Source organism: Candoia aspera, chromosome 4 (assembly GCF_035149785.1).
Source record: "Candoia aspera isolate rCanAsp1 chromosome 4, rCanAsp1.hap2, whole genome shotgun sequence".
Classification (NCBI taxonomy): Eukaryota; Metazoa; Chordata; class Lepidosauria; order Squamata; family Boidae; genus Candoia; species Candoia aspera.
Window position 1 is genome coordinate 96914605 of NC_086156.1, and position 58515 is coordinate 96973119.

Sequence of the window (58515 nt, forward strand, 5' to 3'; positions counted from 1 at the left end):
GTGCTAAATATGCATCAGAGACTATGAGTTATTGAGTTTATTAAATTTATACATCCCCCCATCTCACTATAAAGGTGACCCTGGGCAGCTTACAAATAAATGATGCCCACTCAATAGAGAAAGAGCACTTGATTTCTTCTACTCAGCGTAATGCACCTGACTCTGAGCATACCTACTCTAGGATGGTTGGAAAGACATTAACCATCAGGTTCTTAACCAGATATTTGTGATGAGGGAATTTAAAAGAGTATTTAGCAGGGATGCACAGTCTCTTTGGAGCTGAGGACCACTTCTGCCTTTTCAATGGCTTCAGGCCAAAAAGGGGACAGGGCTAGGAGATTACTACCCATTTATTTAATCATTGTCCCTTTCTGTGACTAACTAAGGAAGGAGCTTGGAGCAGCAGACTTGGAGGAGGGAGCATGTGGTCCTGAGGTCACAGGTTTGCACACTATGTTAAAAACTTTTACTGCAGGACTTTAACAACAATCACCCTTTTCCATTTTTTTCTGAAGGGATTAAGGTTCCTATCTAACACTTCTCTATCTGATTCTTTCTGCCTCTCCACAGGTTACAGAATCCCAACTGGATATGGAACTGGTACGATGGGCCTTTCTTGCTCAGTTTCAATGCATGCAGCTTTCCATCTTCAAAATAGACATTCTGAGTTCTCCAAGTACTGTAGTCCTACATATAAAAAGGCCTATTCTGAATGTTCAGATTGTACCACTTCTGGGACCTTCTGGAGCAGCCAAGGTCACAATGTTCTGTGGTGACACATTCTGCACGCTCCTACTTAAAACTTCTCAACATTTCTCAACATCATGGGAAGGGTGGGGGATAAGGACTAGATTTAGGAACGTTCCTCACCACTGAGTCGAACTTCTCTCCACTCATCCTTGAGTGAGCAGAGAACTACATTGGTGTACAATTTGCCACCCCACTGTTGATTCCTATCCTGCCTCGATTGGCTTTGTTTCCAGTTACTGCAATCAACTAACTTCCCTTCACGGTAATGAGTGACAAAATGTAACAGATTTTACACACCTTAAGACTGTCCTTGGATGCTGTCCAAATAAGGGGGAAAAACCCCTTACTTTAACACTGGAACGATTTAAGCCTGTCTCGTTTGTTGCATGAGGACACGGTAGGAAAAAGATGTTCCCAGGGTGTGTTTGTGCTGTAGTTAAATGCAAGTGGGGCAAGTCCCATAGAAATTCCTTTGGTTGTTGGCAGCTTTAGCACAAAATGGGGGACTGACTGTTCTACCTCTGTTAACAAGTGAGGGTTTCTCCTGTAGGAGAAATGAATGACGGAAAATGAACCAGTTTATTAAGCCCAACTCCTCTTGCACTATTACTTACAAATTATTGTGCCCAAAATGAGGGATTCTGTGAAAAAATTAGAAAGGCTGTGCCTTCAGGTTTGACAAGGCCCACTGGAGAGAAAAGACTTAAAGCAGATGGAAAGCAGAGTGAATTGGAGAAAGCAGAGTGAGCCGCCATGATAACAGGCCCACCCAGAGCAAGGGCTAGTGGTCGAGGAGGAACAGTTATCAGCTGGACTCTGCAAACTAAGAAGAAGCCTGTTGAAAGAACAATGGTATTGATGCCTCCTCTAGACCCTTGATAGTGGAAGATATGTTTTAAGAATTTATATATATTTTTTCCTGATGGCTGAACAAAACATTTTGTAAATCAGAATCTAAAAAAAACTAGACAGCAGAACTAAGTTTTGGGTATTGACACACGAATAAGACAAGGCCAAGGAAAATAAAAATATATTTGCCTGCACAAAGGTGAGAAATGGTTGGCCTTTTAAAATTTCTCTTCAAAATTAAAGATTTACTCGAGTTACATGATATTCCATTCCAGCAGTTGGAGTCGGGTGCCTCAGTCTGTCTAATGGTAGAATAGATCAGCCATGGACAATTCACTGATTACATCTGATTATAGCAGTACTTCTGATGAGACATGAAGAAGATTTGATTTAGCCTAAACATAGAGCTCTGCCCATCTTTATAGATATGGGAAGCAAGCCACCTGATTTGTGTTTGGAGAAGTGCACAAATCCCCTTTTTAAATCCTCTTGCAGGATTAGGCCCTTACTGAAGACTAGTAAACAAAAACTATGTTTAATTAAGTACAGAGAGACACATCAGGAACAACTTCCCAATGATTTGAGGGACAACTGTTGAATATTTAGACCAAACAGATTGTCTTAAGCAAATGCTTTTAATGTCAAATTTCTAGCATTTAAAAAAAAATTCTGGAATAGTAAGCATTGCTGTGACACTTGTTTCACTAAGCACAAACTTCCCAGACTAATGCGGGCTAGAAGTTTGGGAAGTCATCTGAGATCTTTTATGTTGGGCAAGCATAACTTTCTCAGCCCAGGTCTCTCATGATGCTCTAGTCTACAAAAATATCTGGAGGGTATCAAGATTAGAGAAAGTTGCTTTGGCATGATTGTCTAAAAATGTTTTGTATGTTGTTCACATAGAAATGAAATATGACCACTGTTAATTTAAATCCTAATTTAAAAACAAACAAACAATGTCTGAACTAGGATGTAGCTCATGATGCATCTTTGCTTTCCAGGTTACAGAGGTGTTGGTTACCCCCGTCCTGGCCTCTCCTTGGGAGGTAAGGACCCTGACTTGGATATTTCTTCTTCATTTTATGTCTCCTGTTCCTGGTTAAAGAGGCACTTCTTGTTTTAAAGAGTTAATTAATTTATTTTAAAAGAAAAAGGAAAGAAAAAAAGAAAGATACATAAACATTACAAAATGCAGATGGGACATTGAAAAGTTTTGCAGAATAATGTATGATAAGATTAGAACAAAGTACAAATTTTTCCACTGGAAAAGCATCTCTTGCATTTATCTTTATGTATCAACTTGAATTAAAACGAATGTAAAGTTCGTTCCATGACAGTTTAACACCATAGCATTTTCAAAACGGTTACATTTAACTACATATTATTAAAGTAAAATTTCAGATTAGCTAAGAGATCTATAAAAGAAAAATAAACCATCATAGTCAAGAACCCTAACCCTCTCTCTTAAGAGAGCCCAAACCTCAGATATGGCAGCAAACCACATACAGACTTGTACTCCATAAATAGTTTCCAGGTTAAACTGAAGTTAACATTGGACTGACGAGGCACCTCCAAAATAGACATTCCGAAGTCTCTACATCAGTGCCTGGTACAAAGAACAAGAGCAGCCCCCTCCCAAACAGTAACACGGGTCAGTACCGGCATGGCGCAGGAACTAGTTATGATGTTCACAGGAACATTGGAACAGGAACCATGACATGTTTCCTCTTAACATTTCAGTGGGAAAACACATCTTGCTCAAATAAGCCTTTCTACAAGCTTAGAGGCCCACCAGGTGGCTTAATTACATTTCTTGGTTAAAAACAACCCTCCTTTTGCCTGTGCTGACTTTCTAGAAACGGTTGGTCTCTTTCATTTTAAGATTCTCTGAGGTGAAGTCCTGTATGGTAATGACTATTTCCTGAATGCTGATGTATTTTTCTTTCTTTTTATATGAGGTCTTAAATTGTTTATTTAATTGATAGCTTTTGTAGGGTCCATTTGAATATTTTGGTTTTCATTCATAAATCATGGCAGCAGTCAGCCTAATTATCCCATTATCTCTATTTATTGAGGCAGATCCTTTTTTTCAGTGTTTTTCTTATGCAAATCATGGTCTCGATTTCTTCCTTTGGAGTGGATGTGTATATATACATGTGTATATGACTACAATAGTGTGACTGTTACTAGTGTGAATTGCTCAGACTGTCCTTGTCCAGGATTTCAGCTCCTTACTCAGAGGAGAAGACTGCCACATATGCATGCATTATCCAAAAGCACTTCATCTGTAGAATATATAGAGGTCTGACTTCTCACTCTGTCACCCCATAGGGCTCGGAGCACGAGGCAAGCCTTCCAAAGCAGGTAATGGTATCTCAGCTTCTCCAAGTGGATTTCTTTTGGGACAGCTGAAGGCTCCTTCCAACACAACTTGTACACTACAATTCACATACTTACATTGATCAAGCTGATGCTCTCTGCTTTTACTTAAAAGCAAGAGCAAGTTTCTACCTTGTTACCACATATGGGCTCTAAACCGGTAAGCCTATACAGAATGTTCCAGGGCCATTTTAGCATTCAGCCTGAAAAACCGGGACCTTCATAGTATTCAGCAGGTAAAGCTGAAACTCTCTCTTCCCACCATTCTCCTCCGTTCTGTTCTGACCCCTGCAAAAGTAGCATCTACAGTTTTGTTCTTCTCTCTTTCTCTCAGCATCATCGTAAACTTCTTTCAAGGGAAATTGCTTGGCGTTGCTCAGCCTGTCTGGTCTTTAGCATTCTTTTGGGGGAAATGCCACAACGGTGGCAGAAAAATTCCACCTTGTGTTTAATTTGCTTTCATAGTCAAGCCTTGTCTGTGCAGGCTCATCATAACCAAGGTTCCTGGCTCAGAGCATCTCCTGAAATAGGCTCTGAGCCAAGCCTTTGGGGAGGTTTGATGGCCCACTTGTAAGCCTTGGTCCTGTCCGTATTCGTATTGAAACCCTTAGAGCCCATAGCTACCTGCCCCTTCTATTACTTCTTGGAAGATAGACTTTTTAGTTCTCATTAGACTGGCCAGAAGTGCCAGCAAACTGTGTCTTATGTTGAGATGAGCTTTATTACTTTTCCATAGGACAAAGTCATCCTTCATTCAGGTCCTGTTTTCTGTCAACTGCAGTTTCTGACTTCCACTTACTCTGTGAGGTGATTCTCCTTATCTTTTTCTAAATCCGAAGACCACTTATAATGGACTTTCATGTTCAACATGCAGTTTGTTTTAGTCATTCGTTCATCCATCCATCCATCCATTGCTGCAATCGCTAGACTCTCAGCAGGTATAAATGCAATCAATCAATCAATAAATAAGTTTGACAAACAAATGGGATAAATAAATAGCATGCCACTGCATTTTTCTCTTTGCTGAATTGTTTCTTTTAAGAAGGATCTGCAGTTATGGACTTAGGAAAGGGACTCATATATCATCCTAATATCTTGCCAGTAGGTCATAGCAACAATTACACTTCATTATGATTTGGCAGGAAATCCACATCCTATTAGAGTCCACAACCGTTCTATGATAGCCATACTGTAGCTTCAGCAGCCGCCTTTTCTCAGTGTTATATGTTTATCTTGCAGACTGCCATGTGGTTGCACTTCTCCAGTTCATCAGACATTACAGATTGTGCCGTTCGTCTCAGTAAGACACAGCTTTTGGCAAGGCAGTCTTATCCTTGTTTTGATCTCTTGCCCATCTCCAGGAATGGTAACTTGTGACTCTCCTATATGTGTTGAATCACAAAGACCATGATGAAGAAGAACTGGTTGCTCACCTGTAACTATGATTCTTCAAGGGGACATCTATGAATTCACACAGCCAACCTGTCCTTGTCACTTGGTTCCAAAAATAACACACTTTGGGGGCATTGTGGCTGTCCTTGGAAGCAAGGGAGTGGTGGGAGCCCCACCATTATAAGCTCTGCATGGCAAAAGAAAGTAAGGCTTCAAACAAATGCTAGGCTCTGGGAAATTTCTGAATAGGCTACAGTGCAAATGCAGAACCTATCTGTATGAATTCACAGAGAATCACAGGGACCACAGTTGTGTAAGTGAGCTGTTCTTCCTAGTTTAGGACATTCATCTGCTACATTTGAGCCCTTCATTTTATAATATCCTCTTGTCACTTTTTTGCAAGCCAATTCCCCTTTTCTAATTTTCACTTTTGCTGCATCTCTGCAGAGATCTGCCCAAGGCCATTTTTTTCTTCTGTGTCATGTATCTCTGCAGAGATTCTCCTCTTTGGCATTTCCTTTTCCCTGCTCATAACCATGAATTTTCCAAACATGAATGTAATGAACGAGTATATAACATCTTTAAATATCACATAAGATACTTAAAGGGGTGATCAGAAGCTTCACCCTTTGATCTTGCTCAGGATGATGGAATTTTGAAATTAAAAAATTGTCATCTTTAGACCAGATAGGATTGCCTATATCACATACATGTTATTAATAGCATTCTCAACACTTTTCCTTCCCTGGCACCTTGAGTACTGAAACAGCAGTGTTCCAGTTGCTTTGGATCCTGAGCAATACAGTATCAACAACAGGGAAAATCATATTGCAGTGCTCTTGTGCTTGAAATGCTGATGGCTCCATGTTCATCAGATACTTGAGGTCATAAGGACTTGGGAGTTCTGGGGAATCATATATACTAGGCTCTCTAGCATACAGCATGAGACATTGCTGTCGCAGTACTCAGAGGGTTAAGAAAAGAACAAGGGATCGCTCTCAGGGATAAGTCCAGCCAGATCTTCCCATCGTTACTAGTGCCGGAGAAATGAAGAACAAAAGTAGCAGCAAGGCAAAGAACAGAGAAGATTAGGAAGGACAATCATAAACAGAGCCGTCTTAGCTTCTGATTACTGTAAGCAGGATAAAAATAGGGCTCATTTCTGATGGCTACCCACCAGGTGGAACACAGCTTGATAACCTAGAACAGTGTTTTTCAACCTTGGCCACTTTAAGATGTGTGGCCTTCAACTCCCAGAATTCCCCAGCCAGCATGCTGCATGGGGAATTCTGGGAGTTGAAGGCCACACATCTTAAAGTGGCCAAGGTTGAGAAATACTGACCTAGAAGAAGGAATTAGCCCAAAGGGGGTCTAGCTGGAAAACTCTGGATACAGAGTCACTGGGAGTTTTCCTAAATGTTTCACTCTCCAAAGGGAGATACTTAGGCCCAATTCTCTTTTTAAAGCGTGTCCTCTAGCATAGAGAGTCTGTCCCTGATGTCTCCCCATTTGAACAGGAAAGATACTCTACACATGTTCAGAAGTAATTATTTCCAGTTTTCCATGCTATCTGAGGCTTATTGTGTTGGCCAAGCAAAAGATAAGGAAGAAGAGGAAAAGAGTGTCCGTCTGCTTGTGTCTTGGTTTTTATATTTTCTTCAACAGGATATTTGGGTGGTGTTGGAGCCGGAAGCTACCCAAGCAACGGACTGCAGAATGGATATGGCAATGGTAAGAAAGCTACACCTGTTGTCACACAGGATTGGTCCAGAAGGAGACACCTGTAAGTATTAGGCAAGTAGGCCTCTTCACAGAATTGCACAAACAACACTCCATTGTTCATGGACTTGCATACAGAAATTCAGCACATGCCATCTTCTAGGCAAGGAACATCTGGTAGGAGGTGGGTCAGAGTGACCCATACAGAGTTAGGTCAATAAACTGATTATAAAGCAGCTTCTTTTGGCTGCACTATTATGTACAGATTGCCCCTTCATTTCCTCTTTGTTCCCATTTCTGCCATCTTGTTTTGGGATGTTTTATATACACCGGGTTCTCACAAAGCAGATCCAAATCATGGTTGCGTATCTATTACATACAAATTGCTCCTGGTTTTCCATGACGTCACTAATTCAGAAGCACAGACAGCTGTATAAATGAAGCAGCCAGAAAATATTGTTGCACATCACATGCTGCAATAAATGGGTATGTCCAGAATGTGGAGCTGTTGATCAATATATAAGAAATAAATGCTTTCTTTTTTTAAACGAATTCATCTGCTTTAGAATAAGACAGTAGATAATTCAAGATTGATGGTTTGAGTTTGTAGCTCCCTAGAAAATCACTTTTTCTTTTTCTTTTTCAGGCTATGGAGCTGGAGGCAACGGATTTCCTCTTGCTGGAGCTCAGCCAGGTGGAAATGGGGATGGGTGGCATTAATTTCTCATGTTTGTTTTTCTCCTTTCCTCCAAAGAGTTTAGAGCCATTTTAACAAAACAAGTTTTGGTAAGGGAGGGCAGGCTAAGAGGATAGCTATCTGCTTAAGCCTTCTGGTGAAGTTGATGACAATTTGAACATTGGTTGTTCATGTTCAAATTCAGCAGCCACTGCTACTGCACCATGTTGGTAGTGATGGGGAAATTCACTTGGGACTGAGATGGTGTGGGAGAAGCCAAAGAGTAAGAAAGAAATGGGCTACAAAATTTGTTAACAAACATGGATCTCTAGCTCAGGGTGAGAGCTTACTTTGGCTGTTGTGTGCTGCAGCTAAGAAAGTGTGACAGGGAGCAAGTCATCTGAGCAGGTGAATGTGTGAGGAACATTAGTTTAAGGTGCAAGGCAATTTACATGAGACACAGACAACATACTATCTCCCTTCAGTGAAATCCAGGGTTCATGGCAATAGAAATGCTCCTCTGAGTACTGGTGAGAACTCAGGGCTGGAATCCCAAGGCCAGTCTCTGATAGTGCTAATTAAAAGGATCAAGTAGCAGACCAGTTTCCCATGTTGTTTTGCAATTCCAGCAATTGTGGTCTCAGCCCATCTAGAAGGCCCCAAGTTGCCAAAGCAGGAATGCCCAACATTCAGCTACAAGAGATGGCCTACTGAACTACCGTGCTTTCTCTGTTCCAGTAAGATTCATAATTAGATGGATCAGCATTTTGGAAGAGCAAATGTGTAAATTACACATATTGTGCTAAGCCATGATTCCTTTCAATCATGGTCTCTTAAAGAAGCCACATTATGCTAAGCCATAAACCACTGATTGCAAATGTCTGTGGCTTTTACCTCATGCTAAGTCATAAACCATATGCAAACTACACTAGCTTTTTCTGCCACTTCTTTATTGTACCAATTTCTTGTCTGAAATTATCCTAGTACTGTATAGCTCCTATTTATCTTGTGAGGCAATGTGTAGCTCCAAAAGGAGAAATTTGGATCAGAAAATGACACAAATTATTGTTTTATTTTAAATTTGAATTTTTAGCATCAGTGGCATCCTTACCCCATCACTACTGTGGTCTCAGGCTGAAACAAGCCTCCTTCCCTGTAGATATATTTGCTTTCAAACGCAGAAAGTCTTATTCCAGATCTCCCACTCTCACAGCTGGTGTTCCCAGCTTCTCCTTCCATTTACATTTACTTTGTAAGGAATTAATCACAATAGGTCTTGAATCAGTGGGGCAGGAAAGCTAAGATGCAGGCTGTGTTTGCAAAAGCAGCTAACCACATTTTAGCCTCACCTTTTGTGCAAATTCAGCCCATATGGCTTCTTTAAAGTCCAGTGTGTTATGCAAACCCTGAAAATTAGGCTAATTGAGCAAACCATAGTTATGTTGATGGACTGAGTGTGTTGTATGAACACAGTCTTTAGGTTTGTTTCATTCACAGGTGCCCAGATTCCATATGGCAGTCAGCTAGGAGGCCCAGATGGGGCTGCTGCTGCTGCTGCAGCCACCACAAAGTATGGAGGTGAGCCTTCAAGCTGTTATAGAATGAAGAGCAGCATTCCTCTGTCAGGCACTGGCAACCCAACCAATCTTTGTGCAGCTTGAAGTTAGCTGAGTGGGCTTTGCCAAGTGCTTAGCAAGTTCTGAGCACCAATGATATGACCTCAGAATGGCCTGAGCAGAACTACATTGAAAGTTATTCTGGTTTTAAGCCCTTCTATCATGGCTTCCTCCAAAAAATTGTATCATTTGAGGAAGGCAATGAGAAATTCTTGTGGAAGAACCACAGATCTCCTCAAGCGTCCTTCTCCAGAGCGGTGTCCTTCAAAGGTACTGGACAGAAAGTGGCTGTGGATGATGGAAGTTGTAATCTATTATCAAAGTACCACATTAGGGAAAGCTATCCTAGAGCTTCAGATCCCTGGAGAGAGGAAACGCCTGTTCCATCTACTTGAAATTAAAGGTGTAGTTGTGGGAGAGCTTGCAGATTTGTCTCAAGATGTGGAAAGAGTGGGTGGCTACAGAAGGAAGGGATTCTCTCTGTTCCAGTTGATCTTCTGACTGCCATCTCTGTTACAGGGGCTGGGCAACTTCCATACAGAGGGCAACCACAGCAACTGGAAGCTACTGGTCTGGACGATTATGGTGCTGGCAGATATGGTGTGTTGTAGAGCAGAACGATCTGTGGTGGGGTTGTTTACACACTGTATAAGAACAGAAAAATAGCATAAATTTAAATTTAATGCTAACTAACTCAATGTAGCTTTTAAAAAACTCCCAATTTTTAGGTTAGAAAGTTGCTATACCTGTCAACAGATTAGAAAATTTGTAAGCAAAGAGATATTGTCCCCACTAAATAATGCTTCTAAGAACTGAAATGATTATTCCGAATAGGTCATACGTGTATGCAAGTAGAATTATATTTTTCATCATCAGTATTGGGAGGAAGTCCAGCACATAATGAGGAAAAGGGTTATACCAATTGAATTTCTCTTCTGGTCAAAGCAAGCAATAAAGTGGTGTTCCTAGAAGGTGCATTAAAGAGAGACAGCTTTCACTGGTAACCAGTTGTCTTCTTGAAAAGCTAAACTGACGTTCAGGAGTAGACTGGGGCAGGACATTCATTTCTTTGTAAACCACATCTCTTGCACACTGGAGCTAATAATTCCTTCTTCTAGGAGAACCCAGCCAGCTGCCATATGGTGTTCAACCTGCTGGTCTTGGAGCTGAAGGTAAACGAGGACTATTTGGTAAGACTATTATGGAACTCTTTTCCTCAGGGTTGTTTTGTGAATTTTTTTTCCAGAGTTCCAGATTATCTTTGATGTATCTCATGCCCTTGGTTTACATTTTGTTTCAAACAGAGACCTGAACCAGCTTCTGTTCTAATTGCTTTCAATTTGGCATGGTGGAACACTATAGCTTTCTTTTTTTACCAGTAAAATTAGTTAGTACAAGAGTGGTCAGGGCCTCGTGTCACACACACACACCCCAAGCACCTCCCTTCAAGCACTTCGTTTTTCTTTTTTTACTTTTCAAAATTAAGTAAGAGAATGGGAACAGAAGGAACACAATTCCTCCAAAACACATGAAATGAGCCTCCAGATGACAATCTGAAACTGGGGGGATTTTAAGGATAAAAATAGGGGTAATTTGCCTCTCAGAGGCTCCTTCTCTCACCTGATCCCTTAAAAAGCAGGGGAAAAAGCACAGCTGTTCTGGTGATATCACCAGATGGCTTCCTATAGTCCCCTAGAAAGTTGGGAGGCCATGTTGCAGCCCCCATCTCCTTCAACTTGCCCAGTCCAGGATTAGGCCATATGATTACTGCTTGCCAATATGGGCTTGGGAAGAAAGAAGCTCCTCTTCCTAATTAGTAGGAAGATAATACAGCAGGCCCATCTGCTATATTGCAAGGAACCCTTGTGAATCTGACACCAGCCTCAAAACCCCTAGATTACAGCTTGGAGAGTCCTGCGTGATATGAAAACTGCTGTTATCTGTTGATTTAAAGATTCACTTTCCAGCTTTTTGGTCTTTTTCATCCAGGTGGGCCACAAGTAAGATATGAATCCCAGCCTGCCCAGGCAATAGGGCTGGATGGTAAGAAATTAAATCTTCTAAAGGTTGGGACGGAAATAGGAATTGAGCAATAGTTCATCTCACAAAAGCAGAAGTTATTATTCATGTCTTCCTGAGAATCCCAAACTCTGGGTGGCCAAGTTGTAGGTAAATGGAAAACACTTAGCATATGATTGAGGTAATAAAGGAGCACCATTTTTTTCCTTCCTTCCTTCCTCTTTCTTATCCCAGGGCAACATCCTCAAATTTCTCAGGAGCTAGGTTAGCCTGTTAAAACAAGCCCAGAAAGAGAGACTATTCTGCCTTAAATTAATGATGTACTGACTGGGTTTTTATTGTACTAAGATGTGGTTTAATTATGGTTTCTTGAATAAACTGCAATTACCTAGGTTCACACACCACATTGCTATAAATCCTGATTTACAAACCAAAGTGGTTGAGTTTATTAAGCCAGGGGTGAACCTCTAGCTGATAGAATGTATCAGCTCCAAGTATTGGATGTCCAAAGCAGCAAATTGGCAACTTTTGACATCACCTTGGTTAAAATACAATTTAAGTACCAAAATGCTTGTGTTAAGCTTAATGTGCCCATTTTCTGCTAAAAGAAATAAACTCTCCCACCCAAAAGGGCTGCAAATTTTACCAGTCATTCCCCACCCCCACACCCCACCCCCACACCCCATTGCAGCTCTTGAAGGCCAGATTTTTTTTAAAAAAAGTATATCTTTGTGTCTACACAAAGGTTCCCCTCTGCAGACAACTGTGTTTTATCCTTAGATAAATACCCTATAGCCTTGACAGCACAACCCGACTGACCGTTCAGAGAGGACAGTTTGTCCTCTCCTTAAGTGTTGTGTTGTATATGGAAACATATTGCCTGAACAGGATGCGGTTGAAGAGTAATAGCTCTCAGATTCCCAGCAGAGTATCCTGGGAGACTGAAATATACTTCCACTGGATTTTCAATGTTATTTAAGATGTAAAACATAGTTTCTATATAGATGGCAGAAGGTCATTGTTTGCAAGAAATAGTCAACCATGCTCCCTAAATTCCCATTTCCAGGATCAAAACTTACAGAGGAGAGGATAGTGACAGGGCATTTGATGTGGTTTTCTATGTTGTACATTTTCCTCTTTCCATCTTCTACTTCTCCATCTTGTGCAGGCAATGGAAATGGACTAGCATATTTGAACAGTAGAGATCTTCAAGCTAATGGACTGGGGGCAGGTAAGGTTAAATGTGAGCCTTTACCCCACCCCTCAGAAAAGACTCTCAGTCTCCATCCTGTTAGTAGTTATATAATTAGCATTAGAATGTTCTGACAGTCCTAATCTTAATCTTCTCCATCACATACTAGCCTTATCTCATCCTAGTCCATGATTTAAACAGTCTTATGCTGATTTTAACACTAACTCTGCTAACACCAACACAGAGCCATGGTGTGTAATGTATTTTTTATACTACCCTCTCCACTTTTAGGTGGGTGTGTTTATATGACCAGGACAGCTTTGGTCAATCATTCCCTAGACTCCCTGGAGAGGTCCCGGTATTTTAGGTGAGATGCCATTGGCTGTTCATCAGCCAGTCAGCAAATATTCTCACTACTATCAATAGGGACATTTTAGTAACTTATCAAGGCAGTAATAAGAACCAGAATAGCACATCAGTATCTCAGCAAGAGGGACGTGGTGGCGCTGCGGGTTAAACCGCTGAGCTGCTGAGCTTGCCGATTGGAAGGTCGGCGGTTCGAATCCGCGTGATGGGGTGAGCTCTCGTTGCTAGTCCCAGCTCCTGCCAACCTAGCAGTTCGAAAACATGCCCATGTGAGTAGATTAATAGGTACTGCTTCAGCGGGCAGGTAATGGCGTTCCGTGTAGTCATGCCGGCCACATGACCACGGAAGTGTCTACGGGCAAACGCCGGCTCTTCAGCTTTGAAACGGAGATGAGCACCGCCCCCTAGAGTCAGACACGACTGGACTTAATGTCAAGGGAAACCTTTACCTTTACCTATCTCAGCAAGACATCAGTATAAAGAGAGCAGTGGCTGAACTAGGCTGAGGATCACTGGGGAGGAAAGGTTCGTAGTGCCACCAAAGACTATATTGCCTCTTCACTGTGCTTAAATTTTGCCTCTTCTTTTGTCTGGCAGGTGCATTTGGTCCTCTTGCTGCAGGGCATGCACCCGGAGGATATGACAGTCTGCTAGGCCCTGGACAGCCACTAGGAGGATATGGTAAGTGGCACCACATTTTTGTTTTCCCATCTTTTTTACTCGCTTGTTAATATCCTGAAACTGTAATTGGTCTGAAAAATAGAACTTCCAGATTTTTGGAATGAGCAATAATTGTTTTTTTCAAACTGTGTTCTGGATAATTCTGGAGTCTTTCAATATAAGATCCTTCAGGACTATGTTCTTTAACATTTTTATACCTAACTGCTTGAAGTAGAAGGAACCACCAGGCAATTTAACAAAAAATAATTTCATAAAAACTAATAACATAGTAACAGAAAGTATTGTACTTTAAAGGTTTAAGTGTAATAACATAAAGGAAGCTTCATGATTATCAGTATGAATCCCCTCTGGAGAAAGCAAGTGTTTGTCACCTAAAGAGAAGCATAATAAGTATTTATTTAGTGGTGTTTCCTAATCCAAGCACCATTGTCGAGAAGGACTGTTTTATACAGCTACCTTCCACATTTCAGAGCACATGGGCTAATCCTCTGATGCTTACCTATGTTCATGTAAGATATCCTATTCTAATCATGTAGGTTCCTACAGATTCAGATGTAATAAATAAATGAGTCCATCTATCCATCCTGGACTCTGCTAAAGCCAATGAAACTGAATGCAAAATCAGAGCACTGTGCTCTATTTTTTTTCTCCCTAGTTAAATCTCTGGATAGATAGTTCAGAAATAATTGGTTTCCAAACACTCTTTCAAAGGCAGCCTTAAACAGAGCACTTCACAATCAGCTAATCTGGATGTTGCCAAAGCATGAGTGATAGGACCCAGGTCTGATGGTAGACAAGCTACCATTAAAAGCACCTCACTCTTCTGTGACTGGGAAAAAGTCGAAATTGTACTTGGCATGTCATTGGGAGTTCTGTGTGGCCAGGAGATTGAACTAGTACCCCATATAAACCTTCTGTGCTCCAGAAAATGGGCCAGACATCTCTGTAAATGTCCTGGGCGTTTTTGGAAGGCAAATCCAGAGGGAACAGCTTTCTGAAGACAGGTTCTCTTCCCTGAAGGCTTTCCTACTATTAGTCCGCCGTATTGGCTCTCCACAAGATGCAAGATTATAAGCAGTTTTAAATAGTAATAGCTGCTACACATATGCTTTTTTTCTTTCAAGTATTATTTTTAACTGAACAAAAAATATAATTTCAGGAGTCAGTGACTTAGCCCTGCCCTTAGCACAGCAAAGCATCCCTCATAAGCTTCATGCCTTGGACTGCAGCCCACCATAATTAGCTGTACTTTTATCAGAAGAAAATTTCATTTTTCTTGCTTATGTCATTCCTACAGTCCTCTTCAATAATATTTACATTCCACTTCTCAGTCATTATTTCTGATGTAGATCACACCTTTAAAAAAGTATGCAAAAGCAACCATTGTAAATTAAAAAAAATAAGACAGTATAAGAAATATAACAAACTTGTACACTCTGTTGAAATAGTTACAAGGCTTACAGGGTCTTTCTAAAAGTTCTTAGAAAGTTTTTCAGGGAGTAAGCCTCACTGAACACAGGAAGAGCAAGTTGGCTTACACAGCACAGGAGGATTTTTGTAATTTTTTAATAAGAATTTTATTTAAATTCAAGCAAACATAAAATCTACAGAAAAACAAAAAACTACAGAGAAAAACTAAAAAAGTATAGAAACACAGAAAAAAATTTCAAAGTTACAAAAAGAGTTGACTTCCGACCTTTAACAGCAAGGATATACAAAAATTTCCATAATCAATCCCTTACTCTATATTAAACCAAAATCACATTATTTCTATAAATCATCCCATTGGCACATTGTAAAAATCACTAAATACAGTTACTCTCTCCCCTTACATTAAAAGAAAAAATAAAAATTTGTATAAACCTCCTAATCAACTCCCCCTCAAAGATAACATTTATTTAATTATTTCCTTCCTACTACTATTCTATACATTTCTGTCTACTATAATAAAGATCAAACTAAAAAACATATAAATTGACTGCCACTGTACTTGATAATACAACCATTTTAATAATCTTAATCGTATTAAACCAAAAACCATCCAAATAGACATGTATTATTTTTTTATTATAGGTTAATAATCTTAATCCAAATCATTAAAGATAAATGAAACCAGCCAAACCCTAAAAGCAATCCAGATAAATGTTCTTGAACCCTTATCCCACTTCAAAATAAACCAGAGCATTTACATATCCCACAATACGCACAGAGCTTTTTTCTTAAAAAAAATCAAACAGCCCAACTGTCCCCCTCAAAAACTCTTGACTTCTCTTCAGGAGACCTCCCATACAGAATAACCCCTTCTTTTCTGTGGCATTCCACCAGAAGATCAATTTCACTTGTGGCTTGCAACTTGCTCTCTCCCTGAAATTTCTCCAGCTCAACTATCTGATCTTCATCCAGCATTTCAACAGAAATCCTGATCTAATTCTTAGAAAAGACATTTCTGTCACTGTTATATTCCTCAGTTTCATCCACGACATCCCTAACCAGATGACACATTTTAGACCTCATATTTTCCACAATGTCCTGAAAGCCTTGCATAAAAACTTGGTAGGAATCATAAAGAATCTGTTTAAAATCTTGGTGGAAGTCAGAAAAAGTCTCATTTCTATTGCACGTAAAACCCCGTATTGTAATGGTGAAAAGATAGTACATCAGCAATTTCCCCCAGCATCTGTATCTGTGAATGCACATTGCTACAGAGACAGTTGTTGGGATGGAAAGTACATTCTTAACAAAACAATGCCTGCTGACAAGCAACCTGAGCAGATCACTGACGATTGCCTGTGGGATGGAAGGAAGACCATCCTGCAGCAACAAAATCCCTTCATCATTCCACACACAGAGAGAAAAAGAAATTGCTAGCATAGCCTCACACCCGCATTCAGCAAACAGTAGCTTTAAACAACAAATAAAGAAAACATCAAGTCACTTAGCCAGCAGATCTCCTGATGAAGAGTAGGGAAAACAGGCAGACCTTTTATCAGTTCTACTGGACTTTTCCCAAGGTAAGTTGAAAAGCTGTCCACCCATTCGTGGGTTGGCAGAAAACTATTCTGGCATCCTGCCAATCTCTATCATGCTTCTGTTCCCAGACACCACCAATCCTCTGACTTCCCTCCATGGGAATTAGTGCCAGAACTTAATATATTTGGTACACCTTGAGACTGCCCTTGGACAGAAGCAGAAAATATCACTTTAACCCTGTTACAGCTAAAGATGGCTTCAGTTTATCTCACTCATGGGTTGGGGGATGAGATGAAGACAACTTTACAGGGACATGACAGAAAAAAAGATGCTTCCAGGACACATTTGTGCTATGATTAGATCCACATTGGGAAAGGTATGATTAAGTTGTCTGGATTCATCTTTTGGAGTCCTGCAGTTTGCACACAGGCAGATATGAAGCAATGGTAACATTTGTTTGCATTAAAGTTTATTAAATGGTAACATTCTTGCTTAGGATTATATAAAGAAATGTTGTCAAACAAGAATATATTGTAAGAGGAACAGAAGAAGAATGCATTATCCAGAGTTAACTTTTTTGATATCTTTTTTTCTTTTGCTTTAGGAGGGAAGGAATCAAAGTATGGAATGAATGGATACCTGGGACATGGCTATAGAGGTAAGATAAAAAGATGAAATACATGCATCTTCTGTTAATTTTCTGCTCACCGTCATACCTATATCAGCCAGAACATATATCTCTGTCCACATTTCTAGGCATTTCTGTAAAATTAAAAGTTCCACAAAATCATCAGTAATTATATCTAAACATTTGCTAGGTTCACAAGCCATAATGTGGTTTTTTTAATTTATCTTGTGATTGAACGCAGCTGTTGTGGTTTGCAAACCTAGCCATTGTGACATAATCAACAAACCATAGTTAAAACAAACCATAACAGCATACTTCGTTAACCCAGTCATTGCCTTTCCTGAAGGCTCTGGGATTTCAGCTTATGTGAAAAGGATTGGAGATCTCTAACAGAAATCTGAACATCCTTATAGTTATAAATTTCAGCATCATTTGAAAGAAGTAATGACAAATACATTATTACCTACCCACCTGTTTAAAACATTGTATTTGTGCTTTTGGCTATTTTGGTGTTTGTTTTTTTAAATGTGCTGGGTTATGTGGTTTTAGGAAAATTTGCAAGGAAGGTGAATAGTTTTTGAATGTTGGGAAAATTTGGGGAATAGGACAGGCATCTCCAAAACCATCTCATGCTGTCCTGCAGTCAGTCTCTGCAAATGGCAATGCTGGAATTTGAAATAATGGCTGCTTTTGTCTTCACTCTCTTTCCTAGTTCGCTGCCCTTCTGGAAAATGCTGAAAGACAATACTGCTCTATGGAACTTCCTACGGCAAGATATGGCATCTGGGCAATCTTTGGTGCTAATTTTGAAGACCAACAACTAAGTTTTCCAATATAAATGACTGTGCCTTTTTCCTTCTGTATATTTTATTTTGTCATTAGAAATGTTTCATTTTAAAAAAGAGTGAAAAACATCGCATGCTAGTTTTTAAAGCTTTAAGGTCAACCATGTTTTCCAAGGGTTCCTAGTATGTCTGTGACCAGTACTACACAAAGAGTGTGAGAGGCTAGGAAATGCTTTTATTTTCTTCCCCAAGACATACCCTGTGAATTCCACAGATTAGGAGGCAGCCTAGAGACGTTTTTCATGTAATTATATTTCTGGAGGCCGAGACACCAGTGTCTTTTCACGTAAGAATAAATCTACCATTCTTAAGGTCTTGCATACTTGTGGTATTCTTGGTCACAGAAACAAGCCTTGTATTATTTATGTACGATATTTTTCAAAAATCCCATTGAATAACCTTCCATTGCTGTGAGTTTCCATAAATTAGGTATATCACGTGGCAGACTAAAAGCTTACTGCTTAATTTCTCCAAAATCTTCTAGATGCTAGATAGATGTGGCATATTATTTCTGAGCATGGCATTTTGATTCTTTTTCTCATGCTAAATTGATGCTGTAGGATAATCTAGACATTGATTTAGAAAATAAGTTGTTATATTGAAAATATGCATGGATGTTGGGATCTTTACTTAAGATCAATCATTGGATGATAAGTTTGCATCATTTCTTACATTAAAGGGTAAATATTATTTGCCTGTTGCTGGCCACTGGCAATATTTGTATCTATTGCCATCTTAATTTGGACATTAGCATTTTCAGCTTCAGACACCCCTAAATGATCACTAAATCTTATGAGATCAACTGGCCCATAATTAGTCTTTATAAATACTTGTTATTGAAATCATTTGATATGCAGATTTTAACAAGGAATTGGAGAGCCCTGTTTTATCTAAACAACAGGAAACTCTCTTAACCTCCGCATCAAAAATTTAAATAGATCTAGATTACATCTTATTAGCAAAAAATAGTTTTTTTCCATACTTACTGTGCCACACTGCATTTGTATAGAAAAGGAATCAGTAAATCATTGTGGTGTTGGAGATGCAATGAGAGTAACGCTTCATTAAAACAGGTTTTTGCAATGTCCTAAAACTGCTATATTCTGGGAATAAGTCATTACACACATGAATTTGTGTCTGAGAGAGGGTTTAATATTTTCCGACAGTTACATTCTTTTGATCAATATACCTATTATATGGCAATTGATGGCTGGACAACACAAATGGATATCCCATGCCTTTCTTATTGCTAAGAAACTTGTCATTCAACACTGGAAAGATACATTTATGTTGCTTACACCAACTCAGTTTATCACTATGCAGCCACCCCTCACAAAAGGAAAGACTTTGCAGACAACTGACATAACAACTGAGATAATTCTGCAAGAGAACAGTCTAGAAAAATACAATTTTGAAGTGAAATAGTATAGTAAAGGTTTGCAGCTACTTTAGTCCACTAGGTTGCAAACTTTTAATATTTTTTCAAAAGTTTTGTAGGACTTTTTGCAGACTCTTTTATGATATCAGACATGGGTGGAACCAAGTTGAAAGGCATTGTAAAATATCCTTATAGTTCTGAAATGTCATTTCAGATTTTTTCTGTATTATTATCGGACATGGATCTTACAAGTTTGTACTTTAACTTCCAAAACAAGTGTTCAGATCGTAGTATGAAAACAAATGATTTCTGAAAAGCAAAGAATAAATAACAAAAAAGCATGTCTAGATGCCTAAACTGGGACAGGTGGTTTTCACATTATATCACATCATTATTTTGTACAACTTACATAATCCTCCTGCCTACTATTTTCCCCACAACAACAACCTTGTGAGGTGGATTGGGCTGAGAGAGAGTGACTAGCCCAAGTCACCCAGCAGGTGTTCATGCTGAAGAGAGGATCTGAGCTCACTGTTACTAATCCAGCACCTTAACTACTACACCAAAGTGGCTGTCTCTCTAACTTCTTAGTTTGCAAACTATCTTAAAAATGCCAAAAGAGGCATAGGGTAGAGATAGTTTCCTTTTATTATTCTTAATTTCTATACCCTATGCTATAATATATGTTAATTTTCTATCAGCTGCTTAGCAGCTGTCAATTGCTCCATTTCTTTTTCATTCATATAAGCTGTTAGCAATCCAAGAGCATCTGTTATACTGTAGACAATATATTTTAGAAATAAATAATAGCAAGTTTAAAAATTGATAGTACAATCCTAAATCCCACTGATACAAATGAATCTTTTTTTCCCAGTGACAATAGATTTTATGGGGCCATGGCATCAAGATTGTGGAGACTTCTAGGTTTTTTTCATTACATTATTTATAGATGAAATAAAGGCTCTGATGAAGATGGAAGGAATAGAGGACCCTAAAGCTTCATTGTTCAAACTGACTTTGAGCAAGGAACTCATAAACATTTTATTAAAGTGTCTCCATAGACCACAGCTTGAGGATGGCAAACATTTATCACTTAGCTAAGGCCGCTGTATTTAGGCCACGAATGTAAGCATGATATAACAACCTCCAGCTCTTTGCTGCCATCCTGCGATCGTCCTGAATTTTGCAGCCGAGGCGCTAGAGCTCCGATCTGCGCGGCAGATGATTTTGTTGTTTATTCGTTCAGCCCAGAATAATGGCGCTGAGGTAAAACAACCGTCTTTTAAGGAGATGCGGGAGGGAAATGAAACAAGGAAGGTGAATCTTAAGACTCTTTCTACATTCCGCCTCCTATAAGCTTTTTGTCGGGTCCTGATTACTTTTAAATAAATGACGGCGAGAGGCGTTGGAAACAGGAGGGAAAAGCTGAATTCAGTTGCCAGGCGCGCGGGCAGGAAAGGGTTCGTGCTCCCCGCCCCCGAGTCTTTTTGTTGGTATTTTTTCGAGAGCGCGCGCGCGCGTGCGTGTACAAGCGCAGGCGCGTTTCAATTATGACGTAGAAGGCGGAAGTGGGCGAGGCCGTTTGGAATTTTGGCGCGAGCGCGGAGCGTTGGGTGCCTTCTCGGAGGTTTGTCGCGCGCCTCAGAGGAAGGGCTGGAGGTGGCCGGACTGAGGGGAACGGGGTTGCTGCGTCTGGGAGCTCACGGAGAACCCGAGTTTTTTTTCTCTCGCGACTCAGAGGGGATTGGGACGGAGGAAGAGTTGGACGAGGTAGGAGAATCCTCGAAGTCTTTCCAGGGGAAAGGGAGGCGGTCCCTGGAACTGGCTACGACCGTGCCAATCTCTGATGGGGAAGGGTACATCCTCCCCGCCAAATGCTCCGGGAAGAAGGTTTGGCCTGTCGGTGTGGTAGTGAAGAGGGGGGGCAGGTTGGTGAATGGGTTGGTGTGGGGCCTAGTACGACCTAGGTTCAAGTCCCCCCTCAGCCAAGGAAACTCAGTGAATGGCTTTGGGCCAATAATTCTCTCAGCCCAACCTATCTCTCAGAGTTGTTGTGGGAAAAAAATGGTGGAAGTTCTACATGTATCCTTGGAGCTCCTGGAAGAAAAAAGGACCAAATAAATAGGGGAGTGCGGCTTGTCCACCCGACATATGCAAATAATACCGTTCCAGTTTCATTTCGGTGTCCCTCAGATTGAGTGTGGGTTCCAGTTCCCACTGTCTCTTTCAAGTACAGCCATAGCAAGCTGACTCCAGATGGCAGGAACTGGATTCTACCCTAGCTTTAGGACTTCCGCTCTGTTACGTAAGTCACATAATCTGTTCTTTCCTCTGTTAGCCTTTTTCAATTTGGTATTGTTCAGACTGGACAACACTTCTCACCGTTCTTGGCTAATAGCCTAAATGGCTAGAATGAAGAGATTGTTGCCCAGTACTTCAACTAAAGGAGACCAGACAGGTGAAACTTACTATTGGGGCATTATACCTAGTAGGATTTCTTTGTTTTAGCAGATGGCAGCACTTGTCTGACCTTGTCAAGGCTTGGAAACTAAGCAGCAGTGCTTCTAGTTAGTATTTGAATGGGAGGCTACTAGATAGTATTAGAGTTGTTGGTTAGATTGGGAAGTCATCATCCTGGAAAGAGGCAATGGCAAACCACTTTGGAACTGTTACTGCTAAAACTGCATAGATGGATCCATGTAGTCATCCAGAGTTGAGCTCAATGCAAGGGTAACTTTGCCTTTGTGTACCACTACAAATTTTAAGAGTGCAGTTCCCCTCCCAAAGAGGTTTATAATCTAGAAATAGGTACAAGAGGAACATTAGAAGAAGGGAAGGCAAATCAAGAGTGGGTAGTGGAAAATATGCATATTTTAGTTATGCTTACTTACCTTTAGTTACATTAGAGTTTGAAATTAAGAGAGATTAAGGTTTCATGGAAAATAGTTTTGAGAAGTGTCTTGCAGAAAGAGGTGACTTAAGAGTCTAAAGGTTCATATAATACACTGAGCCACAAATTAGCCAACCATATTTTAGGCTAGTGTGTTGTGTGAATCAAGCCAGTGCTGTTAGTTTTGATTGTGTTGTGCAAATCCAGGCAATTAAATTTGTTCAGTAAATCAGGATTAACCATGGGATAGCATGTTGTGTGAATATAGCCAGAGGCATTGGGAAGAATTAGTTCCAAGCTTATTGGCAGTAACAGAGATGGGTATAATCATGTGGGAAAGCAGAAATGCTTCAAGTGCTTAAGGCTACTGTATTAGGATTGGAGAAACAAATGTTCCTTTTTCACCTGATGTGTTATCCATGAGGAAGTGGATTCTTTCTTTGTGGGTGTGTTGGATACAATGTTTATTTTTTCAAAGGGGAATAAATCATTTATTGAATGAATGATTTGCTCATTCCATTTTTATTTAACTCTTTCAAGAAGTTTCAAGTATGCTGTGCTTTTCCCTATGTGTAGGTGTTCAGTTTTATGTGCATTAGAACTCTGTAAAATAATTTAGGCTTAAAAATGTGATTGACCCATGATTATAGAGTAAGTTAATGTTCTGGAAAAACCTATAGGCCAGACCCCATTATCTCTAAGCGAGCTAGTCATGCGGGCTAGAGTACAAGGAAAGCCACATAACTAACTTTACCGTGGTGTGGATGGAATCCAGTGATCGCTGCATTTTTGTTGCCCGATACATTTATTGTTAGACCCTCTAATACAGGTATGTCAGGGAGATTTCCACCACAGTTTCTCAGCATAGTTGGCAGGACAGGAAGTCCAAGGATTGGAGAAGAATTTTGGAGACAGCCACTGCTGCACTAGGTGTGCAGTTTTCTTAGTTTCTTCTCAGTAATCTGAGACACTCCTGTCCATACCTGATTAGAAATAGCCAGGAAAACCAGTTCGGCAGAGAACCCCAGTATAGTTCTGAGATGATAGAATAGGGAAATATTTCTTGAATTGTCTTTAATCTGTCTGCATTTGCTTTGTTGAATTTTGTGAGAGTTTATTCCCTGTGTTTTAAGTACTGCTTCTGACCATGGCTTTCTGTTTAACATTCCAGTCTGCCTGACAGAGTTAAAAAGTAAGGTAGCTGATTGCAAAATGTGCTCAGTGAGCATGATGGAGGCATATACAGTATTCTTAACTGACCTTTGTGCCAGATCCCAAATCTAGCTACTAGAACATGTACATTCACATACCTAGAAAATTTAGTGATCTGGAAAACCTCGCTCTTCCCATCACTTTACAGTATACAGACCCACAAAGTTCAGGATAAAATTACATGTAACATTTCAGGTATCTACAGTGGTGCTTAAAGGTTTGTGAACCCTTTTGAATTTTCAATATTTGTGCATAAATATGACAGAAATGTAGTGTTTTCCACAGAAGTCCTAAAACTACATAAGAAAAGCCAATTAAACAAATGTGTCAAAAACATTATACTTGTTCATTTATCTATTGAGGAAAATGATCCAAAGCTACATATTTGTGTGTGTCAAAAGTATTGAATGGAATCTTGAAGAACAATTTGTTTAAAATCACACAGGATACTCATGGCCAAATGTTTTACTTCCCGCTCTGATGATCTTCAGGAATACACCCAGATGGTCATTAGGGTTGATTCCTCGTGAAATTGTAATGGGAAGCCCTGCGAAAACATCATTAAATGTGGCACAAAAGGGTAATCCTCATCTGGAAGATGAGTCTATGATATCCTATTTAAAAGGTTTGATCACTGTGGATCAGGCCCAAACCAAGCAATAGCAATTGTGCATACCATTTGGATTGAAATACTCCAAGTTGGGGGTTGGATTCTTGTTGTATTCTTTGTACAGACAAAGACCTTCCTGAGTCTGAGGTGGAAGGATCCATATCAAGTACAGTTCCTACTAATACCTACCCATGGATGCCAAGGGCCAGGGCCTGTCCCACTGGGTTCAAGAATCTCATCTTAAGAACGCACCTGCTCCATCGGCTAGTGTAAACCTTAAGCCACCTAATGAAAAACTTGCAACCATGCAACTGGGTAACCAGCAGCAGAGATCAAAAATACAGCACTGTCTGCTACTTTGCTTAGTGTGTTTTTGATTGTAGCAGCAACTATCTTTTTAAAAATATAGTTACAATATGCAATCTGTGTAAACGTTAACTGCTGGCTTTGTTCACAAGTACCAGTCCACTCTCATGGAGGGAGTTCCAAGTTTGTTTACCTCTTAGAACTTAGTGAAATGATGTATCTCTTCACTGACCAACTCTCAGAAGATAATACCTTGGAAAAAGTATGAGGCAATGCCTCAAAATTTAACTGCACAATATCTTTCTCTATACTGATATGTTTAATGTGTAATGGTGTGAAACGTTTTACAGAAAACTTCATCTGTAATGTCACTGCCATAAAGATTGGGGTCCATCTAATAAGTGGTGCAGTCCTGGAGGTAAAATCCCTTCTGACCGCAGAATTCTGGAATATTATCAACATGTTAATTCTTTTGCCCACTTTCGTAAATGTTGTTTCACTGCAGTAGAAGAACATTATTTTGTATTTGGATATCATACCTACGAAGATCTTTTCTCTGGACTTGAAGTTATCTTGCTGTGTTCGTGACATGCAAAAGAAGGACCCGGCTGGTAGTGGGATGGCGGGCCGTGGAAGGTTTCCATGGCGCCTCTGCCAGTAAGCCCAGCAGAGGGGAGGCAGGCAAAGACGACGATGAAGATCAGTTGGGGCAGGGTGGTCATACATGCAGGCAAGCCCATAAATTGTTAGAAAAGAGCCATGGAATACTGTTTTATATAACCGCAACAAGATTATTGTATGCACAAAGATGGAAAGGTTTTGGCAATATCTACATCATCTTGGTGAAGATGACAGAACTTGCTGAAATGGCTAAATTGACTTGTTAGATTAGAGAAAAGACAATAGCTACATTAATCGGTGACTGGAAACCCCTTATGGACTTTTTGTGTAAGAAAAAATGAACTTGTGATTTATGGTTTTCATGATTAGACAGGAGACTATAAAAAGAAGAGAGTCATGATGTAACCTTAGAGACGTTAAAATATAAATGTACTTATAACTGCTGTGAAAAAGATTAGAAGCCACTTTATATCTTTTTTATCTTTTTTTTTCTACTTCTACTTTTTCTTTTTGCATTTTCTTTTATTTCTCCCTTTCTCTTTCTTCTTTCTCATTCTACTTTAGTTTGTATTAGTTCTTACTATTGTGAAAACTTTCAGTAAAAATTATGTATAAAAAAAGTAAACATGGGTGGGCCTGAATTTTGTTCACATGACCGCAGGGGCACTGTGATGGCTAGAACTTTGAGGACTAGTCATAAGTTCCTTTGTTCAGTGTCGTCATAAGTTCAAGCGGTCACTGAACGAATGGATGTTAAGCAAGGCTACCTGTATTATGTACCATCCTTGAAGTTGTAGATAGAGTTTTTTAGTTCGAAAAGAAGAGAAGAGGGAGGGGTATAATGTGGAAAATCTATAGGCCAGACTCATTATCTCTAAATGAGCTAGTAACATAGGCTGGAGTACAAGGTAAGCTGCAGAACTAGTACAGACTAGTTTTAAAGGAGACCTGAGCATTAGAAACTGAAACAACCCTCACCCCAAATCTGTAGTTCTATTACAAAAGTATTTAACTCAACTGCTTCTTGCAAATGCCTATTTTAATGCCTATAAAAGCTTTGTAACTCTTTACTTTCACTCTGAGTGGAGTCCGGTGATCACTCTGTTACCTAAAAATGATCATTGGACCCAGATGGTTACAATATTTTGGTGAGATTTACTCCACAATATGCAGAAGAGAACCAGCTTTATAACCACATTTGAAGTCCTCCTACTCTTTGTTTGATGCTCTGAGTATTGTAGAGATGTAGTTTGTATCTTTTAAATAAAGCATTATACAAAATTATGGTTGCCATATTGAATAAGAGGACATACAATGCACCCTATAATCTTTATTCTGAAGTAATCCCTACTATTTTCAGTACAGTTTGCTCTCAGAAAAGCATATATAAGATTGCTTCTGGTTTTTATCTTGATTCAAGTACCTTATAATGGATTACGTAAGGAAGGAATTGCTGGCATAAATCAATATTTTGAAACTATATTTTCCAACTGGTGCTCCATTTACTGTTTGTTCAGTTTGTGCTTCTGCTGACAGTTGTGTTTACTTTGAGTGCCTCTAGAGAATCAGATTCCAGATTTGTCGGTTTCATTTGAATGTCACATGGCTTATCAGGAATCACTAAGAAACTTCACTGTTGTTGATGGATCCCGGACAATTGCAGCAGATAGATGAAATGCATCTTACCTGAAATACTCCTCAAATAGCCAGGATTTGGAGACTGCAGACCACAGGGCATTGATTTTCTTAGATGGAAATCTAGTGCTGATTGGAAAGCATGACTGTTACTAAAGCTTTTGATAAGTTTTTTTTAAAGGACAAAGAGTGCCTTACTGCAAAAAGAACTAAAAAAACGTAGAAATGATCAGTGTCAAATTAAAGGTTGGTTGTTTCCAGAATTGTAAACTAGAAACAAATAAGCACTTGTTTCTTCCACAATAGCACTAGAGGTCTTTCAGAGTGTAATGTTTCTGAATATGCTCCTGCTTACCTTATTCCTTCTATTTAGCCTTTTAAGTGCATCTAACCAAGGATTGGAAAGAAGTAAACAAAGCAGACATACATAGCTAATAGGCTTTATAGCTATTTAGTTTAGTTTAATTTTTTTATTTTAGCTATATGGGTTTTATAATTTTATGTTATTAAATATATTTACTTACCTACATTCATATGAGTTAAGGTTATAAACTTAAGGATACTTACTACATTTTATTGTTTTTTTCTTTTTGGTAATGGTCACTGACTGTAATAAAGTAAATCTCTTTAATATGCTATTGCATTGTGTGAAGACTGTTTAAATTCAATATATGTCATGATCTGTGTTATTCCAGGTTAAATATGTGGAAATGTTTCTAACCACAGCTTACTGTATATCCAGTTTTTATGACTGATGAGCCTGAAGGAAAGTCCTCTATAGCCCAGCACCAAAACTTGCTGCTTTCTGGTTTAGGCTGTAAAGGAAGCTACTGCATAATCTTAGTGATTACACTTGCTGCTTTCAGATATGCCGGTACCTCTTGATTGTTCAGGGGCTGAATCTCAATTAAGCCATACTCCTCTGCCAGTGCCTGCCTTCTTCAGGGAAGCAGAATGCAGTTTTTCAACCAAAAGGGCCCGCCAACCACTCAGCTATACCCTTCCTCCTCGGCCGCGGCACAAGAGCACAATAACTGTGAGCCGAATTTTCTCTGACCGCCGTCTGCAGCCTTGGACCAAGCTCCAGCCACGCAGTGTTTCCTTCCATGGCTCACACAAGCAGCAATCACCTCTACATAGTCATCTGTATGATGCCTCTAAAAGGGAGCTGTTTTTCAGGCAGTGTTTCCAGAAACTGAGCTGTTTGGGACGAGGATCTTTTGGGGAAGTATACAAGGTAAGGATTCATCAGATAGTGATGGTTAGTGGCTTAAAATAAAATTACAGAAATTAATGGAGACTATATTTATCAGTGAGTTTCAGATGGGACAGCTAAATGGAAATTCCACATTCTGCAGTGCTGTGTGGAGACTGGAAGAAAAGTTTTGGCATCATACTCCACTTGTAAACCTCCTTGAAGCATGTGGCAGACAACTCGAAGAAACAAACTAAACTTTTGGTTAGACACAGCAGATAATTTCCTATATTCGAGTGTAATTTATGCAGTAGTTTGTTTAAAATGCTCTTGTAAAAAATTGTTTGCATTTCAAACTACAGTAAATACTTATGGTTTAACTTTGGCTGCCTTAGCAATTAGAATAAATAGTACACATATTTGCAGCCTAATTACATGATATAAACGTTACTCCCTGTCACAAAAAATGGATGCTCTTAGCACAGAATGGTACCACTCCTCACTTGGATGTTAGGGTTATTAGGTAGGAATCTTAAGTTGAAGCTCTTCCATGGACCTGCCAGGATCCTCCGCATTCTCTCTTATAGGTACGGTCTCGTGAAGATGGTCAGTTGTATGCAGTGAAGCGCTCTGTGGAGCCTTTCCGGGGTGAGGGTGACAGGCAGCGCAAATTGGCTGAGGTGCGCAAGCATGAGCGTGTGGGACACCATCCCAACTGTGTGAGCTTTGTGCAGGCCTGGGAGGAGCGTGGTCAACTGTACATCCAGACAGAGTTGTGCCCAGGCACCCTGTTGCAGTACTGTGAGGAGTATGGGCCCCTGTCCGAATGGCAAGTTCAGGCCTTCCTCTGGGATTTGCTTCAAGGACTGCACCATTTACATGATCATAACCTTCTACACATGGATGTCAAGCCAGCTAACATCTTCCTATCATCTACCAATGTCTGTAAGCTGGGCGACTTTGGGCTAATGCTGGAGTTGGACTCTGGGGATCTGAATGATGCTCAAGAAGGGGATCCACGCTACATGGCCCCGGAGTTGCTCCATGGAGAATATACCAAGGCTGCTGATGTCTTCAGGTGTGGGGTGTGATGGGAAGGTGGGGAGCTAGGTTTTCTGGTGCCAGGAATGGCCACTATCATATAGTTTTTGCTCCTCTGCCTCAAATGTAGCTAACCATGGGTGTTAAAAATCAACGGTATGATCTAATGGTGCTGCCTGCTTCAGTTACTTGATCTATGTCTTTCTGTTCTCCCAGTCTTGGCATAACTATCCTAGAAATTGCCTGTAATATGGAGCTCCCCAATGGAGGTGAAGGCTGGCAGCAGCTTCGGCAGGGTTATCTGCCCCCTGAATTCACTGCAGGTGAGCAGCAGCAAAGGGGACATCTCTGCATGTAATATCTACAGTGCAAAGATTCTGCTGGCAATCATCTTGGGAAGCAGGCAAATTAAAAAGCATCTGTCAAAGCCAGAATGGTCAAGTGAAGAAGCTAGTGATGTGAAAAAAATCAGTATGCCACACAATTAAAGGTAGATGACTGATTCTTCCTATCCATTCAGGTCTCTCTGTCGAGTTGCGAAAACTTCTAGTTGCCATGCTGGAGCCCAATCGTCTTCTCCGGCCCTCAGTGGAGATGCTGCTTAGTTCTAATCTCATGCAGAAAACTGAGAGGTGGCGAAAACTGATGTTGTTAGCACAATCTGGGATCCAGCAGGGAGTCTCCATGTACAAGGTGAACATGAATTTAGCCAGATATTATAGTCCTAATTCTAAAGCAAACTTTAAGCACATACTCTTGGGTGATTGTTCATTTTAATATGCTTGTTTCAAAATGGACTGAAAACCTAAATAAATAAATACTCCACGGTGCAGTCAGAGCATTCCTTTCCTTACAACTATAGCCGTGCCTTTCATTTCTTTTCTGTTCTTTTAACCCAAGGGACTTAATAAATTGTTAGGTACCGTTGCTTGTGATTGAATGAGACTGAACTTGTTCTATACATTTCTCCTTGAATCCTTGGAATTCTTTGACACCTGTTACTATGGAACTGTCACTGATTTATATCAAATGCTCATTGTCATTTAATGCCAGAACCCTCTCCTAGTTTTATTGTCAAGTTCAGGATATAATTCATGATGGTTTTCTGTATATTCTGATTCTGCCTGCTGATCTCTTTCCCAATGTTTGATTCTTTCCTTCTGTTCATTCCAGACCCTCCTCAGCTTCATGCAGTGGTTTTGGGAAGCTCTGTGCAGTCCAGCTCAGTGGTTGCTCTTTTGGCATCAGACTGTTCCAGCCACACCACCACATTCACCCTTTCTCCTTCCCCTGGAAAACAGCAGTCTCTCTAGTGACTGGGGTGAAGAAGATGAGGGTGATGAAGAGAGCCTTGGTGAGGATGTATTTGAGCTCTCAGAGATAAGCGAACGACATAACCACACTTGCCCTGTGGAGCTGCAGTCTTCAGATAAGTAAGTTGGAGGGGGAGAGGCACATTCCCTCTTCTATTATCTACCTATCTCAAAACATGGCAGAAGTAGAAAGTGAACATGAACAAGTGCCCTGCATCAGAATCTGCTGTTTAACATTTAAAATTGTGGTAGATGAATCCCAGTGTTTGAAGTCAGTGAAATGCTTGCCTAGTTTGAAAGACAAATAAGCTCAAGTCTCAAAAATCCATTGGAAAAGTTTCTTTCTGACACTGGAATTGATGAATTAGTAACATGAAGCAAATTCCATTTACCAGTCCTTTCTTGGAACTTCTTAATCCCTTAATACTTCAGCTGCATGCAGTAACCTTATCTCTGTTTTAGCAATCTCTGAAACCCAAAATAGAGGACAGTGATTAGGACTGTGCAAAGCATTTGAAGAAACACTTGAAGTGCCTTACCAAACTTTGTGCCTGGAGCATAACTGGCAACCAAGGAAAAGCTTCAGATTGATTGCCCCAGGTCTTTGAGAGAGAAACTGCCTCAATACTCCAAGCAGCAGTATTCTCCAAATGCTTTTTAAAGCTGCTGTAATGATTCTCCAGAACACCTACCCCAAACCTGAGGCCAACTTATGGCACTAGTGAACTTATCCAATTCTGTTTTTCATATGAGAATTTGCATTGCTCCTCCTTTGACATTTTCTCTATTAGGAAATTTTCTGTAGCTTATGAAAGCACTGTCAGTTGTCAATTATTGTCTAAGCATTAAAAAAAAACTGACTCGGTTTAAAGTACTGATCCGGCTTTTTCTCTAACAAAATTATTCTCATCTTTTTTTTTATTGTTAAGAGTGGCCAACTTCTCTATCAAAAAATAATTATCAACCCCTGACAATTCAAATTATTTCTGGCTTGGAATCCACCTTTTGGAGGTGAATGACTAACAGTCTATATTGTTCCCTGAAGGATAGAAAGAACAGGTCTGTTACACATGTAGAGGTGGTATGATGAACTGAAAGGGAAAAGAGGGAGCAAGTGACTAATGCAGCCTACTTGTTCAAACATGTTGCGCATTCATTTGTTATACGTGTTGGTCTGGATTCCCCACCCCTTCTCTAATATATATCTCTCAGGTTTCTGCTAGGCCCTGAGAGTAAAACCTCCTGTTTGCTTTTCTTTCAGACAGCCTGGTTCCCCCCTGCTGACCATATGTCCATGTGCAGGAAGCACTTCCACACCACGGCATCCCTCACCCCAACAGACTAGTTGCAGGAAAAACAGGTGAGCTGTTATTGAAGCAGTCACTAAAAGGAAAGAGTTGTGTTCATATAACTCACTAAGCTATACTGTGTTTGTTTTGGTTTAGTGGATTGTGCAAACCCAACAAATGTAATGTATTCAGTAAACTATTACTTAAACTAAGGCTTGCTGTGTGCAAAACCAGTCAGTAACTAAACTTCTGGAGGCTTTTGCAGAGTTGCCTGCAAACTGAAGATACAAAATAATGTTCAGAATGCTTGATGACTCAACCAAGGAGAAACTCTGGCACTGAGCTAATACCTCTATTACATGCTTTCACCTCTTCAGTAAAAGATGCAGTATTTTGAACCTTGAGGCTTTCTCAAGGCTCTTAGACTGTGAAGGGGCCAAATGTCTTAGTTTCTTCCTTGCTAGGTTGTGAGGTTTCCATAACATCTTTTTTTTTAATCATTTGCAGGTCTTTTGCACTCCAGGGAAGTCCCAACCTTAGTTGCATTCGTTTGGAGTCCCCATACAACAGTCCCACTTCATCAGACTTGTTACCTGTGAATAGCTTGCAGCACACACTAGCATATGATGATGCAGAAGATGAATGGGAATCAGTTTTACCTCAATGCTCAAATCAGTGCTCCACTTTTGAGCCAAAAAATTTGTTAAGCTTATTTGAGGACTCTCTGGCATCTGAGCAAAAGTGTCATTGCTGATGGGGGAACTATATTTATTTGCTGGTTTGCTTAGGCCCTTTTTTGGTACATGAAGGGGTTCCTGCCATTAGCATTATGCTAGAGGTCAGTATGCTCAGAGGCACTGGGTTATGACCAAGTTCAGTCTAGCAAAGGAGAGGCAATATTTGTATGAATGCTTCACTGTGTGTACATTTTGTCTGCTTGAGTCATATATAATGCTGTTTTTGAGATACCAATTCTTGCCTTCAGAATTTAAGAATAGTATTTGCTGGCAATCAGTAGAAAGCAGATCATACTGTCTCACCATTTAAGGGAAAAGGCATCCTACTTTTATATGAATTTGAGGATTGAATACATTCTGTACACATTTCTTTTTTAAGTTTTGTCCCCTTCTGTTTGTGTCCCAGAAATTTGCTGCCGTTTGTGGGATTGGGAGTCGGGACTGAATAATCTTTCATTCTGGGGTTTTACAAAGGTGGCAGCTGTAAGTCATAACAATAAAAGCATTCAGAATTTCCATTTATTGGTCTGTTTCTTTTTTAAAAACATGACTTGACTATGAAGACTCCATTAAAAAAAAAGACTGAAAGGAGATACATTATTTAAAGCCAAGTCATATAGACAACAAGGGAAGCCATTTTTCTTTGTTTAACTGAGGGATATCTTGAAAATACAGACTTTCAGAAAAGTGACTGTAAACTGGGCACATGCCTTTGATAAATTCAAAAGCTTACTAGCTGCCCATATCTACTGTGTCTCACTTGTTTTCAGGATTTTGCAATCAGGTTATATGAGATGCTCTATTCTTACTGGGTAAAGAAAAAGGTGACTGATGATTGATAAAAAATGTGCTTTTCTAGAAGCTTGTTCAATCTGCTTTACTGAGCTCCAATTAGTATATGACTAGGATTCATATGTCCTCTTAGACTAGAATACCCAACTGAGAGTCTACTGATGAATTAACATGCTATCTACTCATCTTTCAGTCAGGAAAAAAACCTGTACCAGCATGAAATCTGCTGCCACCATTGCCAATCCCTGTCCTGCGTCTGTGGCATCTGTTCTGGCTCACTGAATGGCACTATTTTGATTTTGTGTGTGCAGTGCATGACAACCAAAGCAGTCAGCTTATTTTTCTGGCTGTACTGTTTTTCCTCTTCTGCATATCATCAGCTAGTAGGAAGAACATCTGCCAGCCATGGCACCACAGGAGGAAGTAGGGGGGGGCAATCTGTTGCAGGACAGTGTCCCTCATCTGTAGGCTTCCTCCTCCTATGCACTATTGTAGGGTTTCAAATTCGGGCAACTTCACATTAAAGAGGTATGTTTCAGTCTTTATTTTTAGTTTAAGAACACTATTAATGCATCTTTTCAGGCCTACACATGAAACAAGTATAATAATTTTTGTAACTTCTGGCCTATATTTGAGCCTGAATGTGCAGGGGTTCCCTGAGGCCTGAAAAATATTTCAAGAGTTCCTCCAGGGTCAAAAAGTTGAGAAAGGCTGCTCTACTGTTGTAACCCAAACTGAAGTTAAAAAGTCACTGAGGAAGATGAATTACAAGTAGAATTTTTCCTAGGATTTTTCTTTGCTTCTTTTCCCTTTCCTTAAATAGGCAATAAATGCCAACTACCAGATTCTTCTATGCTATTTGACCAGCAAAGGGGCAAAAGGTACACTGATCCCATTATTCCAATATTAGGTGAGTTCATCCTTGCGCTAACCTGGTAAAAATCATACAGTTAAAGCACAGCATTGCCAGCTGAGCAGTCTAGCATTACTGCATAATTCTGGCAAACCACCAGCACGGTGCTGCTGTGTCCAGCTTTTTGGGGAGACAACAGAATGGCAGCCAGGCGATGGCAAGAGAGGAGGAGGAGGAGGAAGACACCCAAACAGCATGAAACAGGCAATAACCACTTTGCTGTTTCCACCAGTATTGACCACTTGATTTTTGTCTCCAAAATAATAGGTGACAAAGCATAATAGTTTTTATACTTTGTGGTTCCTATTGGGAAATCCCCATTTGTTTTACATAAAGACAAAATGAATGTGTGCTAAAACCATTCCATTTATCAGCATATGTAATAAGTGTAGTTTAGTTCCAGTGTTGAACTTAAGTTTCAGTAGCAAGAGTTCCAGGCTTCATAGATAAGGTGAGGATAATGAAGTTTAAGGCAAAAATATCTTAAATACCAGTCACAACTCTTTCAACCAACATATCCTGGGACTGGTTTTGTTTTAACTGTTATGTTAACCTTTTTATCTGATGAAGAGATCTTAGAAATTCCAAAGCTAGCACCTCATTTTGTAAAATTAAGTTTGCCTAATAAAGGTCCTTCACAATTTCTTTTCTTTTGGCTAATATAGCTATTTCATAACTGATCTAATCCTTATTCTCTCTAGCCTAGGTTGTAACAAATGAGATGCTAAATTTTTGTCCAGGCATTGAACTTCAAAGCCTGAATAGTAACTCAAGTGTATGTGGTCATTTTTAAAATATAAGGGTATATCATGTAATTCTGGTTGAAAAGCCAGAAATCAGATTTCTAAAACATCAAGTGAATACAGGGTACAAACTCTTACTCACTTACAGTTGAATGTGATGAAAAATTCAGAATACAGAGCCAATGATTTAACTGAAAAATTAATTTCTTTAAATAAGCTACTAGCACTGAGCTGAACTCTGAGTCTTGCTAAATGTTTTTTTGCAGTTATGGCTTTATAAAACATGCAGTTTTATGAAAATATAGAAAAAGCTTATAGTATTAGAATCTCCAATTATAGTTATAATTTCCAGGAGAAACGTGTGGTCCTTCACTTGTGAAAGGTTCCAACTAGTTTCAGCCAGCATGTAATTTTAGCTGAACCACAATTCAAGGTTATAGATCTTACCTTAGTAATTCATTCAATTTTAGAGACAGTAAAAGCTGTCAATGTGAAAGTTTTTAAGACCCCATTTCCACTGCATCAGAATGAAATTAGATGGTTATTCTAGTGGCTATATGAAGGAGCCACCTGGTACTGGAGATGGTATAGCCATCATAGGGAAGCTTCTGAAGAATTTCAAAAGATTTGAAGTAGCAGTTCATTTCTTATTATAGGCCCCATTTTTAGATATCATTCTTTATTAAAAGCCCAAATTCACAAGCTGCCCAGCTTTAATTTTTTTTTCAGCCTTTTTTTAAAGGTTTTGGACCTTAAGTACTTAAAATTCCCATTTCCCTCCCTCCCACATGAAGTGCATTTTTGGATGTGGTGCCTTGCTCTTTTATTTTAAAGATATGTGTAGCTTCAACTTCAGAAGCTGTGGACATCAGCAATGTCCATCTACCCTGAGATAACAAGAGACAAGACTTGATTAGCAGCAGATTAAACCCCCTTCCAAAATAGCTGTATGACACAAAATTCACATTCTAACATGGAAGGTTTAAGTCAATCCTTCCCTTTTCATAACACAGATTAATTTACAACCTAGGACACAGACATTCATTAACCTATACTCTGTTCCTGCAAGAACTAATCTGACTCACTTTCCTATTTCAGCTTCTTAAGTTACATCAGCCACTTTCATGTTTTATCCAAGTTTAGTTACCTTCTCTAAAGAAGATACATCCAAACTAACATATAGACTAATAGGTTTTTTTTCTGATTCTTTTAAATATCAAAATTGGCCTCCCTATCTGTAAATCTACATTGTTCCTTTTCAGTCTGGTTGTTTTTAACTAGGTGGATTTATAGGTGTTGGAGGCAATTTTGATGTTTAAAAGAATCAGAAGTGATTTTAGTTCATATGTCACAATAACATCCTCTGACCTCTGTTTCTTTCCTTGAAGGAAGGAGTTTTCACTGCCACTTACATTCTTAGAAAGATACCTGTAGATTTTTTTCCTTATTTGTCCCTAAATTAGACTAAAATCCAAATAGGTTTGGCTTACTATACATTGAAAACTAGTTTTCAGTAAAGGTCACATAGTATGTTTTAACCATTTTCTTAAATGTATTGTGGCTCATTCACTAATACAATATGGAGTAACTCAGTGCTGCATAGAAAATAGAGAATCCCCCATTTCAAGGAGAGGAACACCTACACGTAGCTTTTTAAAAGCCAAATTATTGTGATCTACATAAATGCAAAATATAAAGGGCTATCAAATATTGATTGGGTTGCTTGATTTAGATGTATTTTTGAGGCTAAACCAAAAATGTGATTTTTAAGATCAGCCATAAAACACTAAAATTCCACTTGAAGATCCATTTTACATTGAAAATAACATTATGCACAATTCTTAAGTGTTCAGATGTGGAAGAGCACCAGGGCCTATAAGATCACACATACTTCACCCCTATTTAGACAATGGTCTTACATGCACCAGTACCTAACGTGGTTCAGCAGCTAAGGACTATGAGCCAAATTTAGGTACCTAAATGAAATGCTACCTCTCCCAGTTCCTAATTTTGAGCCAAGAGAAGACTTTGAAGGGATTTAAAGATATTTGCTAGAACGCTGCTTTGAACCTCAACCTGCCACTTCAGATTAGGTTCTCAAAATGTACCCTCTCCCCCCAAAAATTCTGACCATGAACCAGCAGTTAAAAACTGAATTCTTCAGAGGAAGAATCAATCTCAAGATTCCATTTGTACCAGAACATGTCAAATTAAAAAGTGAAATCTTCAGAATGGACCAATTCAAGAAGCCAGTGAAAGAAGTGAAATGAAATTCAGAAACTGCAGTAAACGGACCAGTCAGGACAGTAATAAAGGGGAGAAGATAGCAGCATCTCACTTGCCTATTATTGATTGCTGCAATTGCAGCAGCCATATCAATAGAGTAGAAAGAGTTCTTCCAAATTCATACAAAACTATAAAGCTTTGAAAAGCACTGCTCTGGTCAGTGTAAAATTGGGATGTGGTAGCAGAAAAAGAACTCCAATCTGACCATAAACTTGTGTATACTCTGCCAAGAGAGAAATAGGAAACTGAGGTATGCTGCAAAGGAGTCATGGCCCTAAAGTTGATGACAGTACCCAGAAATTGAAATCTGGACTCCTGAACTTCAACCCAAATCCAGTTTCAAGGCTCCTAATTATCTTTCTGGCAGGTAAAGAAAAACAACTATGCAGAAGATTTTAATATTCTGGTATCTGACAAGCCCTTTTAAAAATAAGAAAGTATTGCATGGTGTCTAAAAGATACCTGGATAAAAAGTATTTAAGTAACTGTCTCCAAAAAGCAGAGAAGCTGCACTCAGCTCCAACATCTACTAAGAACATCTCTCTTTTCCCAGTGCCCATTTCATCTTCAATGTAGATAAAACAGAGATCCAAGTAATAGAGTTCTTCCAACCATCACCAAAGCTACTTGAAGACTAGCTCTGATGACAAAAAGTCCTACAGCGAACAAGAATAAGAGTTGTGGGGGTGGGATGGGAATCTTCACTGGTACAGTTCATTATTTCCCACATGTCATTAGAGATCAATTTTTTTAAACCAAATTATGTTTGCCTGTTGTAATTTGGAAGAATATTTGAACAGCACAGACTGTTCTAAGAACGTCAAGCAGTGGAAATCCATTACTTTAGACTCAAGTATATAAATCCTATACAAGTTGATCCATGAATAATCAACCAATAGGAAACTACTGTATAACCCCCACAGAAAAAAGTGCAACCTGTTTTAAATAAATGATATCCAGAAGATGTCCTTTCTTATGCACTTCAGCCCTTGTAGAAGATCTTGAACAATGAGAACAATGGCTCACACCTTAGAAGTTGCTCACTTCTCAGTCAGCAGATTTTCTGTGGAAGGGATGAGTCCAAAAATGATGCAGTCAATCCATTGGACAGGCATAGTTGGCGATCCAATGAAGATCAGCCACTACTCCCCAGTGGAGATAGAGTATACTGACCACTACCAACACGTGCATAATCTGATGGCTGTTGAACCAATAGTCAAAACAGCCTGGCTTCCAGCGCTCAGGCACCCGCGAGATGTTGATGACGCCCCCAAGAAAGGCCAGACCATCCATAATGAGGTATGAACGCAGAGAGGTGGGATTGCCAGTGCCTAGTCCCACCCACCGCAAGTAGAAGAAAAAGAAGCGGAACACAGCCTGCCAGGCAAAGGCTCGTAAGCGCCGGACACTGGAGCGAGCAGTCACTGCACAAAAGATACCATAGCTTGACAAGCCTGTGTAGGCCAGCAGGGCAATAGTACGAGGAAGTGAGGAGCAGGCCAGCGTGCAGTAGATGATTGGCAGAGCTCCTGTATAGAAAGAGACAGTCAGTCAGTCCACCTAGAAATTCAGGGTAAAAACAGTGGCAATCAGCTTGCATGGCCAGTCTCTAGCACTCTTGGAATATTTCAGCTGTCCCTCAGACCTTCTCAGAACAAACACTATTGTATTTACAGGAATGAAAAGCTCCTTTTCGCCCAAATAACTTAACTTTACAATGCAAGAAAAAATAAAATAAAAATAACTTTACAATGCGAGGATCATTCACTGAAAATATGAAGTTTTTCATTGTTTTAAATTCAGTTTAAGTCAGTATGAGTGTTCCCTTTCCAAGCATAACCAGAACCACTCAATTCTACATCCATTCTACCTTTTCTTCATTCTTGATCTTTTACCCAAGATGGCTTCTGCCATCACATAAAGATTGGCCCTTCAGTACCCAAATCCAATACAATTTGGCTCATATACTCTCCAGGTTGCAACCTGCTCCCAGCTCAAATACCAATTTCGGTCCTCCTGTGTTCTCAGTATAAATAGTGACTTTATTCTTTTGCTCCTCCCTCCCAATAAGTCATCCATGGATGACAGGGGAGCACTTTCACTCACCCAATGTGTTGACCATGCATACCCCACACATATCAAGGGTGAGCAAGGTATGGTAAACAGCAGGGCCTCCCTCATGATTCATGAAGAGGTGGTAAAGCACACTGCCCAGCTGTGGAAAAATGCAAGCCAAATAGTGCACTATTCCCAGCCATGATTCTGAAAGTCGAGCCCATGGAATGGTCAACGGCAGCACGAAGAGAAACCCCAGCAGAGGGATACCTGAAAGAAGAGGAAAGAAAGAATTGAGAAAGAGGATTACGATTCAGATTCCAACTAGGGATAGTACCAGAGATCCCTTCCTCTCTTTGCAATCCTGTCAGCATTGCCTGCATCTTATCCCATCCATAATGTTTGTTTGCCCCCAGCACCATCCTTTGTTCATCAGTTATCACAGAACAGAGATTTCATGGAAGACAGAAACTGCACCCAAAGCATTTTTGTGTAGGGACACTCAACCTGTTGGCCTTTCTCTCAAGAGGTGCATTTTTTTTTAATACAGACTTTCCTAAGCCTTCCACAGCTTGGTGGCTTCCACATGTGCTGGGATTGCATGCAGATCGGGAATTCTGAAATCCCAATATATCTGAAAGATACCAGACTGGGGAAAGCTGATTTATTGATTTCCTTTTTTTTACTTCAGGTGAGGAAACTTTCAGCAACACTCAAAAAACATTAGGGGGTGGCAGATTAAACAAATGGCATCCTTCTCCCAGTCCTTACAAAATGTTTACTTTGGATGACATTGACAATTCCTCAGAAGAAAGCACCAATACAAAGAGAAAATGTTTGATTTAAAAATGGCTTTCAGATTCCCAGGTTGGTGATCTATTTAATCTACACCAGTGTTTCTCAATCATGGCAACTTTAAGCCTTTGCATTATAGAAGACAATTTTCAGTGCATTGGCTTTAGCAGCTATCCAGGTTCCGGCATTGAGTGGTTGCAGGGACAGCTCTCTAGAAGCGCTATCAGAATGGCATATTCATTCCACCTTCCCTTAAGCTCTCAGAGCAAAGAGATACAGATGTTATTTCATGCCCCCCTGTACAGAGTTTTACATGACTTCCCCTTCTGAAAGCACTTCTAGAAATTCCTTCCTGCAACCATTGAGTGCCAGGACCTGAATAGCTCCTAAAGCTAATGCACTTCATGTTGTCATCTAAGGTCCAAAGGTCCATGAGTTCAATTCCTGGTAGAGAGTTTAAAACCCTATAGAATAGCATCTTGCTACCTGCAATAAGGACAGAACTGTTTATACAGTGCTTGTGCTGGTCAATAACTACTAAAACTTGTATGGCATTCTTTGATTTTTTTTTCCCCTCAAAGAAAAGATTTGCAAATATGAGGGATCTTCACTTTTCAAAATGTTGTTTGATACCACCTCCATCATTCTCAAGGATATGATATGATGAGATCTGTCATCCAGCCCTGCTGATTCCTAAAAGTTATTTTGGGGAAAAGAAATGGCATGCTCCTATTACTATAACAGAGTAGAACAGAAAGGAAACTATAACAGGGTAGAACAGAAAGGAAACAGAGTAGGTTTCCCTTTCACTCCAAATCCAAACTACTACATCCATTCCTGATTTGCACATCCTGCTGTCTATGCTTGACCTTATCCTCCTTTTTCTCATCTCCTGTTTCCCCAGAGGTTGCAGCTTTACACAAACAGATTAGGTCTCCTTGAGCCCAATTACTGTGCTAATTGAGGCTGCCTGAAGCCAGCTCTCAATTAGGAAGGTGATAAACACCCCCCTTGGAGTTCATTAAGAGGCCAGCAATTCTACCTGTGTCAGACCCAAGAGAAGATTTTACAAATGATTGAGTCAACAAGTATGACTCAGGAGGCGTACCTCTAGGCCAGAGGTAGAGTCACAAACTGAGGGGCCCCTGCTAGCATTCAGAAGCTTGTGGTCAACTTGTTTTGCTAACAGAATTCCTGTGCCTAACAACAGTATGAAAAATAGAATGTTAATTGGTAAGTTACTTCCCCCTCTCTATCCCTTGCAAGAAAAAGCTGTACTTCTTTCAGCTTTTGCCTGACACATGTCAAGAGCACTGGGCAGTAGTAAGGAGATAAAAATACAAAAAAAAAAAAAAAAGGGTGGGGATACACATTTAGAAAGAAAACCTTGAGCCCCTTAAAACACCCCAGGATTGCTACTTCCTTGCTTCTTGAAAAGGTTTGCCAAGAATTTGATAACTTTGGTAGAGTAGATTGCTTTATTTTGATAATGCAAAGAGAAAACTCCACTTTTTAAATCATGCAGAAACTCTAGCCATAAAAGGAGAGGCAAAGCTTTCCTCCAAGCATTCCTCTAAGTTCAACACTGCCTAAACCACAGTTTCCCAGTCCTGGGCTCTCCAGATGTGTTAGCCTACAACCCCCATAATACAAAGCAGCACATCCCTGATTGTGACAATGGGAATTGCAGGCAACCACATCTTGCAGGTTGCGGAAAACTGACATAACTTCCTGCCTGACCTAAAGTTGGAACTTGGATGTTTTGCATCCAAAGCATGTATCTTCCTACCAAGCTATGGTCCCACTGTCTTCCACTGATAATGAGGGGCATGGGCTTGGAATCTAAAACTTTAGGCTTGGGGATCCAAGAAATAGCCCCTCCCCAGGGTACAAGGTGAGGGCAGCTGCTTTAACCAAGCCACTGAAGCCAGTAGCTGGTGTTTCAATGAAGAGATACAGGAGCATTTTTCTACCATAACTCTCACTGGTCCCCAGCAACTCCACTGGATGGGATGACAAGCCCCAAGGACAACAGGGATGGTGTGTCAGCAGATAACTTGCAACTATGCATTTTGCTGACAGCAGGAATCTGGTACCCAAGCTCTAGCTGTACGACAGCAAATGCCTCCAAAATGCAGCCAAACCAATTAAACAAGCTATGCAGCAATTTAGTTCCTGGAGGAGGATGTTTTCACTTTAGAGGGAAATATACTGAGTTGCAGTCATCTCTCTCACATCCCCACTCTCAGAGTACTGAGGAACCTGATTTCCAAGCTCAAAGACAGGAATGAGACCTGAATTGAAACACGCAAATAGGATGCTAACCAACTTGAAAGCAGCTGGAGATCAATTTTAGAAATTGGGTGGGTGTGGGTCTGTGGAGATAACAATTGTTGAAATTGTATGTGGATGCCACAACTGCACTATAGATTTAGGCTGAGGGTGTAAAATTCACTGCACTTAGATGGGAAGGTTCTAGCTCTTTAGTCTGAAATTGCAGTTCTGCAGACAGTATACCCAAAGTGGGAGAGGCAGGGATGCAAATCCACAATTAGCCATGAACCACAGTGGTGGCCTTGGGAAAGTCATTGTCTATTAGGTTTTCATGTATGCAGGCCTAATCTCTCTATCAAGGGGCTCAAGATAGAAAAGAGATCTAACAACTTGAAAGATGGTACAGAACGTTAGAGGCTAGGAAGGAAGCGGCCTTCAACTCCATTGGGTCTCCAGGCTCAGGAGACAGCAGCTGACCAGGGACTTCCAACTGTATCTCATCTTTCTACTCAAAACCTTCCTCCTATGCCTCTCTTGCTGTTTCTCTTTCTTACTGCACACTGTCATAACCCTGGCTTTGCTTGCCTCCCCCACAGTTGTGCCACAGATGGGACAATGGACTCAGAGGCCATCACGGCAATATAATTCTAATCAATAATGATGATATGCCCCGAGCCATACAATCTTGGGCAAGGGGAAATATGCTGCACTGGGTTACCATTTGAGATTCCTGGAAGGGGATGGGGGAGACTTCCACTGCTTGCGCACCCACTGTCACCCACTCTCATGAATCAATACACCACTCCCTTTGCTCTTTACACCAAATCTTTTTCTGGGAGTTAGGACAAATCTTGCTTATCATTTCTGTGAGTTGTCATTTATATACTCAACACATGCAGCACAGATGAGCATGCTGAGCATGCTTGCTGGGGTGGATGGGGCATGTATTAGTCATTCTGAAAACCCTTCAGGGGCTAAACAGAAGGACAGTGCTAACCACTCTCTCATGAGCACTAGGAGAGAGAGTAAAACTTCCATCCCTCTTCCAGCAAACTTATAAACAAGTTTAGATTTCCCAAAGGTGAGGGAAAGCAGTACAGGTAATCTTTGATTTACCACCATTGGTTTAATGACTGCTCGAAGTTACAATTGCACTGAAAAAAGTGACTTATAACCAGTCCTCACACTTACGACCATCACAGTGTTCCACTCCCCCCCACAGTCATGTAATCAAAATTTGGGCGTTTGGCAACCAGCATGTATTTATGACAGTTGCAGCGTTCTGGGTCAAGTGATCACCATTCACAACCTTCCCAGGGGCTTCGGACAAGCAAGTCAATGGGGAAGCCGCATTTGCTTAACAACTGTGTGATTCGCTTAATGGCCACAGCAAAAAAAGGTTGTAAAATGAGTGTGACTCACTTAATGACTGTATCACTTAGCAATGGAAGTTCTGGTCCCAATTGTGATCATAAGCTGAGGACTACCTGTATGGCTGTTCCACAATACAGGTTGAATGCAGACTGAGCAACTGAGGACTCTGTGCAAGATACATGGTCTCTGCTCTGAGCCAATGATAATCTAGATTCTGATTGAAGGAGTAGCAGAAAGAAGAGAGAACAATGAAAGCAAAAATAAACGGGATGGGTGTGGATGTGGGTGCACATGTACTAAACACATGCAAAAAGCATTATACAAGGCTAAACACCTTTGTGCTTAAACATCCAAAACACCTATGCAAAAGTTCGAATCAGGTTCTCCTTGCCACCTACATGGTCAGCTGCTAAAGTGTAAGCCACTTACATCAGAAACTGCTATTTCAGCATATCTGGGATAGGATGTACCCTCCTTCCCACGGGATCTGTGACACTGGGTCCTCTGGCTGGAGAGAAGTGGGAGGGAGGGAGGAAAAGAGAAAAGAGCTGAGCCTATAATAGGATCACCATTAGCTATCTGGAAGGAAAGAGATAGGAAGATAAATAGAAGGTGGGTGATTGTTTCATATCTTGGAGTATTTCAGGATGAGCTCAGGAGAGGAGCAGATGGCTTAGCGTTAAGGCCGAATCTTCATGTGGCAGGACAAAGTTAAAATTAGAGTAATTGTGGCTCCAAAGTTACAAAAGAATTGCAAATAATTATCATAATTTGGGATTCTCAAAAGATGTAGAGTCTTGACACTGAAATCTGATGAGCAGTTTCTGCAAGCTGCAAAAAAGGGGATGAGGAAAAAGGATTGCCTGCCCCAGTTTAATTTTTTTTAAAAAGGATACAGTATTGCACAAATCTATGCTGAATAAATCTATCAATGGTTTTAGCTACCCCCAAACTGGTGTCCTCCAGAACCACAATTCTCTTAATTATAACGGATTTCTAAAGCAAAAGATCTGGAGCACCCCAGACTGGTTATTATAAACCTGAGCCTCCACACTCAGCTTCAGATAGGAATGGATGCCCCCTCCCTCCACTATCCTTTTTCAAGCTGCTCCTCTTAACTCCTTAAGATCCCCTGTCACAGGCAAATTGCTGAACTTTGGCTGGATCTAGCAAGGCAATTCAGAGTCTGCTTTTTGCAGTCTTCTGCTTCTGGTGGCTAGTGGGTGACTTCTCCCAAGAAGGCCTTCTCTGTGACAGCACCACAATTATGAAACCCCATCTGTAAGCATATTTGCCTAGCACAGTCGCCTTTCAGAAACCAGGCGCAGTTTATCCTGTTCTCCTCAGCCTTAAACAGCAATTAATATTGATCTTTTCTTTTTTAGCTACTGTCGACCCACTTATTTGTTCTTAGAATGTATTATTTAATTTTCCAGGCTGACTGAATCCATCTTATTCAATCTGGATATTTTAAAAATGTTTGTGAGACATCAAAAGGCAGACTTAGAACTTTTAAATAAATATGAATTAAGCCCTTACTGCTCCCACCCCCACAAAGTCCGGGCTGAATCCCAAGCCGTCTGCCTCCGTTCCTTATCTGTGAAAGGAGAGTCAAAACTCCTTCTGAGGGATTCAGAACTGCAGCAGACTGCAGTGGATGTACTGCTTCTCTCCCCCTACTTGAACAGCATCCTCCAAGCCAAAAGGAAGGAAGAAAGAGTATGTACAATCTTCTTTTAGCCACATGCAGGAGAAGCATTTAAGAGAGGGGGAAGTCCAGGTCAATGTCCTCTTCCTACCTCTTTGCCACACAATGTCACTTAGGTCAAGAGCATCTGGAACAGCTCAGATTGCACACACAGCTGCCTCACAGCAGAGTGTGGGGACTCCTATCTTTCCCCCTTAGCAATAGAAAACTTCCCCAAATGCCCAGTTCAAAACACCACATCTTGTTTCCAGCTGGTGCTATCCACTATAACAGGAGCCTGACAGCATCTAGGGAGCCAGCCACCAGAAGCAATCTCAGATCCAAAGAATATAGGTACAGCAGGGTTTCTCAACCAGGGTTCCATGGGAGAACCTTCTCCTTCCGTGAGAGGTCACTAGGGGTTCCTTGGGAGATCACGATTTATTTAAAAAATTATTTCAAATTCGAGCAACTTCACATTAAAGAGGTCAGTTTCATTCTTTATTTTTAGTTTAAGAACACTGTAAAGGGATACACACAGGCCTACAGATGGAATGAATGTAATTCTGGCCTATACTTGAGCCTGAATGTGCAGGGGTTCCCTGAGGCCTGAAAAATATTTCAAGGGTTTCTCCAGGGTCAAAAGGTTGAAAAAGGCTGATGTACAGTAACAAAAAAAAAATCTGCATTCCTCTCTTTCTTCCTCATCTTTTACAAAGGTTTGATGACCACATATCAGTAAAACCATAGTGTAGTGGACTGGTTATTGCAGTGTTTCTCAACCTTGGCAACTTTAAGATGTGTGGACTTCAACTCCCAGAATTCCCCAGCCAGCCAGCAAATGAGTCTGTTGGAACAAGATTGAGAAATACTGGGTTAGAGTGTTCCATTCAGATCAGAGAGATCTGGGCTAGTTGTTAAGCCTGATTTTGCATGTCCTGCTAAGCCAGGATTTTTAAATCATAGGTTGTTGAACCACTGTAGACTGGTTCACACATCATCCTTGGCCATAAAGGCTGGATGTACACTTCATGTTAAGTCTAAAAAACCTAGGACTTCAATAATCAGTGCAATGCATGAATCCAACTAGATTTTAGTTTAACTTCCTGGAAAAGCTGTAATTAGGATAACATGACAAAGGGATGAACCCTGTCTTTTATGCCATCTCACAATCTGGTGACCTTCAAGTGTCCTGCATTACAATTCCAATAACTCTCAGCCAACAAACAGCTGGGCTGGCCGGAAATAATGGGAATTGCAGTCCATATCTTGAAGGTAGCAGATTGGAGAAGGTTGATATTGGTTGTCTGGTGCCGCTTGGAAGACTATTGTGATAGAAACATGTCAGATATACCCCCCCTCAAAAATTTCTGGAACCGTAATTTCTTTTTTGTTTGGGTTGGTTTCTAAATGGGATGTTAGCCCTTTTGGGCTAAAAGACAAGGGATGCAGACTCTGGTGAACCCAAGCAGAGGACTAAAAGACACTGAGCAAGACTGTTAGAGAGAAAAGGTTTAAGGCTTCTATTTGTCTTAGTAAGTATATTCTTTCCAGCAATCAAATTCTCTCTCTTACACACACACACACACACACACACACACACACACACAAAAGTACTCTTGTAGCAGACAGGGGTGCCCGAGGCATGGTCAGAGAAGTCAAGATGATGGCCACAAAGGTGTGATTGAAGCTCTGCCCTTGTTCATGTGTGTCACATGAATAAAAATGATTGCACTGGCCCAGCTGCTGTTTTGACTTTTCTGGACATACCCTGCAGACAACTTTGATAGCAGAAGGGGAAGGATAAAACAGGAAAGTGAAATCTATTTTTTAAACAATTCTACCAGTTATTCTGCATCTTTAGGCTTGATTTACCTTCTCCCCTGTGACCCCCTGCCCCACATGCCTCCAAAATTACAATCCACAAAAAGTGAGACCTGCCGAACTTTAAAATTAATGTCAAATGCATTTCTTATTGAATTGCTAGGAAAATTTTCATAAGCTTTTCAAAGTATTAATAAAATATAAATGTATAGTAACCCGGACTTAAATCCAGAAATCCCATCTTTGGGGCTGCCCACTATTTTGCCTCTCTCCCCCGCTCCCCCTGCCCTCAACTTCATCCACTTTTGGAGTCTAGAAAAGAAAATGATAGAAGCGCTACATAAAAACCTGATTTGATTTTCACGCTAGAATGAGTTCTACACCAAAACTACAATGTTTGGTCAAATTGATAGAACTAAATGTTTGTTTTTATAATTTTGTAAAATTATTGCTAGCAGAAACACTTGGGACCTTTTTTTAAGACTCTAGCAGATGAGTGGGTACAATATTAATCTGATTCCCCACATATGCTTTCTTCTCCATGCACTGAGTCCTCAATCAGTGTAATTTCTTTATAGTCAATCGCCCAGTAAATGAGTCAGTTGAAACAATTCTCAGGATTTTAACTAATTAGTTTTGTTACCCTGAATTAAAAGGCCCGAGCTATTTGGCCATTTGGGTACCCTCCTGCTTTCACTGCTTCCCTCCATCACAAAAGGCCCTGTAAATACTGACCAAAGCCCTAGGGCATGGGGGTGGGGGAGGCCAGAACCGTCAAAAGGGTGGCCACACCCATGTTAAGCGAAGCCCCATTCCTTTATAAAGAATGGTGGGGCTTTCATTGCACGGGCGCAGCCACCATCTTGACTTTACTAATGGACAACCTCTTGGTCAGGAAAGCGAAAATATTTGTTGTGTAGGAGCTGCAGCAACACAAGCACCCATGAAATTTAAGCAAGAGATACAGCAGTACGGAGGCTAGGAAGTTGTAACCCTGTCCCCTTTGAACAAACCAGTCAGCGAGGGCTGGCATGGAATTCTTTCCTTTAAAATGGGGTACAAGATATCTAGGCAGCAACCCCCATCGTTCCTCAGCCCTGGTAATGCTGGCTGGGGCTGATGGGCTCATGGTTCTCCACTTGATTCCGAACTGCCAACCTTTCAAGGTAGGCCAGTTCAGGAAGTGGATATTGCTAGGATTCCAGGAATGCCACTTGATTGTTGTAAGGCAGGGTTTCCCAAGCTAGCAACTCTAAGATGTGTGGACTTCAACTCCCAGAATTCCCCAGCCGGCATGGCTGGCTGGGGAATTTTGGGAGTTGAAGCCCACACATCTTAAAGTTGCTGAGGTTGAGAAACACTGTTGTAGGGTATAATAGCAGAATCTTGGAAGCCTGTCAATTTCTCTCTGCCCCCCTCTTACACCAAACAGAATCAAGGCAGGGTTATCATGAGTTCTTTCTCATGTATCCCACTTTCCCAGGATAGAATAGTTGTATTTCCTCCCTTAATGGATCATTCACTACTTCATCAAGGTTATTTTTACAATCCTTTACAACAGCTCTTGTTTTCTGGTCCTCCCTTCCCCTGACATAGATGGGACGTGAACTCAAATGCCCAATTAGCTTCAAACTCTTCAACTAAGGTTTCTTGCACCAGGAAGAAGAAGAATTTTAAAAGAAACACACAATAGATGGGAAAAGACAGGTTAATACATCTTAATTTTCTCCAAGCACAGACTCATTGAATCCTGGGGCACATCCAGCCTGTTTCTGATCCCTGGCTTCAAAAGTCAATGTGAGCCCATGGAATAACTGACACGACAGGGTTAGTATGAGAGATGAATGTTTACAGAATCAGATCCTACATCCACCTGACTCTGTAGAATCTCTACACTAACCTTCCCAAACTTGGATGTCCTCCAGATGTGTGCATTTCAATTCCCAGAATTCTTAGCAATGCTATACTGCCTGGGGAATTCTGGGAATTGGCCCACTCATCCAAAGGGAGCCCAGGATGAGCAATGCTGCTCTACTTTGACTGGAGATTTTGCTGCTCATGACTAGAGAAGCAAGGATTGAATCTGGGACTTTTAACATGCAAAACATCCTGTGACACTTTGGGCAATGGGTTTTATGGGGAGCTACCTCTTAAGGTGGTTATTGGGTGTATTATTTCACTTACTTCAACGTAAGTAAGTCACATCATCTGCCTCACACACACATACAGATGCCCATACCTGTGCTACAGCCCTTTGTTCACAGATCTTTGAAGTCAAGTTTTTGGCCAACAAGTATGGCTAACAAGAGAGTCAAGACCGGTAGTATTTGTGACTCTTTGCTTCTCAGGTCGAAAGCACAAAACATCCCCCTTGGCTATCATACAGTATGTAGCCTGTGGAAATCTGTATGACCCCCAGAAGACAGTAAAGAGATATAAAAAGTGCTGCCTCTTTGCTGTATCTCTTGGACATCTGGATTTCTGCAGCTCAAATATGGTAGCCATACCCTACGCTTACCCTTCAGTATTGGGTAAAGAACATGAAATACATAAACAAGGATTCCTAGCCAATTCAGAAGCAGGCCTTTCTATGTCTCTAAACCACGATTCCTTCTCATCTTCCAGCAAGACTCCTCAATTCTGCAAGTGACAAAAACTAAGGTAGACTGAACTGGGGAGAAAGGTCTCCATGGACAGATTAAACTCCTGCACGTTGAGCTGCACAACAAGCCAATTAGAGGATTTGATAGCTGGAACAAGCAAGGCCCAGAGGTCATCTAGTCCAATCTGCTCCTTGGGGTAGGATGCACAGCACAAGAGAAAAACAAAACAAAACAAAACAAACCACAGTAGTCTAAGAATAGCATGGTTTATTCTAACTGCCAGTAGCTTTATAAAACACCAAAGAGAATCTACTCCTGCTCACTACATCACATTCTTTAACCAAAAATAACAGTTGTACAGAGCACAGTACTGGTCAAAGTCAAGCAAAAGACTCCCACAACCAATGGCTTATAGTTGAAGAATTAGTAGAACCTCCATGTGCAAAGGCAATGTAGCTTAAGAGAATTGCCTAACTACGGACAAATAATGGACGAGGAACATTTACATGTCCTACTTCTAAGCTTCTCAGAAGTTTTTGGCTCATCATCTCTAGAAAAAGAACACTAGATCAGATTAATCTTTAGCTTAAATAATGTTTTTACCCCACCCTTGTTTTTTCCTTTTGCATTCTTGCGCCACAACCCTCAGAAGTGGCACTGCCAAGCCAACCCCAGGCATCTGGTACAGGACGCTCCCTAGAGATCTCCACCTCGTAACACGAAGATAATCAATAACATCCGTAAGGCAATTTCCCTGGGAAGCGAGTACTGCATCAGCAAACACACAAACATACCCACCCACCCACAGTTCCACCTGACTCAACAGCTTTCATGGCTCAGGGATTCTTCTGACCCTACAGTTTTTTGAGGGATGAGTTAGATTTGCATATAAACATTACAGTACTGCAGACATGTTTCTACCTTAACACGGCCACTGTTCCCCTCCCTTAAGGATCAACTTCCCTAACCTGGGATCCTCCAGCTGTGATAGGACTACAACTCCCACAATTCTCAGCCCCCTTTTGGCCATGCAGGCTGAAAATCTGGGATCAGGCCGCCCCAACAAATCTGGAGATGCAAACTGTTTCAGAAGGATTGAATAAGCCAGATGAGAAGGCTGCATGTCCACCATTATCCAGCTCTCCCCTCCCAGAATCCTTTGCAACAGGCAGGGATTCCTTGGCAGACATCCTGGCGTTGCCTTGACAAAGAAACCAGTGTGGAAGGAAGTCTCTCCATTTGGGAACTTTTATTGTGCTAAACCAAGGCAGTCCTTTTTTCTTAGCACAAGGAAGAAAACTAAATGGCCTTCTCTGTGGGACAGTGATTTATTAAACAACACCCACACACACACAAACCATCAAGGCCCCATAACTCCACAGCAGTGTTTCTCAATCTTAGCAGCTTTAAGATGGGTGGACTTCGACTCCCAGAATTCCCCAGCCAGCATGCTGGCTGGGGAATTCTGGGAGTCGAAGTCCACCCATCTTAAAGTTGCCAAAGTTGAGAAATACTGCTCCAGAGGCCACTGCTCAGGCTGTTTTCCAAGAACCATGGAAGTAGCTACATATATTGTTCAAAGCGATCTAGCCAGCAAATGTTTACTGCTGCGTTCCTACCACTGCCATTCAACACACTTTGGCAACTATAACTGCTCCTCTGTTTTCTTGTTTTTCCCTGCCCTCATTTGACATCAGCAGACTGAGAACAATGCCTTTTCTCATTACGATGCTCTTGTTGACCAGCTCAGGAACATCAAGGAAAAGCTTATTATTCAAGGAGGACACCATGAGAGCTATTGATAGCCATGTTTCCAGAGGAGTGCAGGTTGATCAGCTTCCAACATTCTGGTTTGTCGAACATTTCTAGTCCTTCTGATGACCAAGATACACTTGAAAAATACACTTGGGGGTTGTGGGGGGGAACAGCATGGACTCCAGTACATTGAAATTTAGACAAAGTGTATATAGGAAGGGAAAAGACAATTCTGGAAACAGTTTCAGGGAAGATTCAGCCTCAACCCACGTGATGCAAAACCATGTACACCAACTAGGTTGTAGACACAATAGGAGGAGAGCCGGTTAGTCTATGGTGGCAAAAAAAATCAGGAGCCCACTAGCACTTTTTCCAACTAACGCACTTTTTTTAAACACGTTACAGCTCACAAAAGCTTACGCCTCTTTTTGTTAGGTGGACAAGATGCTACCACACTCCTGATTTTTTTGCCACAAGTAGACTGGAATCTTTTGCAACCCCAATCTTGTAAAACACCCAAGAGGAATTGTGGTGGCCGCCGAAGTCAAACGTCTCTTAATCCATTAAAAAAAAAACTCAGTACATCAATTAATTCAAAAAGGAATGAACCCCTACCATACTTATAAAGATGGAGAAGCTCTAGGCCAACCTTCCCGGAGCTGGTACCCTCTAAGTCAGTGTTTCTCAACCTCAGAAACTTCAAGGTATATGGCAGTGTGTCTCAACCTTGGCAACTTTAAGATGCATGGATTTCAACTCCCAGAATTCCCCAGCCAGTTTTGCTTCCTTCTGGGAGTTGAAGTCCATGCATCTTAAAGTTGCCAAGGTTGAGAAATACTGGTTTGTTTATTTTCTATCCCGCCTTTATTATTTTTATCTCAAGGCGAACATACTTACTATTCCTTCCTCCTCCTATTTTCCCCACAACAGCAACCCTGTGAGGTGAGCTGGGCTGAGAGAGGGGGACTGGCCCAAGGTCACCCAGCTGGCTTTCATGCCAAAGGCAGGAATAGAACTCTCAGTCCCCTGGCTTCTAGCCCTTTACCTTAACCACTAGACCAACTGGCTCTCTGTATGGACCTGAACTCCCCAAATTGAAGTCCACACACCTTACATTTGAGGCTGAGGAACACTGCTCCCAGTGATCTGGTTGGGTGAGGAGGGCAAGAGAGCTCTAGACCTTGTGTTGGGAGGGAGCCAGAATGGGGATAGCCATTCCCACAAGAAAGCTGCTTGAGGCAGGAAGTGTTCTGCTTCCTCCCTCGCCCACCCATGATGAGCAACAGTAAGCAGCAGCTTTGCACAACTTTGCTGAGCACCTCAGTCGGCGGTTAGGCATAAGAGGCCAGGAAACTTAGGCATAAGAGGCCAGGAAACGCTGCCCTTACAAGGAAGACCAGCTCATCCCTTGACTTACAAGAACAGCTAGCAAAAGGAAATTTGCAAGGCCCTGGGGCAATTTGTTCCATTACCCAACTAGTCTTATTCCCTTTTCACTCCTTTATTATTCCAGACTAATGCACTTGCTCACAATGGAAACACAGTTCTTCTCATTTTCTCCCAGGAAATAATGCCTTTTTGTTGTTTAAACAAAAAGGCATTAGTTTCCTAAAGAGGTGTAGTCTTAGCTCACTGGCTGCTGTTTAAGGAAGACTGCAGAAGTTAATTTCTTGAAGGCTCATGCCTTAATTTGTTTTAGTTTATTCATTTATTAGATTTCTGTCTAACAAATATATCTAACTCCCTGCCTTTCCCCACAGAGTTTATGGGGGTATAACAACAGTCCATCCTCCAATGTTTCTCACAGCAAACTTGTGAGGTAGGTTGGGCTGAGAGATAGTGACTGATTTTAAGGATAGTGATTGATTTTAAGTGACCTGGGGAGCTTCTGTTTTTGAGGAAGGACTAGAACCTGGTCTTCCAAGTCCAACAGCTTAAATACTGCATTGCATAAATGCAATATATTGACAGTCTGCCTCTTTTCCATAATGAAAAGCAAAGTCCCATATACAGGATCCCCAAACAATTCCTGAAGCATAGTAGCTGCCTCCATTTGGGATAGAGATATTATTTCTTCACATGCTCTAGATGGATCTCAAATTAAAAGGTGGATTCTGAAATCAGACGACTTTTACAGTGCGAAGGGCCAAGTGTTTGAGGATAACAAAAGAATATATCTACAAATAGCTTACACAAATCTTTTAAGTTACATTGATTTTATTCTTTATAGAATTAGCTGTAGACTTCTGCCTGCATGGTTTTCTTTCTAACATCAGAACCTTTGTAAAAATGAAAGTTACACAGTAAAACCTTGATTTTATGGACTTACCATTCAGTGGACTTTGGATGCCGCAGACAAAATCTGAATATGCATTGCTTCCTTAAACAATGGACAAAGTCCAGTGTTTGGTGAATCAGTCTGCATAAAGTTTGTGGGGTTTTTTAAAACATAAATTACATAATTTACATTAAAAATATGTACAATTGATATAGTTAAATAAATTCAAAACTAGCAGACACCCCTTCTTCCCAATTGGTTCATAAAATCAAGGTTTTATATATTTTCAGGAACAGGCACCAACACTTCCTTGAAGAGAGCGAGGACTTCAGCACTTGACTAAGCCCTAGGATAAATCATATGTTGCAAACCATGGTTTTCCTCCAACTAAATTCCAATAAATTAGTGTGATGGACTAACTAATATCTGAGCAGGGATATTCAGATTTCAAATACCACCATAGCCAAGTACTCACAAGAGAGTCTCCAAAAACCTAAGGGATTTGGGGATGAAGCATTAGGCTAGTTTACAAAATTGTTATAAGAATTAATGAAATATTCACCACAAAGTCCTTTGAATGCTCAAAGAATGCTGTATATATGCATGCCTATCTTTCTCCCAATCATCAGCCCAAAATGGATTTCCTTAATCCACCAACCCAAATCAGTCCTCTATGCTCCTAAGGATCCCTGCTTTAATCGTAACCTGGCAGCAAGCACAGGAAATGAACCAAAGCAGTGGTACAAGTGATCCCATTAGACTAGGCGTAGAAACACAGTCTCAACTAAAGTGAATGAGCAGGAGAGTTCCAGATATAGCAGAGCTGCTTCATCAATTTGAAGTAAATGAAATAAAACCTATTGCCATTTGAGTTCTCCCCCTCATTTTTATTACAGTATTTCAACTCACAACGGATTGCAAAGTTGTACAGGCTACTGAATATATGTTACTTTTTGCAAAGTCAGAATTTTTCATTGCCAATCCTTATTCATTTATTTATCTGACTTCTCAAGCATTCTCCCATCCTGGCACAGCCAGGCCAGGCCAGTTTTTCTTCAGTATCATCAATATGCCACAAAATGATTCATGCAGCTATGTATTATGAAAAAAAAATGATGAGGACTAGTCACTTCTGTAGATGTCTTTGTAAGGCTCCCAGCCCCCAGTGGAGCATTTAGCCTAATATCTGTGGAACCTCGCAGCCAGGAAAAAGTTCAGAGAAAACAGTTATGATTTCATCCCTTCCTTGAACTGAGGGGAATTTCTAAAACAACTCATTCCTATTCACTTTTCCATGAATGGGGTTCCTGCAGCCCTCCAGATACTGCTTAATTACAACTTGGGGCAACTTTGTCTTTGACCAGAGTTGTGGATTAGTGACCTTTGAATGCTGCAGGCTCCTCACTCCTGCTCTTTTGTAATGGATGAAAAGTACACAGTTAAGTCCAGGACAGGGTGCATGTTAACATGCCACGGACCAAGGGACAGGAAGGCAAAGAAGCCAATAAGGAATCCACACAAAGATGCCAGAGACTGAACCTGAGGCCTTCAGCCTGTAAAGTGTGAGCTTAGCCCTTCTCAGCTGTTTGCTCACAGAAGCCCATGGGATCCAAAGTTTAAGGCTCCCACAGAAACCTTCCTGGGAGAAGGCAGGGCACAGCTACACCAAAACAGAACTTCACCGCAATGCTTCTCTGCACGACTTTGCCCCAAGCCTGGCAAACTTTCCTCCTTTGCCATTTGTAGGACGAATCCCCTCCCTTGTCAGCAAGGCAGGGAGGGGCACAATCCAAAGTTTAGGGAGTCTGGAGAAAAACATATCTGTGTGCAAAGAAGAGGCAGGTACCTTAACTCCTCAAGGAGGGCCGGCTGGAAGTGGGGCTGCTGTATGCCTGAGGATGCAGGAGCGGGAAAGCTAAGCCAGCAGTCCAGCGACTCCCCGGCTATTACTACTGGACTGCACTGGACTGCCAAAGATAGTGGGGTTCAATATCCAACTGAGCTGAACCACAGATTTCGGGAAGAGGGGGGAAAAAGCAGAAGGTGGGGTTGGTTCCAAGTCTTTTGGGGCTGGAGAATAACATATCCGGGCCCGGAAAGAGGGAGATCGGGATACTGGCTCCCTAGGATGGCCGGCGTAGGAAAAACAGCGCTGCCACTTACATCCTTGTCCTGTGAAATACACGAGCCGCGCAAGGGCACGGGACCGGCTAAAGCGCGGGACGGGCGGGGAAGCCTCCGGATGCCCCACGCACTTCCCGGGTTCTCGGGGTGGGCAGAAGCGCGGATGGCGGCCAGGGCAATCGCGGGGACGGCCCTGCAGGGCGGGCATGGAGATCGGGGGCATCGGAGCCCGGAAGCGGAGGGGAGAGAAGGCAGGGGAAGGAAGCATGGGTCGGAGGAGAATCTGCCGCATCTCACCGTGGGTATAGATGTTGCCCAGCTCGTTGTGCAAGTAGAAGAGGCTGCGGAGACAGCCGGACCCGGAGCTGACCGGCCGGTAGCCCGTTAGCACGAAGCGGTTGAATTGCAAATGAGGGGGGGAGCTGGCCCAGTCCAGGAGCCGGGCTCCCCCCAGGAAGGCCATGGCCGGGCTCCCCCCCCAGGGTCAGCTTCCACCCGGGTTCCGCATCCTTCTAGCTCTCCTTCCTCCTGCTTCTGCCGTTGCTGATGGGGCCGCTGCAGGCGGGGACTCCTCCTTGGGCTTCCCCCCACTCCTTTTCCCCTCCGCAGCCTGAGCTCACAATTTTGCCCCGCCCACCGACCTTATTAACATAATAGATACGGGTGTCGCCGGCTGCAGCCGCGCCTTTGCCCGCGCCTCTTCCAGGCAACGCGCCCTGCCCTTCCCGATTTGCATACTCGCACACAAACCCCGCCCACGGTCCCTCGGCTCGTTTGCATAATCTCTGCACCGCAGTTCGGTGTACACAGGAGGTGTCCGAACCAGGGTTCTATGCGCTGCGTAATACTATAGGATGTAGATATGCAAGCCACACCTATTCTATTTTGAGAGCCTATCAACCGCCCGGGACAAAACTATAGTGTTCTATTATTACCATAACCGTAGGCCCTCCTCCCATCAGAGCCCGCTGTTAATAAGCGTCAGCTTTTTGCATAAGCATTGAGACACGCCCACAGTCTCCCCCCAGAGAGGTCTGTGATTGGGTAGCGCGACGCGCGGGGAAGATGACCCGAATCAGGCGAAAGACGCCACCCAAAGGCTAAGGGTGTGTACAGTTAACACCTTATGACTGAATCCTAAATGATCGGGAAGTACTGTAATCCGTTAATGGCAGGCACCTGAACAGCAGTGCTACGGAAGACTTATCTCATTGATCTCTTTTATATCATATTTCTATTACAATGTAGAAGGAGGTGCATTATTATTATTTCTCTTCTTCATCTTTGTATGATAAGTTGTATTTAATTTTTAAAGTATTTGTATGACACTTTTTCTCCTGCAGATTATCCCCAAACCCATTTTAAAACAATTCTATGAACAAGCCAATTCGAGATTACAAAGTTATGTCCAAGTTTCCAAATGGTTCATCATAAATAAAAGTCTGATGAAACTGCTTGAATTTCACAGCCTGCAGACTATTTTGGGACTGAGGGACTCTACAAAAGATTTCCTCAATATGAGTTAATAGAACTTTCCCCCTAGCTTAGGAGATTTTCTTTTGCTTTTAAAAATGCCAAAGCATGTTAAGAGTTGACCTAAACTCATACATGGGCAGTTTTCTTTGCAACAAGATGGAAGTGGTTCAATACTGCTTGCTTCTGAGACGTTTTGTGACGGTGTAACTCCCAGCCCTGGAATTCCAAATTCTAACCAGACCTGATCTTGCTTAGCCATCAAGTTCAGAAAAGGTCAGGCCTCAATAATCTTCACAACAGCCCTGTATGTTAGTCTGGCCACGTATTATTTTCCCCAAGTTGCTGACTGCTTGACAGTGGTTTCTCTGAGACCAGAGTGAATATCGGGAAGAAATGAACTTTGAACAAGAAACATCTCATCTGTAAATTGTTCTACCATTATGGAGAGAGGGAATTTGAATCATATATAAGGTTTTCCTTATGTAAAAGGAAGACAGGATGGGGATATTGATACAAGATTGATGCAGTTTGGAATTGCACTCCTTCGCTTACTCTTGACTGGTAATAATTTATGAAACAAGGTTCAGATTCTTTCTCCGTTCAAAATGGCCACATTCACAAGGAATGTGCTATATTACTCCTACCCATGTGAAACAGTTTATTTCTTTATTCTTGACTGTATTAGTTTTGAATCCTGCCCAATGGAGGGTGCACTGCCCCATTCATAAGTCTGGGCCGTAAGTATCTGCTCGCTCACAAAATGATGAAGTATGCATTATGCAGACCCAGGTCTTTTGTACTTGTGTCTCAGCATCCAATCCAAATACACAAGTAATGGGCCTTGCATCATGATGTCACAGCACATATATCATAATTTGTCCCCTATTCCACTCCCTACCCCCCATGGATTTTTATGCTCTGGGCAGAGCACAAGGGAAATAAATAAAAGCATACAGTAACATTTTTATTAGAAATAACCATGGAAATCATCACTGGTTGCCTACAACCAAACTATGGTCCAAAGGCCCACTGAAATAAAATAGGCTTTGGGGCCTTTCTAAATGGGAGGTAAGTCGAGCAGAGGCATATTTCAGACGCAGCCTGGTCCAAGGTGTGGGGCTATTACTGAGAAAATCTGTGGTAACTAACAGGCATAACTGCAATATACATTATTTACTACCTTTAGAATTCCATTGATCCAATGTGTGCAATTCTGCTTTCTTTTGG

The 58515-nt window shown here is 41.1% G+C and overlaps 3 protein-coding genes and 1 long non-coding RNA gene across 4 annotated transcripts in view; 3 read left to right on the forward strand and 1 right to left on the reverse strand.

Moving 5' to 3' along the window:
• The window catches only part of GREP1 (glycine rich extracellular protein 1), a 12377-nt gene extending 10266 nt beyond the window's left edge, over nucleotides 1–2111 (forward strand). Inside the window, exons 6-7 of the mRNA XM_063301856.1 lie at nucleotides 571–600; nucleotides 2095–2111. Of these exons, the coding sequence (XP_063157926.1) occupies nucleotides 571–600; nucleotides 2095–2111 (47 nt within the window). The remainder of the gene's footprint in view (nucleotides 1–570; nucleotides 601–2094) is intronic.
• Nucleotides 2112–9916: 7805 nt separating this feature from the next.
• LOC134497376 (uncharacterized) lies at nucleotides 9917–13638 on the forward strand. Its single transcript, XR_010067912.1, has 5 exons — nucleotides 9917–9981; nucleotides 10500–10571; nucleotides 11371–11424; nucleotides 12569–12631; nucleotides 13556–13638. It is a non-coding gene; the product is annotated as an uncharacterized LOC134497376 (long non-coding RNA).
• A 7423-nt stretch (nucleotides 13639–21061) lies between these two features.
• Nucleotides 21062–32825, forward strand: PKMYT1 (protein kinase, membrane associated tyrosine/threonine 1). Its single transcript, XM_063301065.1, has 8 exons — nucleotides 21062–21230; nucleotides 27601–27971; nucleotides 28517–29007; nucleotides 29187–29293; nucleotides 29491–29663; nucleotides 30144–30403; nucleotides 31545–31643; nucleotides 32080–32825. Exons 2-8 carry the CDS (start codon nucleotides 27603–27605, stop codon nucleotides 32324–32326), a joined length of 1746 nt encoding a protein of 581 aa, XP_063157135.1. The 5' UTR covers nucleotides 21062–21230; nucleotides 27601–27602; the 3' UTR covers nucleotides 32327–32825.
• Nucleotides 32826–36116: 3291 nt separating this feature from the next.
• Nucleotides 36117–56437, reverse strand: PAQR4 (progestin and adipoQ receptor family member 4). The gene is made up of 3 exons (XM_063301066.1): nucleotides 56110–56437; nucleotides 39150–39368; nucleotides 36117–38572 (listed from the first exon to the last, which is right to left on the reverse strand). Exons 1-3 carry the CDS (start codon nucleotides 56273–56275, stop codon nucleotides 38139–38141), a joined length of 819 nt encoding a protein of 272 aa, XP_063157136.1. The 5' UTR covers nucleotides 56276–56437; the 3' UTR covers nucleotides 36117–38138.
• Between the last annotated feature and the right edge of the window lie 2078 nt (nucleotides 56438–58515).

Excerpts from the sequence above, each read along its gene's own strand:
- PKMYT1 (XM_063301065.1), top strand. The coding sequence starts at position 27,603 with ATGCCGGTACCTCTTGATTGTTCAGGGGCTGAATCTCAATTAAGCCAT. Across the intron at positions 27,972-28,516 it reads CTTTTGGGGAAGTATACAAG|GTACGGTCTCGTGAAGATGG; the intron begins GTAAGGATTCAT and ends TCTCTCTTATAG. Across the intron at positions 29,008-29,186 it reads AAGGCTGCTGATGTCTTCAG|TCTTGGCATAACTATCCTAG; the intron begins GTGTGGGGTGTG and ends CTGTTCTCCCAG.
- PAQR4 (XM_063301066.1), bottom strand. The coding sequence starts at position 56,275 with ATGGCCTTCCTGGGGGGAGCCCGGCTCCTGGACTGGGCCAGCTCCCCC. Across the intron at positions 39,369-56,109 it reads GGGCAACATCTATACCCACG|GTATCCCTCTGCTGGGGTTT; the intron begins GTGAGATGCGGC and ends CTCTTCTTTCAG. Across the intron at positions 38,573-39,149 it reads ATGCATGGTCAACACATTGG|GAGCTCTGCCAATCATCTAC; the intron begins GTGAGTGAAAGT and ends CTTTCTATACAG.